Below are 71525 nucleotides of genomic sequence, written 5' to 3'. Positions count from 1 at the left end.
CAGAGACATCAGCCTGCCAGCAAAAGTGTGTATAGTCAAGGTCATGGTTTTCCCAGTTGCAATGTATGGCTGTGAAAGTTGGACCATAAGAAAGGCTGAGTGCCAAAGAATTGAGGCCTTTGAACTATGGTGCTGGAGAAGACTCCTGCGAGTCCCTTGGACTGCAAGGCGTTCAAACCAGTCAGTCCTAGAAGAGATCAACCCCGACTGCTCTTTAGAAGGCCAGATCCTGAACTTGAAACTCAAATACTTTGGCCCCCTAGTGAGAAGGACGGACTCACTGGAGAAGAGCCTGATGCTGGGAAAGATGGAGGGCAGCAGCATGTTGGCAGCAGCATGTAAAGAACCCAAAAAAACCCTGGGCTGCAGAGGTTACCATTATTTTTTTCATGTATAAGACGCCGCACCTGATTTTTGAACCGGGTGTTTGCAGGAAAAAATAGCGTTGTTTACACGGAAAAATACGGCATGTGAATAAAGCCAGTGAAGGAAGGAAATTGTGCACTAACAACATCAGATAAATCAGTGGTCCTCAACCTTTGAAGCTCGGCGGCCCAGCTGGAGGGGAAGGGGAACTAGGCCGCACGAGCAGTGGGCCGGCATACATGGGAACAAAGCCCTTGCATGAGCTGCACTGTGCACATTCGTCCGTCGGCCTACCACTTGTGAAGTTGAGCTGCAAGCATGGGCACGCTCCAGCCAGCCACTCACGTGGCCCAATTCCAAATAGGCCATGGTCTGGTAGTGGGCTGCAGCCCAGGATTTGGGGACCTCTGAGATAAATTACTGGTAGTGTTACATATTTTAGCAATTTTTGGAATTAATTAATATTAAGGTCCTTACCTTCATCCATATGTTCGAATTTTCCAAGGACAAAGTTGATGCCAATCCAGGCATATACTCCTAGATAAAATGTAGAAGGTACATTTCTAAATATTTTAATATCACTGGGTTTTTTTAAAAAACAACACCACCTTAACAGAAACAAAACAGTACCAAAATCATTGAATATTACCATAATCCTGCATAAGTCAGGTTCCAGCTCATGTGAAACTCTTTGCACATAATAGTTACATATGTAGAGGTTCCTTCATTGCAGATGTTTATTGTGTGTCCCTTTAATATCAGGACCTGCACAAAATTCATCCAACATTTAATATTTATTTGCTCCGTATATGTAGGGGTGTGGGTCTATACGTATGTTGTTCACAGTATGTTTAGGCGTGTGTCATGTATGTTTCACTTGAGAGCGGGCAACTAAATTTCACTTTTGATGTGTGCTGTGTGCTGTTGTGCCCACAGTAAAAAAAATGACAATAAAGGTTATATTATCTTATGAAAACAGATAACAGCATCTGCTTTTCTTGCACACTTTGATAAAATATATGAGCAGGTTCAGGCTGGCGTAAAAGGCTGAATATAGGCCGCACAGGATGTCTTAAAGAAGACATTTTGGTACCATATTCTTTGTTGGATCAGACAGTTTCACTCTGGCTAGCTCAGTGATCACAAAACGCAGGCTGCTCCTAAATTATCTCCTGATCTTGCCAAAACTAAAAAGAAGAGACAGTACTTCCAAACAGTGCTACCAGAAAATCTCAATAATGAAGCCTCTTTTCCTCATTTTTTTCTAGACAGTCCATACATATTCCATCAGTCTCCTGACGAAAGTTTACTTTTTTTCCCCAGCCTGTATTCTTACCTTCTTGCTTTCCTGAAATCACTTCAGCGTGAGAATCCGAAAACAGAAAATCAAAATGCACTGGAATATCAGTAAGAAGATCTTCCAGGATTGCCTTTTGCTGGCTGCAAGGTTCGAAATGGATTAAATATAAATCTAGGATCTATTTCTACAGGCAAATCTTTCTATGAAACATTAATAGAAAATGAAGGCACTTAAGTTACCTCTCTGGCAAGATTCTCATCCCTGCAGTACAGAGAATGTATAGAGGAGTTTCTTTGTGCTTCGCACGGGGTATGTGTTCGGCAGCAAAGTTCAGTAGTGGGAAAATATAATCACTAACTTTCTCAGGAGAGGTAGCAAATTCTGAAATGCCTGGACAGTAAGAAGAGATAAATATACTTAACTATACATCAACATGAGAAACTAAAGACACTTTTTAATAAGGAGAGTATTTTTCTCACTTAACACCTAAAATGAGAATTCAGTCAAAGGCAAAATATTGCAAGTCATGCCTTGGTAAAATACAGCATGGGCCTACGCATACAGGATGCTATCTTAAAATTACATTCTATGTAGCCGGGGTCTTCAAACTTGGCCCTTTTATGACTGGTGGACTTCAACTCCCAGAATTCCTCAGCCAGGCACGCGTGGAATTCTGGGAGTTGAAGTCCACCAGTGATAAAAGGGCCAAGTTTGAAGACCACTGCTGTAGAGCAATCTCAACTGCTTTAAGTAAGATACTGTGAAAAATTGTCCTGAATGAACCTTGGCCTTTTATGTTAGCATGCAAATATTAACAATAAAATAAATAAAACGAAAACCTGTTTGCATCTTTGAGCTTTTTTTAAGCATTAAGAATCTTAAGAAATAAATGAAAACCAGGGGGACAAACATGGGGAGACCCAGGTCTTGCAGATCCCAAATAAAAAGGCAGAAAGAATCTGCTGCATTTCAAGAAACAAATAATGCCAATCTTTGGCATGACCGAGTTTCTTAATAGGCAAACAAGCAGCTAAGAAATTGGCATGACTTTCCCTAGTACCTGGCTTAATTTTCATAACCACTGGTTTTCTGTTTTCATCCCGCATTTGTTTGATGTCAAGTAAATCATGAGGGTTGCCGTTATGCCTTGGCCACCAATACACAAAGATCCGAGATCCACTACTACCACAATCCACCATAATGCCGTAATTCAGCTTTGGGTTGCTTGTGTCTGTGGCTTCGGTGTCTGTTACTCGTGCAAGATACCTGGGAAAGAAAACAGAAGAATTGCTCAGAAGCAAGTCTCGCTGAACCCAGGTACGCTCCAAAGGAAACAAGGACAGGACAAAGCCCTCATGTCAATCACACTGAACTTGCTAGTTGCGAAAACACCTATGTGAGAGCAATTATACTATTACATTTCATTTGTTTAATGTGGAGCTTCAACTTTTCAGCTGTATCTTTCATCAAGTTACACCGGGCTAGCCACCAACACTCAGCCCAGCCTACTTCGCAGGACTGTTATTGTAGAGATAAAACGAGACCTAGATTTATGCCAGTTTAAGTCTGCAGAGAAAAGGAGGGGTATTAACACAATGGATAAGTTTAATGTAAGAGGATCTGTTTCATTCTGTTAGGTATAGCTTTGGATTGGTTTTTAATCCACTTGACAAAGATTACCTGTGCAGCTTTTTGTCCCGGGAGCTGTATTTTAAAACAGAGTAATACAATATGAAAAATGCAGCAGCAAGGAGAACGGTAACAATAATTTGCCGTAATGTGGTATTCAATATTCGTGGACACCCAACAGGGGAAATACTGAAGTGCCATGAAGCAGGAAAAAGGCAAGAGAAGCTGATCCTGGAATGAAAAAACAAACAAAGACCTCTGCATCTAAAATTCTGTGCAAGCACCCCACAGATACAATTGTTGGAAGCCAAATTTTGAAACATCTCACTCTTCATTCTAAACATGAACACTTTTCAGAAAAAAAAGTTAACCTGGCAACTGTTCAGTCCAAGATTTAGAGACATTTCTTTACAAGCCCTTTGTTGTATATAACAAGACTGGCAGAAGCAGGAAAAGTATCCTCTTAATACAAGTGCTTACCATACATAATTCAAGTTAATTATTCTTTCTTCCTTAAAGCTATTTTTTGTATGGCTCATCTGTTAGCCAGCCACACAAGCCATCAGATAACTAAGAAACATTGATATCTCAAATTTCACAAGTTTTGGGGGAAAAACTGGAAGAACGTTATATTTCTGGCTACTGAAACTTAAAAATCAAACACATTTTGACGTTTATTTGATCCCACCAAATTTTCTTGTTTTTACTAATCCAAGATTTGGATACTCACCTACCCATTTCTGGGACTATCTGATCAGGACAACTAGGCCACAGAAAAAGCTAGCTTTTTACGGTTAGCCCAGATTCATAAGGCACAAGATTCATCCCCATAACCAGTGGAAGAAGTAGGAACTGAAAAATAATAATTAAAAGGTAGCATTTTCACTCAAGCTAAAAGAGATGAAACACCACGGAGTCAAATTAATGTATGTTAGCCAACATATCTATAGTCCACCTTTTCCTCCAGGAAGGTGGTATGCATAAAGTTATGCTTCTTTTATTCCCTCTGCCCCCAAGAAATAAGACTGAGAAATAATATCTAACTCAAGGCATCTCACATCTATTTTCCAATTACCGTATACACTCTTAGCATACAGCAGTCATGGTGTTTTTCATTCTATCTGAAAAAGGAAACGGTGATCAGCTTCGACTGAACAGTACTCTGTAGAGATTTGAAGCTTAATATTTTTTTTTCTATAAAATTTTGTCTTCCAAACAGAGCTAGACTGAGAATTTTAGAAACAAAACAAAAACCTTCCCACTACTAACATTTATAAGCTCTAAAAATACAGCAAAAAAATCAGGAAATCTTGTTCCTTGCATTATTTGGAAAATATGTCTTTTTTTCATTGTTTTCCAACTGGCAAAGATTTCATGAATTGAAATTTCCATTTATACAAACATTTTATAATTCCCGTAGTGAAACATCAGTTGGTTTTAGGATATGCTTCCAACCCACAATAGAACATTTAAAAAGTTATACCTGCTTACCTTTAAAACACAGTAACATTGGGACAGAAGACACCAGCTGTTTAATGCAAGCTGCATTCCTTAACAGTTCCATGGAGAAAACACTGGAAGATGCCATACCATTGGGAAACTAGAGATTTCAGAACAGAATGAATGTGATAAAATTAAGACATTTTCTCAGTAGAAGCTATACATATTCCTGAACGCCACTGAAAAAAGGGACTTATGACCATTATTCACACTTATGGCCATAGCAGCATCCCCATGGTCAAGCAATCAAGATTTGGATGCTTGGCAACTGACTCATATTTATGTCAGTTGCAGTGTCCCGGGGTCATGTGATCACCTTTTGCAACCTTTTGACAAGCAAAGCCAGATTCACTTAACAACAACGTGTTGCTAACTTAACTGCAGTATTTAACTTAGCAGCGGGAGCAACAAACGTCATAAAACTGGGCAAAACTCACTTAACACATTTCTCACTTAGCAACATAAATTCTGGGCTGCGTTGTGGTCGTAAGTCGAGGACTACCTGTCTTTATGGCCTAAGATCAACCACAATGAAAGAAGATAAAGGTAGGAAAGGGTGGGGGGGGGAAGCTAAATTAAATCTTTCTCACTGACATCTGGCTTTCTGGGCAGAAGAAAGAAGAAGAACGTGCTTTTGTGCCTTTTCCCCCAGTGCTTCTCAATGAGATGGGTGGGTTTCCAACCCAGCATTCTCCCCAGCCAGGGGGATTCTGGGAATTGAAGTCCGCCCATTTCCAAGTGGCCAACGTTGAAATCAGCTAAACCAGGGGTAGGCAACCTTGGCTCTTTTATGACTCGTGGACTTCAACTCCCAGAATTCCTGAGTCAGCATAGCTGGCTCAGGAATTCTGGGAATTGAAGTCCACCAGTCATAAAAGAGCCAAGGTTGCCTACCCCTGAACTAAACCAACCCGGGGATGATGGGAACTGTAATCTACGCTCCTCTGGAAAACAGATCAACTTGGTGTCCCAAGGATGGGTCCAAACCCTGGCCACCACAAAGCCCATGGGGCTTGCCTGCCAAGGCTCCTCCTGAATCTCTGGTCGGCAGAGGCGCGAGAGCGCTCCAGGGACAGGACCCCGTCTCCCAGGCAACGGCGGCGGCGAGAGCCGGGGCAACCCGCAGCTCTGTGACCCGACTGCCGCCTTCCGACCTTTACCGGAGCGCCCTGGAGCCGAAGCCAGAGAGCGAAAGACGGGCCCGGGCCGCAACCGCCCCTCCGGCCCGCTCTTTTACCTGCCTCGCCTCCTCTGCGGTCTCCCCGGGATCGATCGCCGGTTGCCGGGGATATTCCGACACCTCACCCATCCTCCATTTCCGGGTCCCGGCAGGGGCGCGCGCCGGAAGTGACGAAAGGGCGAACCGCCAACGCGGACGAGGAAAGGAAGAGGGGGCGGGGCGAGGAGCGCGACCTGCGGTCCGTAGAGCTGCGAAAAGGACAGAGAGAAGCTCCCGCTCAGCGCGGAGTCGGGTTCGCGCGAGACGCTGACCTCCCTCCTAGCCAACTTCGCTGCCAAGACGTGCGCAATGCTGAGGCGAAGCAGCCGGGGCTGTGACGTCAGCTGCCGCGGTCAAATGCGTAATAAGGCCTAAGCCGGGGACGGATCCTGAGGCAACTTTGAACGAAGAAAGGTTTATGTCCAGGATCTCTTTTAGTGCCAAAGAGTAAAGAGCGCTGGGAGCGGCGCCCGCCTTGCTGTAGGTTCCACGTGGCTCTCGGCAGGTGGATGACGGGATTGTCCTGAGGGTCCCACACCACGAGAGGGCGGCAAAGAGACAGAAATGGCTCCTTGTAGTTCCCCCTCTGTCGGCCGTTGGGAGTTTTGCAGCCCAGGTTTGGCAGTCCTAAAGCAGAGGTTTTTTTTTTTTCAATCTTCGCAGCTTCAAAATGTGTGGGTTTTTAACTCTCAGAATTCCCCAATCCTGAGTGGTAGGTAGGTAGGTAGGTAGGTAGGTAGGTAGGTAGGTAGGTAGGTAGGTAGGTAGGTAGGTAGGTAGGTAGGTAGGTAGGTAGGTAGGTAGGTAGGTAGATAGATAGATAGATGGATAGATAGATCTCCCCAGGACCAACCAAGATGTGTGGATTTTTAACTCTCAGAATTCCTCAATCCTGAGTGATAAATTGGTAGGTAGGTAGGTAGATAGATAGATGATAGACAGACAGATCTCTCCAGGACCAACCAAGATGTGTGGATTTTTAACTCTCAGAATTCCCCAGCCCTGCGTGATAAATCGGTACCTAAATAAACAAACAAACAAACAAACTCCCCAGGACCATATCAAGGACATACCTTCTTGATAAGTCTCCTCCTCTCCTTCCTCTTCAGGGAGGGACTTGATAGGAGTGGAAAGCAAAAATATTCAATTTAAATTTAAAATTATTAAATTACAATATTGATTTCACTATATTTAACAAATTAAAATTGTATTTAAAAAAAGGAAGAAGAAGCTGGACTGAAAGTGACCTAAGTCCACTATCTATCTCATTATCCCAGGGAAAGTTCAGTTTACTAAGGGAATTTGGGGTCCCTGTAAAATGGCAAATGGGAAAAGGCTCAGAATAAGCGTGGGAGAAAGGGAGCGTGCTGAGAAAGAAAAGGGAGAGAAACTAAGGTGGCCCTAAGAAAACGTTCAGCAGACCCACTGTAAGCAGACGGGAGTAACTGACTAGGAAAACACACTCACATAGATTTTGGGGCTGTGTTCCACCAGCTGAGCTTAAACCAAAGATCAGCAAATTGTCTATCAGTAAACTGTGTAAAAAAAAAAAAGTAAGCTATTTCCCTGGAGAATGCCAGTTCCCTTATTCAGTGGAAAGAAAATGAAAAAAAGGTTGCTTTGTATTTTATCGGCATGCACTGGAGCTTTGCCTTTGGGATAAAAAACATTTCACGTGCACGTTAAGTAAGAGTTAATTTTACATAATTGTATTTTAGAAGAAGGTGAGGAGAGAGAGAGAGAAAAAAGAGGGGGCACCCAGATTTGAACTGGGGACCTCTTGATCTGCAGTCAAATGCTCTACCACTGAGCTATACCCCCAGCTGCCTATTAGTTGCTTTCTGATAGGCTTAGTTACAGCTGTTCATTCTTTCCTCACTTCCCTTCTGGCTCTTTCCAGTAATGAACTTATTATTGCAAGGCGAAGCAACCGTTTTACTTCCTGCTACGGGAATAGAGCCCACTGGTAAAGCATTTGGCAGCAGCTCATTTTTCTAAGTGTTTGGTTAGGTAGAGCAAAGAGAGAACACTGTGAACTGGAGGCAGACTGCCCAGGGAACACATCTGCACAATGCAGTAGGCTTTGCCTTAAACCTAAGAGCAATAGCTAAATAGCAGATGGGCAGCCATACAAATTGAATAAAGAAATAAATACATGCATATTGCCACTGGAGTAGGGCAATCTCTCTTGCCCAGTCAGCATCTCAGCCACTGTAGTTATTGAACACTTTCCGTGTGTGTGTGTGTGTGTGTGTGTGTGTGTGTGTGTGTGTGTGTATGTGTGTGTGTGTGTGGAGGGGGGTTTCACTCCCTGTGCCGAGATGCCCAGCTAGGTGGCAGTGCCAGAATCATCTCAAAAAGCTAAGCAGGGTTGGATCTAGATAGTGATATGGATGGGGTTCAGCTAGGACAGTCTTGGGTGGTTGAATACAAAGGTAATGATAATAATAATAAAGTTAGAAGAGACCTCTAGTCCAACTCCCTGCTCAGGCAGGAAACCCTATACCATTTCGGACAAATCTATACCATTTCGGACAATGGTATCAAACATAGAACATCATCAGAGTTGGAAGGGACTTTTCAGGTCTTCTAATACAGCCCCCTACTCAAGCATGAGATTCTATACCATCCATTTCAGACAAATGGTTGTCCAATTTCTTCTTAAAACCCTCCAGTAATGGAGCACCCACAACTTCTGAAGGCAAGCTGTTCCACTGGTTAATTGTCCTCACTGTCAGGAAGTTTCTCCTTAGTTCTAGATTGGTTCTCTCCTTGGTTAGTTTCCATCCATTGCTTCTTGTCTTGCCTTCTGGTGCTTCTTTGTGGCAGCTCCTCAAATATTGGAATACTGCTATCATGTCTCCCATAGTCTTTCTTTTTATTAGACTAGGCCAGGGGTAGGCAACCTTGGCTCTTTTATGACTGGTGGACTTCAATTCCCAGAATTCCCGAGCCAGCCATGTTGAGGGGAAAGAGAGAGGTTTCCAAGCTGAGCCATGCTGGCTTAGGAATTCTGGGAGTTGAAGTCCACCAGTCATAAAAGAGCCAAGGTGGCCTACCCCTGGACTAGACATACCCAATTCCTGTAACTGTTCTTCATACGTTTCACGTTTTAGCCTCCGATCCCCTAGTCATCTTTGTTGCTCTTCTCTTGAAAGAATCGCAAGTATCAGTGCTGTTATAACTTTGAGCGGTTGCTAAATGAACTATTTTAAGTCGAGGAATACCTGTATTATATTTAGGAACCACTCACAGAGTGGTTAAAACAAAAGGCACTAAGAATGGCCAATAAGCATGGAATGCTGACTTTCAGAAAAGAAAAATTGAAAAACCATCTCGGGCGAGAAGAAGAAAAAAAATCTCGTCTGAGCTTTTAACCACTTGGGGTGTTATGTTACGAGGCGAACATCCATCAAAAGAGCTTCTTGGAGGTCTCTCTTAATCCAGAAATGGGGCTGCCTGCCTCCCCTCATTGGCAGCCCTTCAAAAATAATGCTCTTACTTAGATGATGAGCAGCAGGAAATGAATTCTGTTGACAGGAATTGACCTACATCGGAGAGGTTTGCCTCCAGTGTGGCAGAGCAGGGGAAGAGAACCAAGGTGTCATGTTAAGGGCAGGAAAAACAGAGGGAGGTCAACTGTGTCAACCTCTTGTCCCAGGAAGGTGGAGATCCAGCTGAATACACACATCCCAGGCCGTCATTCCGGGGCAGAAGAGGGAAGCCATTGGAATGGCAGGTTTGTTCCGGAGAGGGCAAACCTCCACGTTGGCTCTGGGTGGGAACTGTCTGCTGTGGGGCTTTTCCACACAAGTTGCAAAACATCTTTAGAAGCCTCTAGCCTGCTTTTCTGGCCTGTATTCTTGAGAGACTTCCCACACCTGGTCATGGATCTAATAACAGTTACACCAATCAAACCCCTCTGGGGTCCCTCTTAACCTCCAGCGTAGAAAGCTGTTGGAAGGACAGCAATTTAGTTACTTTTTTTTTTTTTACAACTTTATTGAAGTTCAGGAAAATACAAAATACAAGAAAAAAGGGGATAAAGAGAAACAAGAGGAAAAGGGGAGAAGAAGCAAAATGACAGCGTGTGGACAACAGGAAATATGCAACTGTTGAAAAAAAGTAACTTCTGACTTTCTTTGGTGCGGATACAATGTAGTTGTTTTTTTTGATAGGACTCAGTGTTGTCTTCTTTTTTCCTTTAACAAATATATTATATACACAAAGATGAAACATATGTATCCTTGCTAAAATGAGATAAAGCAAGGATCTTTTTTTAAAAAAATGCTGCTGGATACCCCAAGACAGCGTTCACAGGGTTTGTGCTAAACCATGATTTGTTGGAGGAAAGCCCAGTTAGCAAGATGACTGCTACTCCTTATCATCTACTCCTGCACACAGTGATATAAATGAGACCAACTTATTGCCCATTGCTAATTTGTTATAGCGGATAGCAGGTCCTATCTCATCAGCAGACTGAGTTTGAATCTAACTAATAGGGGGTGATCAATATATCCCAAATTGGTGGCTAGATTGAGAATTTAGAGAACTATCCACTTTTGTATCATTACCAAGCAGAACCAAACAAATATGGATGGGTTCTCCGGGAAGGCAGCAAAAACTTGATTTCAAGTCCAACCACTTCAAGGTCCTGGTCTTCTTTCTCAGAGTGTGTTGATATTTTAAGACTTGGATTTGACAGTCCATCAAAAGGAGGATATTTTCAAATGCAGGACTGACTGACAGCCCTTCAAATGGAGAATTAGTTCCAACAAAGCACAGGAGTCTAGTTCCTGATGGTGAAAGATCTACCATATACAGTACAGTAAATGTAAGCAAGGTTTTGTATTTAATCATTGTTTCATTTTTTTTTTTTGCTACAGCAGAGGTCCCCTCCCCATCATTTTGCTGGCTGTCTAGAATGCCATGGGAGGTCCTACTCTCAGCAATCCCACAGGGACTTGTCTGTCTGCCAGAAACTTAGATTTCATTCTGGGGCCCCAGTGCTTTAATGAATTAACCTGTTAGAGAAACAAGCATAGGCTGGTCCCCCCCCCCCCAACAGTCTTCTCCCCTCTGAAAAAGGAAAAGACAAAAGGAAAATGCACCACAATATTACATTTTTGTCTACTGATTAAAATGTGTTCTACATTCATGTAAAATTTATGTCGTACAATTATGTGATCAGCAACTATATTTAACAATAGAAAAACATAGGACACAAGGCATGTACATTGCTACAAGTAGACCAGATTTCTAAGTAATCCTCTAGTTGGGAGTCCCAGCTGTAGAACACTTGTTTAAATAATCATCAGCCCATTATCTAACTGAGGGACAGAAGATAGAGAGGATAGGTATATTTCTAACCTTGTAATATCCTGGTGTTTGCAAGATGTATTCCTGTTGTCCTCTTTCCAAGCCTTTGGCATAATTCAAAAGAACGTGGTCATCCTCAAAAACCACCGGGTCCTCCGAATACTTAAGAATCAACACTTAGGGTCACCAGCTTTCTTTCTTGTCTTTTTCCCTTCCTTGCCTTTTGTGAATATTTTGTGCTAAATGCATGGGGTGAACTGAGACCTGACAAATAAGTTTACTTTTCCAAGGTCGTGCCCAAAAGCAGGATGGCTTTGTTTTCAAAGCAAGGAAGTGAAGAATTACTTTGGGGCTTCGGAGTAGATGTTTTTTAGATACAGGCTATCAATTCCTCAAGAGAATACCCCAGAGTTCTCAGGCTGTTGGTTTTGACTTTATCACAGTTTAAATATTGAAATCAATCAATGAAAAGATCTGAATTCAAATGTCCCTCGGAGGCCAAGTTAGATATGCATTTATATAGATATATTCTAATTGGCCTTTGGTTGTTAGATAAATAACAGACTCCAAGACGTCTTGTGATGGAGAGGGGTGTGTTTGTGTGTGTGTGTGTGTGTGAGAGAGAGAGAGAGAGAGAGAGAGAGAGAGAGAGAGAGAGAGAGGGAGGAAGGGAGGAGGGGAAAACTTTAGAAATGATGATGAAAATGTATTAGTATGTTCCTTTAAATTATTCAAAGTGCTTCATATTTAGATAGCTAGGGTTGTTATGACAATACTGTACAACTTGTCAACATTGCTGCCTCCCTTGTGGATTAGGGCACTAAAGAGGGTGCACGTGCCTCATTAAATGCAAGCGCTTACACTGACCTTCCACACCGTTTCTTAGAGCTTGCTCCCTCTAAAAGTGTGCAAGAAGATTGCACTGTTGCACCCGCTCTCGGATGAACAGCTGGCGATATTTTCTTTCCACCACTGTGAGGCAGTGCAACTCTTAATTCTAGGAAATACGTTTCTGGCAAGTTATACTAAATCCTTTATTCAAATTGAAAGCAAGCGATTGGCTGTGTGTGCCATTCAGCCCTTCCTTCAACAGAATATAGATAGTCCTTGCCTTACGGCCACAACTGAGCCCAACATTTCTGCGCCTAGGTGAGACACGTGTTAAGCGAGTTTTGCCCCAGGTTTACGATCTTTCTTGCCACAGTTGTTAAACGAATCGTGGCAGTTGTTAAGTTAGTGTCACAGTTGTTCAGTCAGTCTGGCTTTCCCATTGACTTTGCTTGTCGGAAGGTCAACCAAGAGGGGATGACAAGCATCATAAATATGTGTCAGTTGCCAAGAGTGCGGATTTTGATCAGCTTGTCCATGGAGATGCTGCAATGGTCCTAATGTGTGAAAAATGGTCATTCGTCACCTTTTTCTCTGCCGTTATAACTATAAATGGTCATTAAATGAACTGTTGTAAGTTGTGGTCTATCCGTACAGCTCTGTTGTAAAGTAGGGTTTACAACCCATAACTGGTGGATCCAACCTTTACCCTTCAACCAAACACACTATATTCTGCTTTATTAGAATACTCTTAAAAGGTAGTGTCGTAGAGGTCTTTGCTTTGTAGAGAGATCACAGGGATCTGATTATAGAAAGTTGATCTCAAGGGCCATTGTGGATCCCTGAGAATTGGGCTACTCTATCCAAAGGAAATAACTGCATGCTACTCTTTGCTTTTCATGTTTCATCCTTCCACAGATATCCTATACATATTGCAATGAGAAATATTTTACAAGTGTGTAGGATGCCATACACACTATAGACTTAGAACACGGAATAACAGAGTTGGAAGGGACCTTTGAGGTCTTCTAGTCCAACCCCTGCTCAAGCAGGAGGCCCTATATGTCATTTCAGACAAATGATTGTCCAATTTCTTCTTAAAAACCTCCACTGATGGAGCACCCACAGCTTTTGCAGGCAAGCCGTCCTACTGATTGATTGTTCTTGTCTCTGATAAATGAATTAATCAATCAGAACATGCCAGCAAGCTGTAATGAACTCCTTGGGATTTTTTTCCCTAAGCAATTGTGTCATATATAGGATGTCTGCTCATTAAGCTTTTTTCTTGTTTATTTCTTAAAATACAATTTTAATATTGTAAAACTGCAATGCCTGGGTTGTAGATTTTGTAAAGCGCTTGCAAATGAACGATTGCCTTCAACCGGTTTGTCTTCACTCAAATTCCTATTCTCAGAAAAGGATTACGAAACATAAAATCCCCACCCCACAGGGTTTTTTGGGAAACATTTTGGAAAGTCCGTACTTGAATAGAGCAGAATAAGGATTCTTTGAAGTGGGACTTGCCATTGTCTTAAAAAAAAAAAATCATCTTCAATTCTGAATTGTGTAACAATTGTGCTATGTGCGTTACCACAGCTACAGAGATGGCTCTTCTTCAAGAATGTCATTAACTAGAACTTATTTCGTTATTGCTATCTGAATCATACATATAATTGGGAGCATAGGATTTAGGAATAGTGGAACAGAAGAGAGATTTCTCTAAGGGGCCATTGTAAATCCGGTCACGCTTGTAATTGATCAGAGAGGATCACTGTGTATTCTGATTTAATTTCATTTTAAGGGATGGGCAGCTGAGGACAAAACAAGCCAAATAAATAAATGAAAAAGATTTTTGGGATTACTAAGAATTAGGGTCGCGCACAGTGATTTGCAAACTCTTTTGCTGTATCTCCCAAGTCATTTGGATGTGTTCCTTTCGGGACAAGAATTTCTCAGCCCCTCTCCCTACAGTGATTTCCATTAAGTGTCACCATAAAGAAATAAATATTTATTTATTTACCTTTGTAGGCTGCCTGGAGTCACAGTAAATTGAGCGGCCTTATAATTTTTCATAAACAAACGAAATATATGTTAATTATGATTTACTTAAGTCATTAATAAATGATTGAATTAATTTTCTTTAAATAAATTAAAGAAAAGGGCCATTCTGAGGTGACATCACCCATGTTCTGCATATTACTAGACATTTGGACTGAAGAGGTACTGAAACCAATAGAAAGAAAAGTAACTCCAACTTAAGTTAGAAACTGCATCCAGTTTTGGTCACCGCGATGTAAAAAAGATGTTGAGACTCTAGAAAGAGTACAGAGAAGAGCAACAAAGAGGATCAGGGGACTGGAGGCTAAAGCATATAAGGAAAGGCTGCAGGAATTGGGTATGTCTAGTTTAACGAAGAGAAGGGGGGATATGATAGCAGTATTCCAGTGTCTCAGGGGCTGCCCCAAAGAAGAGGGAGTCAAGCTATTCTCCAAAGCACCTGAAGGCAGGACAAGAAGCAACGGATGAAAACTTATCAAGGAGAGAAGCAACTTAGAACTACGGAGAAACTTCCTGACAGTGAGAACAATTAACCAGTGGAACCACCTGCCTCCAGAAGCGGTGAATGCTTCAACACTGGAAGTTTTTAAGAAGAGACTGTACAGCCATTTGTCTGAAATGGTATAGGGTTTCCTGCCTGAGCAGGGGGCTGGACTAGATGACCTCCAAGGTCCCTTCCAACTTTATTATTATTATTATTATTATTATTATTATTATTATTATTATTATTAGGAAGGTTTTCGTAAAAATCACCATGATTTCAGATTTAGATGCTTTATAAAAGATAATTCTCAAAGGCACATTTTTCTCCGTCCGTTCCAAATGCTACTCTAAGCATGGAAATGATGACAAAAGAGGGCTGAATTTTATGAGAGTGAAGTGAGACATGCTCAGTCCTGTTTGGCGCTCTCTTGCAATGCTCTCCACCCTCACCTTCCTTTGTTATTTTATCTTAAATAAGAATTTGTGAGCTTGGATGAGGACTGAAGCTTCTCCGTCTCTTTCATCACACTTTTGAAGTGCAATTCTTCAGGGTGATGCACAAATCCATTCAAATATATCTTAAAAATTAATACTATAGTAACACAGAAAAACCAAATACTTATTGAGAGAAAATTAATAGGAATACAAATAATAATTGAGCACTCGACACAAGAAACTTGCAAAGAATAGTGTGAAAGTTGGAGGAAGTTGCTGATCCCATCTTGCGAGAAAGATCCTAGAGAACAGGTAGAAAAAAATGTGCCAAAATATAGCCTTGAAGAATGCTTTCTACTTGTTTATTATTAATTTAGATATCACCATTATTTTGTTCCTGCTTTTCATAGAACAATAACCTTGTTGGGCTGAGGGAGACTAACCGGTCCACACTCACCCAGCTGAGGTCTGTTCAAGTTTTGAAAAATTCTAGGGTCAAAATAAATAAATAAAAGGTGAATAGAAAATAAGCTCGGGGACTGTTTGATGGTGTTAAAAGTTAAAAGTTGTTAAACCTTTGTGGGAGGAATATAGGACTGGCTTATTTGATAAAGATTAAAATAGAAAATCGGCCATATCTGATTTCCCTTGCTGGACCTTTGCTGATAGAAAACAAATGATGAGACTTTGGATTTATTTATTAATTTATTTCAGTTGAGAGATGGGTTATGGAGTGAAAGAATACATGTTGTATTAAGAGATGGATAAGATATTAAGACTGCTTTTACTTGCTGGGATGAACGGTGAGGGCCAGTTGTAAGCCATTTTTTCCAGCACCTTTGTAACTTTGAATGGACACGAAATGAATAATCCAAGGACTACTTAGTAATAGAAATGCATTGGCTGTTCCCAGCTAGTAGGCTATTTGCCTTGTTTAATTTTTGGCCGACAGTCATGAAAATGGGAGTTGCGTTGCAGGAGACCTGAGGCATAGCAGTTGAAGAAAAGTGGACTTTAGCTACTACGGACTAGCAGTTCCCAGCCTCTCCCTCCCTCCCTTTTCTGTTCTAAAATGAAACCCTACTTGACTTCCCCACAGTTCAAATGCCACTGAACCTTAGCAGAAAAAAAAACAACAACTTTGGAACTAGTTATCCTTGCTTTAAAGTCCAAATTACTGCTTAGCCTGCCTTGGTATTGAGAAATCACAGAATTCTACAGTTCCCTAGAAGCACAAGCTAATCAAAATCATTTAAGTTATTTTAAAAAAGGTTTTCCCTGTCCAGTCATGTCCAATTCTAGGGGACAGTGCTCCTCTCTGATTCCTGGTCAGCATTGTCCAAAGATGCTCATGCGGTCTCAGTGACTATACAGAATGCTGTTACTTTCTCATCAAAATGGTTCCTATTTATCTACTCACATTTGCATGTTTTCGAACTGCTAGATTGGCAGGAGCTAGGACAGAAAAGTTATTAGAGCTGCAGAATACAGAATCTCATACTTTTTGTTTCTTCTTGCTTACATACACATGTGTGTGTGTGTATAAACAACTGGTTTATATCTCTCCCGGAGATCGAAGGTTGTGTTATTGAACAAATATGCCCGGGATTCGCATTTTTGCAGCTATCAAGGACACACACACACACACACACACACACACACGTGTGTGTGTGTGTTTGTGTTTTGCTCGAAATAGCTATACTATACTATACTAGTCTCCCTTTAACTCTTTGTCAGCAAAATCTAAATTTACAGATATATATGTATGCAACTATTCTGCATAGAATAAGCAGAGTTCATTCATTTATATCACTTTACTGTCTTTTTTTTTTGTTTGCCTTCTATTTTTAAATTTGCATTTCACTCTGAAAGCCTTCCTTGGAAAAGATGGTGAACATATAAATGTATTACAACACTTTGGACAGAGTAACAACAGGACAGAGTAAAGGGATACTTGCACATATGGAGCCTCTCTTTAAGAATCAAGGTAGCAATTCTCTTGAAGCATTTGATGAACTGGGTGCAATGCCGTATGTCTTAATGATGACTTTAGGCTTTAATATATTGCAAGACTCTCTCTCTCTCTCTCTCTCTCTCTCTCTCTCTCTCTGTGTGTGTGTGTGTGTGTGATGTTTGTGTATTTGTGTGTGTGCATGTGTTTGCCACCACCAATTAACCTACTTCCTCCTCAGAATATTGCCCAATGCGGATTGGACTAGAAGATCTCTCAGGTCTCTTCCAATGCTGTTATTCTGTTATATCCACAATATACTTTTCAAAAATGCAATCTCAATTTCACCAGTGCCAGGGCAAAGGTTACTACTTGCTCTGTCACTCTGATTTTTTTTTAAAAAAATCGGAATATCAGTTTTGCAGTTCAGATTAATGATTACTGTCCTTTAACAGCAGAGAGAGAGAGAAAAAACCCAATTCTTCAATTAACAAGGAAACATCAGATTCCCCAGGGAAACCCAAAGTCCTTCCTTGCCTTTTCCCCCCACAGAAATACTTCAAATACGTCCACCCAAATCAATTTCCAACTTCCTCGTGCAAAGAGAAATTCTAGTTAACTTTGGATATGCAGCTTAAGAGAAGAAAACATTGGCCGACAAGCATAGGGTAGGGTTGAGTTGCCAGATAATTGCCCAAAGATGCTGCCAATATCTTGGAAACATTTGGAGGCACCCAGGCAAGTTTCAGCGAGCCGCTACTGGCTCTTGTCTCGCTCTTCCATCAGTCAGTAGAGATGGAGGACTATTGCAGCTTATTTGATCTTTCTGTGCAAGGCAATGTAGCCCCCTCATTTTAAAAACTAAACCAGCTCTGGGACTTGCTTTTGCTTTCCTCATCCAGCATTTGCAACAACTGGACCTTTGCAAGTACTGTATGCCTGGGGAAGAAAACCCCATCACCTCCACAGTGCAAGCCTCTTCCGTGCATTAATTCATTCTCACAAGCCAACCATGCATCAAAATGAAGAGCCATGGTGGCACAGTGGTTAGAATGTATTGCAGGCTGATTCTCCCCACTGCCAGCAGTTCGAACCTTCCAGCCTTCCATCCTTCCGAGGTCAGTAAAATGAGGACCCAGATTGTTGGGGGGCAATAGAGAGTTCTGTAAAGCATTATGGGGCGATATATGAGTCTAAGTGCTATTGCTGAAAACCTCAGTCTGAACTTCTGTGATGATCAACTTTGGGTGAGTCCATGTGCTAGGGCACATGACCCCCTTGGAACCTCTGATACCATGCCTCTGTAGGCTAAACCCCCGTTTTGAGCTGGGCTGTTGAGTGATGTCATCAGACTTGCATGTACCCCAAATTTAAGGAGTGTGTCTTGCATGTCGAGTTGCCCAGGTTTCCTTCAGTGTGGTGTCCCCACCTCTCCAAACAGAATCAGCAGTGACCAAGGCTCCATTTCTGTCATTCTGTATTTTCACTTGCTGCATGAAGGGACTTCTTGTTTTTCTTGTTGTTTTTGTGAGGGAATGCTTATTACTGTGTATTACTGCTATCTGCTCTCACTTATGGAATGACAGGTTTCCATCTATTATTGCTTTGGATGAAATCTATAATTATATAAAACCAGCAGTCCTGCTGAGGGTTGCCCTTCACGAGAGCAGATTCTGCAGAATTTAGTCTGTCTCTTTCTTTCTTTCTTTCTTTCTTTCTTTCTTTCTTTCTTTCTTTCTTTCTTTCCTTCCTTCCTTCCTTCCTTCCTTCCTTCTTTCTTTTTCTTTCTTTCTTTCTCTCTCTTTCTTTCTTTCTCTCTCCCTCTTCTTTTTCTTTCTCTTTCTTTCTTCTCCCTCCCTCCTCCTTTCCCTTTCCTTTCCTTTCCTTCTTTTTTCTTTTCTTTTCTTTTCTTTTCTTTTCTTTCTCTTTTGCTAAAAACAAAGGAAGAGAAAGAGAAAAGGAATGGACTGGACTGGAACAGTTCAGAAATGAGATTCAGCACAAGTAAGATGGGGTAAACCGATGGATGTTGGGAAAACATTCTGATTGCAATGATGGGTTCTGAGTTGGCCAAAGCAGGAGAGATGCTGATTCCTAGGAGGTGTCCTAATGCACATGTCAGCATGGTGGGCACCTCAAAAACCCAAGGCACAAAATCTACCTTGGGGAATCCATAGGACAGCCGTGAAAAATTAAACTGCCAGTGCTAGTATGCCTTGAACATTCTGAGCAAGGTGCTTTGAAACAGATTTTGTAGAGCTATTGGATGGAAAATGTCAACCAACATGATTGGGTGGTAGAGCAGTGTTTCTCAACCTTGACAATTTTAAGGCATGTGGACTTCAACTCCCAGAATTCCACAGACAGCATTGCTGTCTGTGGAATTCTGGGAGTTGAAGTCCACATGCCTTAAAATTGTCAAGGTTGAGAAACACTGGTGGTAGAGCGACTATGGTTTGAAGACAGTGGAAGGAACTGGAGGCTGTGCTTTGCAGCTCCCTCTCTCATTCCAGAACCCAGAGGTCACCCAAGCAACTAAACATTAGCCGAATCAGGACAGATAAAACTACAACTTCATGCAGCCTATCAATGAACTATGGAAGTTGCAGCCACAAGACATGTGATTGCCAGTAAACTGGGCACTTTTCAAAGATCACATAAGCAATTTCCGTCATTGGTGTCTCCATTTTTTTTTACAATTGCTAAACCATTTATTCATTCATTCAGTCATCCGTCGTTCACTGAAAACGCTTCTGGGATAAATGCTATGATACGATCAGCAGTAGACAACGTGCTCCTTTCCGCAGCCAAAAACTGCTCCATTCCGTTTCAGGAGGCACGTTTTCGCTGGTGGGAAACCTAAAGTTTGCAGAGGTACAAAAGGAAAAAAACCCTTCAGGATGAGCACGTTAGAGTATCAGCGACAAAAATAAAATAAAATTCATGGCTTGTCTGGGATTCCCATTTGATGTTGGAAAAAGGGAGAAAACAAGATGCTTGATGTTTTTATTTGGCTCTGAGTTACAGAATTAATTGTTCCTATGACAGGTACACGTTGATTTAACAGTGCTACAAATCTTGTGTTGTCAATTACCGAGAGAGCTTTGTAGTCTTTATCTTATCACAGGCTATACATTTTGCTGGCTATACATTTTGCTTGTCACAGGCTATACATCACATAAAGGCATAATGTGATTAGTTTGGATTAGCTTTAGATATTAGGTGCATCCTACCCTTGTGGTTTGTGAACTAAGATTTATGCTTTAGGGCAATGTATGATTGGAGCCAATTCTGGCTTAGTCAACAGTTCATGCCTTTAACTGCCAGTGTTTTTCAACCTTGACAATTTTAAGGCATGTAGACTTCAACTCCCAGATTTCCACAGCCAGCAATGCTGGCTATGGAATTCTGGGAGTTGAAGTCCACATGCCTTAAAATTGTCAAGGTTGAGAAACACTGTGCAGAATATGAGAAGCCAGAAGCTCAGTGGTGAAGTTGATCATGGACGCCCGGAAGAGGAACATAGAAATGGAGAAGAGAATATTTTGAAAAAGAATATAGTGTTCTGCCTGGCAATGGGCAAGTGGGTCATATTTGTATAAATAGCCTATTGTTCTCCTGGTGCCTTGGACATTACTCAGTGGGATCAATGAACTTAAAGGGCAGAACATCTACAAGATACCAAGTTGCCTATCATTGGAGGTTCTGAATTACTGGCCTTCACACAAGTAACCTCTGTCCCTCTTGTGTTTGAAATTATGAGGCATCTTGAAGAAGTATCTTTCTGCCCACACGGTTCTTCTAAGCCAGGGACCTGCAGATTGCATTAAGTTCCCCAGGTCTGAAGGTCTTTCCATGCCAAAAGAAGTGCTTCAACCTTCCCTTGTTTTTGGACGGCAACCCTCAATATGTCATGTAAAGTGTGGTGTGGTTCTTGAGCCAACTGAAACTGCATGCCAAGAAACTGATAATCAACATAGGGGATGTGGCCTTCGGAATCGGAGAGGTAATATCTGGTAGAAGAACATCTGTAGACACTGCCCTCTTTTTCCATGTATCTGCGGACAACATGGAAAGGCTGCAATTGGCAGATATAAAATTCATAAGTATACAGGCAATTATTTCAGTGTTTCTTTACGCTACCTACATTAACCTCCCCCAATTTGGTGCCCTCCAAAAAATGCGGACTTCAGCTCTCAGAAGCCCTAAAGAGCAAGACCATGCTGGCTTCCATTCTGGGAGATGAAGTCCATTCACATCTGGCAAGCAGTGGTGGGGAATGTTGTTCTGCAAGTTTAAGCTAACTTTCTTTTTTTGGTGTGTTTCCTTTGAGCCAGTCTTGACTCCTGGAGACTGCCTGGACTAGTCCCTGCAGTTTTCTTGGCAATATTTTCAGACGTTGTTTGCCATTGTCTTCTTTTTTAGAGCCAAGAGAAAGGGACTGGCCCAAATTCCTCCAGCTAGGTTCTGTGTCTAAGTCTGGACTGGTTTCTAGGTCAGTGCCCTAACCACTACACCAACCTGACTCTCAGCCTACCATTACACCACATATTACTACCAATGTTTTTCTTATGTACTCATCTGTACCTCAGTATAAGTTTTGTAGGAGCTAAGATACTGTTCCTTAATTATTTAAATTATATAATTACCAGCAGTTAGAAAGTGATCATATTTTGGAGCAGCCCGCTCTAAATGTGTAATTAACCATGGTAAAAACATAGCTTAGTGAGATACATCACTAATTTAATTCAACATCAGAGTTACTCTGGAGATTGAACCATGATCAGCCCTTCTGCCAAAGATGGAATCAAACAGCTTTTCCAGTAAGTAGCATATAATATCCTTGTGGTTAGTTCATTATACTTTGAAGGAATTTCTAGTTCAGGAAAAACCACAGTTTAATGCAATGCATCAACCTAATCTGATATCTTATTGCTGCTCTCACCATTACAAATTCGATACTCAGATATTTATCCCTCACTCATTGGGGTCAAGACATAGGAAGAATTCTTGCCCCAATGGGACAAAACGAGCACATGAAATGGGAGAAAGAGGACACATAATAGAACAACAGAGCTGGAAGGGACCTTGGAGATCTTCTAGTCCAACTCTCTGCTCAAACAGAAAGCCTTACACCATTCCTGACAAATGGCTGTCCAGTCTCTTCTTAAAACCTCCAATGTTGGATCACCCACAACTTCTGGAGACAAGCTGTTCTGCTGATGAATTGTTCTCACTGTCAGGCCATATCTCCTTAGTTCTAGCTTGCTTCTCTCCTTGACTAGTTTCTTGTCCTGCCTTCAGGTGTTTTGGAGAATAGGTTGACCCCTCTTTGTGGCAGCCCCTTAGATATTGGAAGACTGCTATTATGTCACCCCTTGTCCTTTCTTTGACGTGAAAGTCGAAAGGACAGCAACTTCGTGGTGACTTTTTTATGTTCTCCACCCTGCCAGCAGGCTGCAGGACCCCTGACAGTGGTTTTCAAAGCAGCAGCTTCATCTGTGTAACCTGAGGGCTTGCAAACTGGAAAGACAAGTTGTTGAAGAGACTGGGTCAACAGAGGAACACAAAAGGTGTTCTTTACTCTGCTAAATGCAATCTCTCCCTGTTCCATGAACAGAAGGAAAGAGAAGGTTGAAGTGGAATATCTTCACAGGGAAATTTATAACAAAATCTACAGGAAGTTGCTCAATATGGTGTCCACATGTAAAATGGCCAATGAAAGTAATGCACAGAGCTTCAGATTCGCTGTCCATATGCAGATCTGATGCTAATTATATTGGGCATTCTCTTTCCCTGCCTTGAAGCAAACATTAACAAGGCCAAAAGCTTGGAAGAATAAACCTTTGGTCCTGGTTGATTGAATCAGATTGGATCCTGCAACATTATCGTGGGACACGTATATTTACCTTCACTCGCAAAACATTATATGTGATTGCTTATTTCTTTTATTTCACCAAATAGTACAGTGGTCCATCTTTGATTCTGTATGGAACTTTTGATGGCCATTTGAAGATCTACTGTGGCTGATGAACAAGCACACAAGGAATTCTAGAAGATTCTGGAATGTAGGAGAATAATCTTCAGGCCTACTCGGAAGAAGACACAACTGATTTATAATTGTTGGTCTAAGCCACAAGCCAGGTGAATTATTTTCCTTTTCTTTCTTTGCTTAAAGAATAATTTCAATGGTTTCATAAAATAATGTTAGACTCTGATGTCTCAGTGCACACACACACGCTTGATGATTGGTTGGCTTATTGTTTTTTGTGGTTACTGTGGTTGGTAAACCATGACCTGGTATAAATTGTGAATCCAGCCAATGGTGGCTTAATGGACAAACCCTGATTAAGTCAATGATTTATTTAGAGTGATGTGTGGAACAAGGTTTAAACAATATTGTATAGTATTTTACTTATGTGACTATGTGGAAAATCAGACATACTGCTACTGCCCATTCTGCTGAGTGCAATCCTGGACTTGTGCTCCAAAGATTCTGCTGATAGGACCGCTAATATATAAAGAAAAATGGAGGAAATATTTTGGTAGGGTTTGATCTAATAAACTTTTTATTCTGCTCTTAATTCTGAATTCGTTACATAACGTTTGTCCACACACAGAGATGAAAGGCACCAAAATGCTACGCCATAAGAGGGTTTTGGTTTTGGCTTAGCATGTTATGTCACACCCCTCCCACCAACCATTGTTGCCTGTTTAGCACAACGCAGTATATAGCAGGAGAGATTAAATTGCAGATTTTATTGGACTCATAAGAATAGCACAAACATGTTCCACTTTGGGGGTGTTGCAGAAGAAATGAGGGCTGGTTGATCAGGAAAGACGAACATGGACTGCACGCCTCTCCTCTAGGGAGGGCACCTTTGTGAATCCTACTGGATCAGGAAGATAAAGAGGGCAGGTCTTATTTCTCGGAAAAAATGTCCTCCCTCAGGGTGCTTCAGACCAACCACACCTCCTTTATCAGACCTAACCCACAGCCTGCTTTAAGAACCAGCAGCTGGCATGCCTCCTGCCCATTTAGAAAGTAGCTGAAGATAACGTTGGCTTTAGCCTTCTAATCAGCTGAGAAGAAACTGCAGTTTGGGGTGGTGGAAGCTGAGAGTCCAGCTCCACCCTGCTTGGGACAGACATTTGAACAAAGAAGAGGAAACAGAGGCTTCCATTGAGTTGGTCGGAGACATATTACCTAGTCCAGTGTTTCTCAACCTTGACAATTTTAAGGCATGTGGACTTCAACACCCAGAATTCCACAGCCAGCAATGCTGGCTGTGGAATTCTGGGAGTTGAAGTCCACATGCCTTAAAATTGTCAAGGTTGAGAAACACTGACCTGGTCAAATGTCTTGAATTACAGCTTTGCTTCTAAGAGACCTTTTGGTTGTATAATTCCATCTCGAAGTAGAATGACTACTTTATAAAAGTATATCAACTAGGGGAGGGGGGGGGGCTTTCCCATTCCATTCTTCACCCCTAGCTGAAAATGTGGTCTTCTAGCAGACAGACAATCAGTTCCTCTAACCAGACTGGCCTTAGCTCTTCAAGATCTCAGACTGGCATGGATATTTCCTAGGCCAGTTACCCCACAACTTTTATCACAGATTAACATGTGGTACCTTTAGGAGATTGCAAGGCATAAATTCTTCTGGGAGGGCCACCCTGGCTGAAATGCTTCTTAATGACTCTGGCTTTTGCAGAAAAAGAGGAATATTCACCGCTGTTGCAAAGTTGGAATCTCCTTCCTATCACCGTGCCCCAAATATAAACATTGCTCCAGGCCACTATGAGAGAGAAAAAAAAATACCCCCAGACAGGTCCAAATTCAGATCCAATATGGACCTGATCCTGATGGAAGGCACCACAATGAAGCTCCTGACCAAAGCAATGTAATTTTGTAGAAATAGCATCTTATCTATTGGTTTGTTGCTTTTGGATGTACATAGATTGTATTGGGTAATATATCACTATTGTTCAATAACCATTACATTTATTCTCTGTTGGACATCCATTATAGTGGAAAATGTGAACTCTCAGCAAGTGACAGCCAGCAAAAGCTGACTTTGTTGACCTTACTTGGGTCTCCTGCTTCCTATTATCCCAGAGTTCTATTTATTTATTATTTTATTTGTATGGCCACCTAATCTCATCTAAGCAACACTTGGAGGCTCACAACAGTCCAGTTAAAGACAAGTTAAAAGCCAATATACAAACATACAAACCCCATCCCTGCTCAGAGTAATCATCGTGATCATCCTCCATCAGCTTAACAGCTCACATTGTAAGAGCGCCTCACCTTTGCCAGGTCCCCAGGCGCAGCGGCAGAGCCATGTGTTCAGGACCTTCCTAAAGATCAGGAGAGTTGGGGCCAATCTAGATCCAGAGCGATGATGTTCCACAGGGCAGGTGCCATGGCAGGAAAGGCTCTCTTCCTGGATCCTGCCAGATGACACACTCTCATAGTTTGGACCCATAACATGCCTCTCCTGATGGGATGGATAAGATCTAAGCATGGAGAGACGGTCCTTCAGATAACTTGATCTAATGCCATATAGAGCTTTATAGATCGTAATCAGCACCTTGAATTGACTCCAGAAGCAGAGTAGCAACTCACAATGTACAATGGTGTACATGCACTGATTGAGCAGAAGACATCATTGCTCACACTGCTGCATTTTGTACCAGCTGCAACTTTTGGATGCTCTTCAAGGGTATCCCCATGTCAGTCCAACAGTCCTGCAAGAGGAATTTATCCGTCCTCTTTGGGCAGTGTAGTTTGATTACAACTGAAGAGCAGAATAATAGAGTTGGAAGGGACCTTGGAGGTCTTCTAGTCCAACCCCCTGCTCAGGAAGGAAACCTTATACCATTTCTGACAAATGATTGTCCAATTTCATGTTAAAAACTTCCAATGTTGGAGCATCGAAAACTTCTGGAGGCAGGTTGTTCCACTGATGAATTGTTCTAACTGTCAGGAAATGCCTCCTTAGTTCTAGGTTGGTTCTCTCCTTGATTAGTTTCCATCCATTGTTTCTTGTCCTGCCTTCAGCTGCTTTGGAGAATGAGATGACCCCCTCTTCTCTGGAACACCGCTATCATGTGACCCCTAGACCTTCTTTTCATTAAACTAGACATACCCAATTCCTGCAGCTGTTGTTCGTATGTTTTAGCCTCCACTCCCTAGTCATCTTTGTTGCTCTTCTCTGTACTCTTTCTAGAGTCTCAACATCTTTTTTACTTTATGGCGACCAAAACTAGATGCAGCATTTGAAGTGTGGTCTTACCAAGGTCAAACTCACATGGATCTGGAGATCTATGACACATGGGGATAGAGGACTTTCCACTGCTTCTTTTCATAATCTAAATCACTCTGCCTAGATTATTTGTATTCCTGAACATTTAGGTGTGTTAGGAGGAAAGGAATGCAATGATCCATATCAACTTATCTGAATCAACTTATCCGTATCATCTCACAGGAAAAAAATATTCAACCTTTTTTAGAGTCAGCCAGCATGCTGAGAGCATGGGAATGTAAGAATTCTGTTACCTTTAGACAGCTGGAAAGAATTAGGTCTCTTCTCCTGCTACATGGCACGTTCTGGTTCCCCATAGCCACTGGCCTCACACTTATATACCCCTTCAACAATATTGCCCTCAAGTTTTGAGTCTTCATAAAGCAAAGCAAGTAGACAAAGATGCAAAGAAAGAATGCCAACTGAAGCACATTCACTGCACTTTTTCAGCCCCATACTGTGGTTTATTATGGGGAAATGGTTTAACCCCCCACCCCCATCTTCCGACAGTGGAGAAGAAGCAGCAAAGTCAACCCTCGGATCATTTATTGAGGACGGGAGCTTGGTAATGGGGCCATGATAGGTATCCTTCCAGGAGTCGGAAAGTAGAATGAAATCAGAATTGGACCAGTGTGAATCCAACAGTCCCACTTTGCATCTCCAAAGGAAGACTGAGAATCCAATCCATGGTTTATTGGATCGACTTCTCGAGGCTCATGCAAGTCTCACAACGTCAACCGTGACAGACAAGAGGTGCACCAAGGATTGATACAGATTGCACAGATCGGTAGAAAGACCTAAGATCTTTGCTGTCCCACCCTACTTATATAAATTCCCTCTCCAGTGAAGAGGAAGGAAGGCAGGAATCTTGACTTAGGCCAAGAATCACAGAAATATTTTACCAGGGAAAGGGTTCTGAAGGTGGTGTTAGGCAACTTGCGCGACCACATTCCAGAGAGCCGTAGCAATTGCATGTCCTCTTGGCAAATTTACACATCTCTCTGGCACCAAATTTTGGCCTTGCTCCAGATCTACTTACACTTAAGAGATGGCACCTGGAAAGACACTGCAGCATCAAGCTTACATTGTAGGAAGAGAACCATGCAAATGTATGAGAGTAAATAATCAAAAGTCCAAGACCACCTTTTTCAACTAATTGAAGCACCTACCAGGTGCTTTGGAGAATGGGCATCAGGGTCTTCACCAGCTCCTTTCTGCCAAATGGTACCTAAAAAAAAATCAAGTACAACTGTAGGTTCAGATTGAAATGAATGCCGAATTTCTAACCTCATAAAGCTTCATGGCAAAATCAGTCTGGTAAACTGGACACCTTGTGACAACTCAACAGGAACTTAAAATATATATGACACGATCCCAACGGTCATTCAACAATTAGTCATAATGTATTTACAGTTTTGTTAAATAAACAAACCCAAGTCATGGGACCCCCCCCCTCAAAATTAACTCTAAATAGCACCAAGTTGGAATCAAACAACTAACTCAGACTCAAACACACAAAGTAAAATGTAATTTCTTTCCTTTCCTGACAGTAAGTCAAGTTTCCACGCATTTAAAAATGATTAATTGCCATGTTTTCCCTTTACTTTTTACAAGATTCTTCTAAAGATCCTTTTTTATACCTCTGCAGTTTTGTTTTCCTGTGCGCGCGCGCACACACACACACACACACACACACAGATTCGTCTTTCACTTTTGGCTATACAAGAATGCACCTCAGTTTTAGCAAATAGTACATTGTATGTATTGCATATGATTGACATACTATGCTTTGTAGTATTTGTAGAGCCAATCTGGCATAGTAGCTAAGGTGCTGGCCTAGAAATCAGGAGTTTGTGAGTTGTAGTCTTGTGTTAGGCATGACAAACCGGCTAGGTGACTTCAGGCTATTCACTCTCTCTTGGCCCAACAGGTTGATTGCTGTAGGGAAAATCGGAGAAGGAAGGAAGATTAGGTATGTTTGCCGCCTTGAGTTATTTATATAAAAAAGAATAAAGGCGGGCTTAAAATAAATAAATGTCACTTTAAGTCCACTTTCCTATACTTCTGTCAATCTATTTACGGAAAACACGCAGGCAGATTTTAGGCACATTCGCTGCCTTGAGCTATTTATATAAAAAAGAATAAAGGCAGGATTAAAATAAATAAATAAAATGTCCCTTTCAGCCCACTTTCCTATACTTCTGTCAATCTATTTACGGAAACATGCGGGCAGATTGATAACTGGTATTTTTCTTTCCCTCTTCATGGGAGAGATGAAGGTTCAAAATAAGTGTATCTGTTTCTAACTGAATGGCAGCAGTTGAACTTACATGAATCAAAGGCACACAAAGAGCTACATGGCCAGAACTATCAACCGCAAGTCACAAAGTATAATTAACTCCAAATTCTGTCTGCATCTAGAAAGTCTTTTTTACATTTCTCCTCAGTACTGTTGTTGTCATCTGTGGAATGTGGTCCTACAAGTTCCATTAAACGCCTTCTGGATATTCTCCTCATGCTGTCATTTTGCATGAAACAGAAAAAAAAAAGAATCTTATGACTTATGGTTTTGATGATTAGAAAAAAATACAGTAGAAAGAGGGGAAAGAAAAGGAGCTTTCTTTTGTAACCAGTTTTGTAATTATACTTATCACTGCTGCAAAGGAAATCAGAAGCTACTTGTGTTTGCATTTTTTTTCCTTTTCTTTCTTGTTCTGTTTCTCTCTTTTCTTTTCCTTTCTTCGTTTTATATTGTTTTCTTTGTTTTAGATGGATAGGTTTTGTTCGTTTTTAATCTTTTTTTTAGAATCTCTTAATAAAAATTTATAATAATAAAAAAATAAAATAAATCAACACCCTCTGCAGCCATCTTGAGTTGCCACTCTGGAGATTGTGCAAGTGCTTCATTGTATGTTTTAAACTCATCGGTTGCATAACAGCAATGCCAAAGAGCGTTGGTCTAGTTACATGGTCAGATGTTGCAGCATGAGGCTGATGATTCTGTCCAGACATTTCTACTTTCCTTCCTCATCTTGTCTTCAAAGCTTCCCTACGAACAGTCAACCAGCATCTGTGATTGCTAAGAGTCCTCAAATTCTGGTCAGACTAGATGAGAGGTTGCCCATATTATTTTTTCAATTAGGTTATGGATAGGGGTAGTGTTTTCCTGGTTTTTCCACTTATTTCCCCCCCCTCCCGTCTTTTCTCTTTCTTGAAGGTGCCCCTTCAACTCCAAATTAACAGGGACCTCATTCTGTACTAAAAGCTAGCTCTTAAAACACTAAATTTGCTAGCAAGAACCATGACCTTTGGGGGAAAAAAAGCAAAACAAAACTAGTAGTCCTTCACTTACAATAGTTTAGTAACTGTTTGACAGTCCTTTTCTGTCCTTTACTATCCATCCTTCACCCTGAGAAGACCGAGAAGTGGCAAATCAAAAATTCTGCTCTGCAAAATCATCCTAATTCATCTGACACTTAACTGAAATTTATTCATTGGTGCCAATGGAGAACTTTCGAAAACTTTTTCGAAAACTTTTCTAAGACTGTTCATTTGATCTAACATCGGACTTATTTTTGTCACTTGTTGCTATTCTTGTCTTAAACCTTACTTTTTTTTTTAATTGTAAGGCATTCTGAAAGCTTTTTTTTTTTTTAATGTGGTGCTGATTGTGTAGGACTTGAGAATAAAAATCTCCAAACTCTTTTTCAGTACATTCTACTTTCTGTACCTGCTCATTGATTAAGCCCTAGTGCGGGGGTCTGCAACCTTGACAACTTTAAGCTCCCAGAATTCCTCAGCCAGCATAGAATTCTGGGAGCTGAAGTCCACAAGTCTTAAAGTTGTCAAGGTTGCAGACCCCTGCCCTAGTGAAACATGCCATCTTGAATGCACTTAAACATCACAAATATATCTTAGCTTCAATTTTTCCCCCTATCGTGCTCTCATGTTGTCTTTGCCTCATTCCCAGTGCATAAATGAGATAATGTTTTTCATGGTTCTTAGCTGAAATGGTGCTCCTTAGGCATACACCATCCTGCATGAACATTCACGTGCAAGATTGTGAACAGATGAGCAAGTAACTATGTTTTGTTTTAGCCACAGTTTTCTGGACTGTTATCTTTGTGGCTACCTGAAACAGATACGTAACAAAACATCTAAAATCTTGCAGAATTCTAGGGTTTGGGCTTTTCCAGTGAGGAGAAAAACACATTTTGATACATCAAAGGTGTCATTATGGATTCTGGCCTACATCGTCATATAGTTGTTCATAGGAAACAAGTAACAAAATAATTTGTAAGTAACCAATCATTAAAGGCAGCATAATTTAAACCCGACGTTTAAAAAAAATGAATAATTCTTTTACAAATCTTTTTCACTGATTATATATTTAAAAAATAATGTTCCTTACTTTGTGATTTTGTTTATAATTATGAAAATTATTAATTGTTCAGAGAACTCATAATCTGGGCCCAGAAAGTAAAATAGACTTACCTCCCAGTATCAAATTCAGTTTTAGAAAATATTTAACTGCTCTACTGTTCTTTTTTTTTTGTTTAAAGGGCAGTATATAAATTCACAAATAAATAGCATAATAAAATGCAGCAACCTGAGCTATTGAACGCTGAACTGACAGCTGTTCAGATATGTATTGAACTACTCCCATCTTTTTTGAGCTTCAAGGTTAAAGAGATTTGTGATGCAATACAGTTGAAGGTCATTAATATAAACAGCATTCAGTTGAAAACTAAATATATGGCATTTGGTTAAAAGCACAAACAGAGGGAGGTCTTTCTGAAGCCACATTGAAGTATCTTGCTGGGTAGCAGCCATGCAGTTGTGGATTTTCAGTTTAAATTGGGTCTTGAATCATTCAGCAAGTCATGCTGAGTTGCCTCTTGGCTTACAGTGGGCGGAGCCTGAGTTGGCTTAAGTTTATTTCTTCTCTGCCAGTACACGCTGGAGAAGTGTGGACGCTGGTGAGACAGAACATTTTCTCAATCCATTTCTCCTAACTGCAATTTGCTTGCAAAAGTAAACTTTAGAATCCAGACCACTTGAATTGGTTGCCTTCCCTTACCTAATGAAAAATACCAGTAGTATGCTCTTCAGATGATTTTGACTTTCATTTAGTTCTAGTTGGCATTAACAATAGAGAGAGTGGAATTTCCAAAGGCATGGTGTCTCTGTACTGGGGAAGATTTGGTATTATGTACAGAAAGTGTGAAATCACAGCTGCCAGTTCTTTAGCTGGTGTTGATTTTAATTTACACGGATTTCTTCCCAAGAACTCTAATGCATCAGCTTAGTATATGTACAGATCCAAGCAATGTGGCATTTTGTAATTGGCAGATGGACATGTTTGCCAATGTACAAATTTTCTAAGTTCCAACCAAGATTTTTCTGGTACGGCACCCACTGAGACCCCCCACAACCTCTTTATGCCATAGTCTGTTTTTATTTTATTTTATTTTTGATTTTATATTTTGATTTTATTTGACCCATGGGGTCGCGGTGGGTCGGACACAACTTCGCAACTAACAACAACAATTTTGATTTTCTGTTCTTGATACTTTGGGACCTTTTCTAATTCTTTGTCTGGTAATCCATTAGCATTGCCACCACAATAGTCCACAAGTTCTTCTTTTCAATCAGTTATACCTTATGCATTATGAGCTAAGACTATCAATCTATATTCAAAAATCCCACAATATTTTAACCTGCTCATTTAGAGACAAGGTTACACTATATTCGAACTTATAACTGCTGTGAAGAACATTGGACCTGATTTCTTTATATTTTTTTTCTTTTTCAACTTTATTCTTGAGGCAGGGGTTTGGTTTCCCTTTCTTTTACCTACTTAATATTATTTTGTGTTATGATTTTATCTTCACGTTTCACAGTTTTAATAAAAATTATATCTCTGATCTACAGCCAGCCTGCAACTCAGGACCACAATGGAGACCAGAATTTCCGTTATTAAGCAAGGCGATTGTTAAGTAAGTTGGACCTAATTTTATGAGCTTTTTTTGCCATTGGTTGTTAAGGAAGTCACTGCAGTGGTGAAGTGAATCATGTGGTCATTAAATGAATTGGCAACCCCAGGGGTAAGCAACCTTGGCTCTTTTATGACTGGTGGACTTCAACTCACAGAATTCCTGAGCCAGCCACGCTGAAGGGAAAGGGAGAGGTTTCCAAGCTGAGCCATGCTGGCTCAAGAATTCTGGGAGTTGAAGTCCACCAGTCATGAAGGGGCCAAAGTTTCCCTCATGCTGGCTCAGGAATTCTGGGAGTTGAAGTCCACCAGTCATAAAAGAGCCAAGGTTGCCTACCCCGGGCTACCCCCATTGACTTGACTTGTGGGAAGCTGGCTGGGAAGCTTGCAAGTGGGGATCCCATATGACCCCAGGATGTTGCAGCTGTTGGAAATACATACTGGTTGCCAAGCACCTAAATTCTGATCTCATGAGGATGCTGGGTCGATTGTAAGTGCGAGGATGTGTCGCCATGTTTTTCAGTGCCGTTGTAATTTTGAACGGTCACTAAATGAACAGTTGTGAGTTGAGGGCTGCCTGTATATAAAATAAAGATTTGGGAGGTTTACTGGTGGCCCACCCATTTTAAAGCAGCCTTGCCAAGCGGACACCATAAATATGCTGACTTTAATCCCAAAGGAGGCAATTGGACTTTGTTTTTCTTTGAAGGAAACACCATCCAGTCAGAGCTGAAGAAGCTTCTTGGATAAGAAGTGAAACATCTTCAAGGAAAAACAAAGAAAGTCCTAGCTGAAAAAGCACTTTTGGGACACCATGACCTGGATGACTGAGAATCTCCATAGACATGTTGACTTTTAGTTTCTGTCACTTTTGCCTTGCTGGGTGATGATTAAGCTGACTGGAAAACTTGTGTTCTAGAATTGTTTTGGTTGTGACTACTAGCTTATTATATTTGGAGTCACACATCACAAATCAGTTTGTTGAATGAACCACAACTGACCGAGTCCACGTAACTTGCAAAGAAAACAAAGAACAATTTGAACAACTTTTTTTGTTTCAAATCAAGCAAGCCACACTGTGGTATGTAAAAAAATAAATTAGTGTATTCCAAAATGCTTTGGGGGAAGAAGACGGCCCTGGATTGTTTTCGTAATTTTTATTGTATCTCTTGTGTTAGTCTGAAATGCTACCTTGAGTGGTGAAAAGTGAAAACAGTATAAAAATGTTGCAATAGTCAGATCACAAACAATCACGTTAGCTTCTGTGACTTGCCAGCCATAGTTCACAGAGCAAAAGCTACCCGGTTGTGGTGTGTTCAACAAACTACGATTCCATTTCCTCTCTGCCAGCCTGCGAACGGGCTGTGCGGGCGATGTTATTTGAACATCTCCACTTCAACCGTTCACCTTCGTTTATTCGACTCAAACGCCTTTTTATTTTGCAAGGCGCTTTGCAAAAAACAAACAAAAAAAAAAACCACGGTGGAAAAACAGAATAGAGCCGAGTGGATCCCGGATCGAGTGGATTTGGAAATCACCCCGGGGAAAATCCAGGCCCTGGTCATTTCCACCAAGCATTGCAAGGCCGGCCAGACTCACGCATTGCCTCAACTCGCTATTCCCCCCCCCCCCACTGCGCTTTTTTCCAACTCGTAAACTAACAACAACAACAAAAAATCCCCAGCTCCATTGCGTTTCCCGGACGCCAAGCCCGATGTCACCGCGTCCCCGTCCCGACAGCACCCGCCTCTTTCGGCTGGCGTTTTGCGCCTCGCCGCCTTGCCAGGGAGGGTGGGAGGGCAGGCAAGGAAGGCGCGGCCCTGGATCCCGCCTAGCGGCCGCAAGTTCGGCCCTTTGCCTTCCCCACGATTTGCTGGCAGCGCTGTAAGTCATCTCCAGCTCCCAGCCCCGGGGGCTTGGCTGCCAGGAAGCCGCGGCGCACAAGGAACCGCGCTTGTGCCAATTGCGCACCGGGCGCTGCGCTTTTACGCGCCGCCATTGGCCGGCGGCTGGCGAGCGGGGAGGGCGTGTCGGGGGCGGGGGGAGCGTTACTTTCCGAAGTGAACTTTCTCCCCCCCCCTCGTCTCCTCCCTCCCTCCCTCCCGCCCTCCACGGTGTCTCCCTTCCCGCAGCGGCCGCTTCTCCTTGTTTGCGCGCGGATGGCACTGAGCTGCAGCGTCGCGGGGAGGGAGAGCGGCGGTGGCGGAGGAGGCTCCACCGTCGGCGGCAGCGGCGGCAGCAGCGGCGGCGGGCAAACGGCGGCCGCGGGGCTCCTGATGGACGGCCAGAGTCCCTGCGAAGACGACTACGAGAGCCTGCCTACCAGCGCCTCCCTCTACACGCACATGACGGCTGGGGCGGTGGCCGGCATCCTGGAGCACACGGTCATGTATCCCGTGGACTCCGTCAAGGTGGGTCGGGGGGTCGAGCGGAGGGGGGGGGGGAAGAGCGTGGCCCATGGCTGGAGAGCGACCCCTTTCTCCTGACTCTGCTCTCCGCAGATCTTGCCGGACTACAAAGCCCGTCTGCTTTTGGCTGGAGAAAGAGGGGACCCACTCCTGGGTATTCTCTTTTCTGCTCCCCCTTTTTTTCTTGCACCAGTCCTGGAGTTCCCCTTTGACATTCCTACGGGGGGGGGGGTGCAAGAATTCAGTTTAAGCGTGGAGTTCCTGTAAAACATAACTTTTTTTTAAAAAAACACCCGGGTCTGCGCAACAGTTTTCCTTCAAATTGCAGTTAAGGATTGCAAAATTGCAGCTGGATTTGGGACAACCTGTCTTTGTGTCATTGCTGAGCTGCTCCAGGCTGGCTCTCTCGACCCCCCCAAAAAGAGATCTGCTGGATCAGTTTTCTTGCATTGATCCTTATCAGCTAATCTGCTTCTGCCTTGAGAGTCCTCTCACAGCTACCTCTGGTTAAAAAAGGTACACAAATTGGCCCTGGGCCTTGAAATGGTATAATAACCACATGTATTGCTAATTATGGGGTTGGAAATTGGGGTGTTTCCAGATGTGACAGGTAACTCTGCAGCCCTTCAGCGGCTTCATCCATCAGACAGGTTTGGTGGGATGTGATGCTGGCCTTTCTCGGTCAGAGAGAGAGGGAGATTTGGCTGGTAATCCCAAAGAGCCCTTTATCAGGGAAGACACTTAAGAGATGCTGACTGGTTGTAGGGCAGATCTCTGAGAAGCGCGTGGGGAGGAGCATCAGCTTCAGCCTCATTAATTGGGCATTATTAATCCCTTGCATTAAGAATTAACCTGATTAGAAGGCCAGCAAAGACCCTGCTTTAATCTGCAACTGTAGTAGATTTGTAAAGAGGTGGGACAATACCTAGAATGCTTTGTGTAGGTGTCCCTGAATAGCATCGATGTGTTGAACTGGGCCCCAAATCTGGAATAACTGTGTGTAATCATAGATTCCCGATGGTCTGCCTTCACTCTCCTTTTCCTTCTCCTTCTCCTTCTCCTTCTCCCTCTCCCTTTCCCTTCCTCTCTCTCTCTCTCTCTCTCTCTCTCTCTCTCTCTCTCTCTCTCACACACACACACACACACACACACACACACACACGCACAATTTCTGAATAGACCATTTTACTCATCTGGCACCAACTGTTCTTTCAAAATATTGCTGGTCATTGTGAGTTGCCCTGTCCTGTTTTTTGACCCGTACACTTATGTGTGTGTGTGCGTGCGTGCGTGCGTGCGTTTTAGGCCTTGTCAGCATAGTCTTGAGCAGGTTGACTGATTGGACCTTATTCCCAAGGAACCGTTTATGGCTCTACACCCCATAAATGTATTTTCTTTTTGAATAAAGCCCAGATGGGCTGAGAATGCAACTTCACATTTTGGGGTGTTGAATTCTGTAAACTGCTGTCCCAGCCCATCTGCGGGGCCATCAGGTTGGGGAAAGGGGATCTGATATAGTCAGATGACTTTAAGGACTCACAGCCCAAATGTGTGAAGAGAAAAACCCATTCAATAAGTAACTTTGCTGCTGCGGTTTGCGAGCAGGCTTGAGCAAACTTGCGTAGATGTCTGAATTGCTTCACTTGGGCTGAATTGCCTAGCATCAAAGAGAAGGAAGCTTGTGTCTCCCTCCCCAAAAATCAATGCTTTCTTCACCTAGCTGATTTTTTGCAACAGTGGCAGTTAAAGTGTTTACATATTTATAACTCCTCCAGCAAAACCTGGCATGAGAAACAGCTTAGCTTCCACCACGGAATCGCCTTGCATGGATGGGCAGCAGCGTTTGTCGAGCCTGATAACACCATGGGTGTGGGTCCAGTACTACAACTTTCATTAAGAAAAATGTGGCAATGTGCTGTTACGTTGCATCACCAAAGGCCTTGAGGTTTGCAGGTGGATTTCACACGTGGCTCAGGACAGGGATGGGAACAGGAAGTCGGTGTCATTCCCCCCCCTCCCCCGACTGTGCTGTGTAGTGCGTGGTGAGTCCAGTGGGGTGAATTTCAGTGTTCAAGAAGGCCTTTCTTCATACCAGCGAATTCTGGAGTAGCTGTTAGAGCTGGGTTGTGTTCGCGGGTTGTGTTCTCAGCAATTCGTTGTACATTAGCCACTGTGCCACAAGACATGTGCCTGAAGCAGTTGCGTCCTTCATCTAAAAAAAAAAAAGGTTACGTAGCTTGGGCGGTTGAATTCTGCATTCATAACTCTTTGCTTAGAATCCCATCTGGATTCTTCCTGCCATTGATCGGAACTTGAGAAATTTAGGACACTTTTAAAAGTATTTGGACTCTTGGGGATCTCCTCTTAATGACATGACACCCGGGATTCCTTGGAGTTTGTTCCTAGTTAAGGAAGGGGAGGGGAGTACTTTCTTCCAGTAATTCTGTGCTCTGCCCCCTCTTCTCAATTAGGAAAAGCAGTTGGCACATTGAATGTGCAGTCTTACCCTGAGGTCAGAGTCCCTTTATCTGCTTATTGCCGTGTCTCTTGTTAACAGGAACAGCCTGTTTCTCTCTTCAAGTATCAAGTGAATAGCGAAGCTTGTTCAACTGGGTAGCGAACCTGCGGACTAAGCCTGTGAACACCTTTGTGGTGAGAGGGACGTAATTGGCGGAAAAAACAAGGCGCTGCTTTGCTGTTGAAATTGCTGACACCATTTCGGTCTTGTCAGGGTGACAAATTGAACAGGAAGTGGGAGAGGGCTGGAATGCAACTGCAAACTTGCGGGGGGGTAACAGTCTGGGTACAAAAATTGCATTTGTGCACAAGCTGGACTATGGAACGTGTGTTGAGAGTCTTTCCCCCCCCCCACCACCACTGAGAGTTTAAGATCTCATCCTCCTATGAGCTGAGTCACGTTTTGTTGGTTTGGGATCAGATGTGTTGTGTGAATCCACCTAGTTATGACTTATTGCCAGCCTTGCAAGGTGTCCGGACAAGAAGCACCGCCAGAAGTACTAGTTTTAAGGCTATAGTAAGGTTACATTAACAGAATCTTGTAAATCTGAAAGCCCATCTCTCTCCCCGACCCCCGTTGTCTTTAACATCCAATAAACTATGGAGGGTCGTTGGGAGATGTTTGCTACATCCTCATTCCTTTTTGGACTCTGCTATTTCTTATCTGACCGTTGTCTAGTCTGTCTCTCTTCCTCTTGTCTCCCAAGGTCACATACCATTACATAAGCCAGGGGTCTTCAAACTTGGCCCTTTTATGACTCGTGGACTTCAACTCCCAGAAATCCTCAGCCAGTGTGCCTGGCTGAGGAATGCTGGGAGTTGAAGTCCACAAGTCATAAAAGGGCCAAGAATGCTGGGAGTTGAAGTCCACAAGTCATAAAAGGGCCAAGTTTGAAGCCCCCTAACATAAGCTATGATTCAACAATCCATGATTTCCATTATACAAAGCAGGTTGCTGCTTTAGGTGGAAGGATTTCATATTAGCTGTCAGAGGCAGGTCTAAAAACACTGAATGATGATAGTGCATGAGATTTGATGTTGGCATAACCTGGGAATTAGTTTAACTGACTTTCTGGTCCTTTGCTGAGATTTTTAAATGTTGCCCCATTTTTTTTTTTATTCCCTCCCAGACCAGCCTACTTTTAACTATGACTGCTTTGAAACCTGCTAGTTCTAGTTGAGAAATGTCCAACTTTTAAGATTTTGGACTTTCAACTCCCAGAATGTCTCAGCGTAGCCATGCTTGAAGTTGAAGTCCATAAGTCTTTAAAATTGCCAAGGTTGGATACCCCTGATCTAGATTATTAGTACAAGATAAGCTTATTCTGCAGAACCATAGTTGGATTAACCACATTTTAGGGTCAGATGCTATGGAAAAGTAGTAAATCCAGAATGGAGGATGAAATTTTAGTTCTTGTGACTTGTACAAAAGAAAAAAGAAGAACAATATGTGTAAGAGAGTGGGGATGGGTGTTATTTTTGCTCTCACAATAAATCACTGTGCCAACTAATTGTAGCCAATGACGGTATATGTTTTAAAGGGGGGGTATTCAAAACACTGTAAACAACATCTATAAAATTGGGCTATATCCAAAATACTGATAGTATTCCCCCCTACTAGCAAACTTAAATGGTTTTCTTGAAAATCCAAAGAAGCATTGCCAAGGGGATCATGAAACAACATAAACCATTTTAAGCATACCCTTTAATTTTTCCAATATGATGGATTAGGAAGGTTTAACAGATTAGAGTTCTGTAAAATAGAAAACTACTTGAGGTTGGGGAAATTTGTGTCTATTCACGTTACAAATTACAGCTGCGTACTTGCACAGGTATTTGCAAACATTTGATGTCAGTCTGAGTGGAAGTTCAGTTGGTAGGCAAAAATTGTGGAACGGGGGGGGGGGGGCAAAAATATTTTGGTAACATTAACTTGAATACAGTGACCAACGCACTAAATACCTTAATTGTCAATGGGCGTGAAACAGTTGCAAATTTATTTATTCTGTTCATGTTTATAATAAATGATATTGCAAAAGCAACTGTTTAACTCTTTATTGCAAAGCAATATTTAAAATGGCAACAGATAGAGAAATAGAGTGGATGGATTGTAAGCAGAAATTAGAGGATGAGTGGATGAATTTGTATCCTTGCCGTCCTTGACTTGCAACCACAATTGAGCCCAAAAGTTCCGTTGCTAAGTGAGACAGTTGTTAAGTGAGTCTTGCCTCGTTTTACGGCCTTTCTTGCCACAGTTGTTAAGTGAACCACTGCAGTTGTTAAGTTGGTAACACAGTTGTTAAGTGAAGCTGGCTTCCCCATTGACTTTGTGTGTCAGAAGGTTGCAAAAGATGATCACATGACTCTGGGACACTGCAACCGTCATAAATACATGCCAGTTGCCAAGAATTTTGATCACGTGACCCTGGGGATGCTGCAACAGTTGTGTGAAAAACAGTTGTAAGTCACTTTTTCCAGTGCTGCTGTAACTTCAAAGGGTCACTAAGTCAAGGAGTGCCTTTATCAGATAGTTTCAATGGGAAAGTAAGATGGAGAACTTTTAAAACGTGCCAACGCTGGTAACAGCCTATGAGAAGCACTGTGAGAGAATAGGGCATCTCTGAAAATTTGTTTAATAAATATACAAATAAAACCTACATGGTCTGTAGTAGGAAATTGGTACTTGTGAAAATAAATGAAAATGTTTTTAGCTCAGGTTACTTTTTTTAAAAAAATATTTGGCTTACTGATTTTTCTACCCGCGCACTTTGTATAACAGTGCTTATCCCAAAAAGAAATACCTTGATACATTGGTAGGTCTGTTTAAATTTTATTGTATATGCAAATATATCTCTTGCTCACACCTAAATGAGTCTGGGCAGCTTGCAAAAGATATTTGTCTCTCTGCGCTTGTACCCCCAAATCACTGAGAGATATTGGTATATCTGGCTGAATAATTTCTGCGGCTGTCCTTAGTTTGGCATGTGCTTTGTTTGGTCCTACAATGATCTAGAGATGTTCTGGAGAATAATAGCTGGTTGAAATATTTCCAGATAATTAAAATGTAGCAGGGCATGTTTGCAAGATGAGACAAGTAGAATTGGTTGGGCATACCATCAGCATGAATTGTAGAGGCATCAACCCTTTGATAGGATAGGTCAGGAAACAGACAATGTAAGAACTACCGGAACTCTGTTAATACAGGCTATATAGCAAGACAGGGGTCTTCCAACTTGGCAACTTTAAGACTTGTGGACTTCAACTCCCAGAAGTCCTCAGCCAGCCAAGGGAGTTGACGTCCACAAGTCTTAAAGTTGCCAAGTTTGAAGACCCCTGTAGTAAGACTATGTCCCAAAGGTGCTTTTTCTAAAAGGCAACTGGACCTTTTTGTCTTTTTGTTTGAAAACATTTCACTTCTCACCCAAGAACCTCCTTCAGTTCTCTTGGATGAAAAGCAAAATGTTTTCAAAGAAAAAAAACCAAAGTCTAGTTTTGGGAAAAAAGCATCTTCGGGACAACCATGACTTTGATGATTGAGACTCTCCATAAACATATAACAAGACAATCTTGAAACCTTGTCGCAATTTCCCTTTGAATCCCTTTATTATAAGCAACAGACTCAAGGTGGGGTAGAAAAAAAAATCACAATATAGGGCAAGGTAATCTTGAGTTTCTTTCTCACCTGCTCTTCCTTCTTGGGTGAGATTAACATTTACTTAAAGTTCCAGCATTTCTGCTTCAAGGCTGTCTCTGTCTTCTTTCCAAGATGTAAGGATTGGACCCCTGTTTCTCCAGATGCTGCTGAAGTACAAACCCCATCCACTAACATTGAGGGATCCTGGGAAATAGTTCAGGAAATGCTTGTTCCTTACTCTGTGCCTTAGATTGGATGTTGTGGCAGAGTGAGGTCTGCAAGATGTGTGCAAATCCAGGTGTCATCACAAGAAGGTGACAATTGAAAGTGAGAAGGGGTGGACTCATATTTCACATTGGTTTTACCTATGAATATGCTTTTCTGCTTATACGTTGAAACAACTTTTCTTCTCAGTCCTCTCCTTCATCCGTAAGAGGTTGGGTCTTTTGTTTTATTAAGCTAGAGGCCCTTGATTTGAGACGGTGAACTGAGGCCTGATCTCTCCTGACCTTGCCTTTCAATTAAAATCATGAAGCTACTTGTGTGGTTTTTAAAATCAGTTTCTGCCACAGAAGTTCTCTGTGGTTGAGTAGGTGTAATTGGCAATTCACATTTTCTATTTTGCGATATGTTCTAAACCAGAGGTCCCCAACCTTTTGGGCACCAGGGACCGCTCCCGTGGAGAGAGGTTTTTCCGCAGCCCGGAGGGTGCGTGGTTTTGTGTGCTGCCACAGCCCGGTACCGGTCCACAGACTGGGGTTGGGGACCCCTGTTCTAAACAATGTGTTAACACAATATTTTGTAGGCATTCACAACACAGTATTCCATAGGCATACATTCATTGTCTACTATTCAGTTATCAACACTGTTGACTTTAGTCTTCCTCCAATTTTTCCACACAAGACCTTCTACCTAAAACTTATTTTTTAGTTGGAATTCAGATCTTTGTGCTTTTCACTTTGACAATTGATTTGCTTATTTTGAAAAAGATAACACTATACTAAGTCAGCTTTCTCCAAATTAGTTCATTCTGGGTGAGTTGGGCACCAACTTGCATTATCCCTAGCCAGCGTGGTGAAGTATTGGAGTTGAAGTGGAATTTATCTGGATAACATTTGGTGTAGGGAGGTTAGATTAATGGAATTTGCTCAGAACCAATGACAATTATGGCTCAGTGTTCTTGGAGCAATATTGTTCTCTCTAAAGAGCTTGGAAATATATATCAAGTTATTTCCCATTTTATCTTTATGGATAATCCACAAGACAGACTAGCTGTGTCTATAGGAACAATGCTAAGCTATAATTCGATGCATTTGGTTTTGGTTTCAAAGCCCTGCCACTGTTTTTTGTAAGTCATGGTTTATAACTTGGCAGCCTGAGGCAAGAAGTCAGGGGCCAGGATAGAGTTCAAAAGTACTACACGTTTATTTCGTGTTACCTGTCACAAGGATCTAAACTACTTACTACTAATACTGTAAGTAAATTAACTTATTTGGCATTGGAGATGGCCCAGATTGTCTGCACAAATAGGGTTAGCATGCTACATATCTTTCACTTGTTTGAGATGTGCTAATCTTCCAAAGTTGAGGCTTAAAGGCTGGGCTTAAATGACAACTGGAATGCAACCTGGGTGAGTTTTACGTTGTTTCCTAGGTTATGTTTTCAGCAGTGCTTAATTGTATTCACTGGTTGTTTAATAGACAACACTAATATGCACACAGGGTGAAATTTAGCCATGCCGTCTCGCCTGCAGGATGCACGTGGTTTTCTGTTATATCACAAAAGTGGGGAAGCGTCCTTTGGTTTCATGCCTTGCTCATTTTTCCAGTAAAGTTTGCTACACCATGACTTGCTAAAACGTCTGGACGCTTTAATACAGCAGAGTGATTCAAAGGCAACTTAAAATGCTGTGATCTTCAAACTATTATATCAGAACTTCTTTTCAACTGACTTCTTACTTAACCAATGTCCAATGCATTTAAAGCAGTGTTTCTCAACCTTGACAATTTTAAGGCATGTGGACTTCAACTCCCAGAATTCCACAGCCAGCATTGCTGGCTGTGGAATTCTGGGAGTTGAAGTCCACATGCCTTAAAATTGTCAAGGTTGAGAAACACTGATTTAAAGTAAAGTTCCCGCTTAAAACGCTCTTTCAAAAAGTAGGACGTTTCAAGCTTATACAGTAGAGTTGCTTTGTATAAATTATTAGCATTATTACTTGTGAAAGCAAGGTGCTTTATTGCAGAAAAAGAACTGGTGATATAAATATTGTTTGGAGTCTCCTAATTAAAGATGGTTGGGAAAGCTAAATTCTATATAATAAATGTTTTTAGGTATTTGCTAAGATTAAAGTCGTGATAATCCATACTATGAATCAGGAAATGCCTGCAGCAGATCTCTATTTTGCTGTAAACCTGTTAAGCCAGCTCTCTTCCTGCATTGAGAGAATAATTCTGGCATTCATTACATCACAGTAATATAATATGTACCAGGTAATCATCAACCTGGCACATATTGGTATGTTGTTAAAAACTTAACTTATGATAATGATGGAAAGTGATGTTTCCTTTTGCAGGATAAAAGTAGTCTTAGCCTTACAACCACAATCGATCCCAAAATGTATGTTGTCAAGTGAGAAATTGGTTAAGTGAGTTTTGTCCCATTTTACGATCTTGCAGATGGACAGCGATTAACATTTATATGTAACTTTTATGTATGTAAGGGTGTAGGTCTATATACATCTGTTGTGCATAGTATGTTTTAAATGTGTGTTATGTATGTGTACACTTGGAGAGCCAGCAACTAAATTTCATTTTTAATGTGTGCCATTTTTGCCCATAGGAAAAAATGACAGTAAAGGTTGTTGTTGTTGTTGTTAGTGGAGAAGTCGTGTCCGACCCATTGCGACCCCATGGACAACATTCCTCCAGACCTTCCTGTCCTCTACCATCTTCTGGAGTCCATTTAAGCTCAGGCATACTGCTTCAGTGACTCCATCCAGCCAGCTCATTCTCTGTCGTCCCCTTCTTCTATTGCCCTCCATCTTTCCCAGCATCAGGCTCTTCTCCAATGAGTCCTTCCTTCTCATTAGGTGGCCAAAGTACTTGAGTTTCCACTTCAGGATCTGGCCTTCTCAAGAGCAGTCAGGGTTGATCTCCTCTAGGACTGACCGGTTGGATCGCCTTGCAGTCCAATCTAATACTTTGCAAACCATTGAATAACCTGATCCTTATTATGAAACAGGTTTGAACTGAACAGCTTGGTTTGAAACTTCTCAAGGTTATTGAGAGGTCTCCCCATGCTTCAGCATCCAGCATGAGCAATCAAAGTGACCTATTCTGTCTCATCTCTCAGTTGCCTTCTCTCTCCACCCCACCCTTTCTGAAATTAAATAAACTGTAAGAGGAAAAAGTCCCAAGTTGCATCAGAAACCTGTCTTGGCAGCCGTAGTCTTCCTGATAAAAAGGCTTTAAAAGCACTCTAACGAAGAAGGTCATTTATTGGAGGCCACAACAGCTTTAACCGAGGGTGGTGTTGTGTAACTGGAATATCTAGAATGGAATTTAACTTCTAGTGCCTTTGTGTCTGTCTCTGTCATTTGGTAGGAGGGATTTCCCTCCCCCCCCCAAAAATCACTTTTTGGGGGAAATCCAACCTGGTTGCACTTTCAACCGAATAACCGAGTTGGAAGGGACCCGGAGGTCTTCTAGTCCAGCCCCCTGCTCAGGCAGGAAACCCTATACCATTTCAGACAAATGGTTGTCCAATCTCTTCTTAAAAACGTCCAGTGTTGGAGCACCCACAACTTCTGGAGGCAAGTCGTTCCATTGATTAATTGTCCTAAGTGTTGGGAAATTTCTACTTCGTTCTAGGTTGGTTCTCTCCTTGATTAGTTTCCATCCATTGCTTTTTGTCCTGCCTTCAGGCGCTTTGGAGAATTGGTTGAAAACCCCCCCCCCATCTTTGTGGCAACCCCTTAGATATTGGAACACTGCTATCACGTTACCCCTAGTCCTTCTTTTCATCAGACTAGACCAGGGGTCTTCAAACCTGGCCCTTTTATAACTAGTGGACTTCAACTCCCGGAATTCCTCAGCCAGCGCTGAGGAATTCCAGGAGTTGAAGTCCACAAGTCATAAAAGGGCCAAGTTTGAAGACCCCTGGACTAGACATGCCCACTTCCTGCAACCATTGTTCATATGTTTTAGCCTCCAGTCCCCTAATCATTTTTGTTGCTCTTCTCTGCACTCTTTTTAGAGTCTCAACATCTCAGACTGAATCTTTCCCCCGTCCCTTTGATGATTATGCGTACATGTCTCCACTCTACCACATTGTTAAGGTCCACAAATATAGCCAGGAAAGAACGAAAAATGCAGACCAGCAGCCACAACATCTAGATGTGCGCCAATCCCAAAACAAGCATAATTTAGCAGATGGAGCAAAGCGGGTGGGGGCAGATTGGATTCATTTCATTAAGAAAAACATTCCTTTTTTAATTGCACGAGTTGTCAGCAGCTTGCACAATTTGTGGTGACTGTGTGTGTCTCTGTGTGTGCATGAGCGATCCAGAATTGCTGAGTATGTGCCCTGACTAATGTTTTCTGGCAAGCCTCTTAGGAATGATTATGGGCAGTTCCCATCAATGTTTGCGGGGGGGGGGGGGAAATTGGGACTAGGAATTTAAAGGCAAATTACTCCGCATTCCTTCTTGATTTTGCATTTTTGCATCTGCTGGTCGGCTGGGCCTGTGGTTGTTTTGCTTTCCTAATTAGATTTCCTATCCGTGAGAATTTAATAATGTCCCTCTCTCCTTTGCATTGTAGCAGGAGTGGAGATGTGCTCAGCATCTCATGTCGTGGTTGTTGAGAAAATGGCAAAGCCCGTAATAAAACAAAATAGTGATTAAAATCCAGACAAGTATGAAGTCAAGTGGCATAGGAGCCCCCAACTGGCTCTTTATTTAGAAGATCAAAAAAAAAAAAAAAAAAAAGTGAACGAAAGAAGAGATAAGGGGTGAATAGTCTCTGTTGCAGCTGACCTCCCATAGTGCCGGGGATATCAGCAGAAGAGTTGCGTTGCCAATTTTTCCAAAGTGGAAAGAGACTTTTCAGAGGCAAACTGCTTCCACTTTGCACAATACAATTGTTGCAAAATTGCACAGCCAGATTCCAGCCAGTTTGCTAAATGTATCTATTTATTTGTATCCTGCCTTTATCATTTTTACAAAGAACGTAAGGTGGGGAACATATCAACACATCTTCCTTCTCCCATTGTCCCCGCAAGAACCCTGTGAGATGGGTTGGGCTGAGAGAGAGGCCCTGGCCCAAAATCACCCAGCTGGCTTTCATGGTTAAGGTGGAACTAGAACTCATGGTCTCCAGGTTTGTAGGCCAGCACCTTATCCACTAGACCAGGGTAGGTAACCTTGGCTCTTTTATGACTCGTGGACTTCAACTCCCAGAATTCCCAAGCCAGCCATGCTGAGGGGAAAGGGAGAGGTTTCCAAGCTGGGCCATGCTGGCTCAGGAATTCTGGGAGTTGAAGTCCACGAGTCATGAAGGAGCCAAAGTTTCCCTCATGCTGGCTCAGGAATTCTGGGAGTTGAAGTCCACAAGTCATAAAAGAGCCAAGGTTGAGGACCCCTGCATTAGATCAAAGTGGCTCTTAAGTCATTTCCTCGGATTTTACATCACCCAACAGAAACAACTTAGCTATGGAATTAGAATCTCTGTCTAGTTTTCTGATGACATGGCAAAAGGCCCAAACATCAGGAAGGAGGCTGACATCTCAAAGACCTCTGCTTTTTAATTTTTATTTTTTTAATGTTGTCATCCTCAGTGCTACCTAAATAGTTATGAACAGGCATCATAGAGGGAGTGGAGATGTTAGCAGAATCACTATTCTTTTCACCAACTGGAGTCCCTCTATCATTAAAATAAAATGCTCATTTTTTTAAGAGGAAGGACATTTATACGACTATGGGCATTCTCCCTGGAGTCTACAGCACACTGCTGTTGAATCAGAACATTGACCTACCACAATGACACCATCATGCAAATGTTGCTAGTACGCATTTATATCCCCAAATTTGATGTAGCCATTTAAGTGGTGGCCTTCGCATGGCCATGCCATATATTTCTTGTCATTTCGCCCCCAACAGTCTTGCTATAGTTGCCACTTAGGATACGTTTTAAAGGATAAATTAACGTTTCAGTGACTTTCTCCGTGTCCCATTTAGTCTATTACAAAATCCCATCTAAGACAAGCATCGCTTCAGTTAAGAATCACTATTTTATAAGTCAGAATCCAGACCGTTGGCTTGTTACTCCAGAGTTTGAAATATTGGCTTAAATGTACAAATTGCAAGATGTGCCTCAGTTTAAAAGTTTTGTGCGGGTAGTGTGTGAAATTGTTTCATATAATGCAACCATCTTGCATTATAAAACATCCCTTGTTTTCATTTTGAAGCAGCGATGTCAGGAGTAAAGCACATGTCTTGTAGTTGAAGTGGCCAGGATCATTTTAGAAGAGTTTTTAAGCTCAAAATGAACCTTGTAGAATCCATTTATGAAATATGAGTCCATTTATGAAATAAATGATGATGAGAGTTGGCATATAATAATTTTGTAAAAGAAACATGTTTTTGACGCAGATTGAACTTCAGTTGCATAAGGAAACATTCCAGTTGAATTTTTTCTAGAACTCATCACTGCTTTGAGTCATTTTTGAACTTGTCTAATGTACCGATCTTTTGATAACGTAAAAAAAGTCCTTGGCCCCTAGAATTTATTGTCATGTTATCTGAACCCAGATACAAAATGCAGAGTAGCTGTTCTGAATATAAGGGCTTTCACTACAGATATGCTCAGTCAGGCGCTTCTTGCATAAGGAGCTTATAGGCGAATGTGTGCTAGAACTAGACGTGCGAGCAATTCGTTGGCTCAAGAGTCTGATGTTCATGGGGATGCTCAGAGGATTTGCCATTTCTTTTTAGCAACGGTGAACAAATCGATGGATGTCTGGGTATTGCTACTCTACAGCTTTCCATAACTAGAGTCAGTTTGGTCTAGAAAGCCAATCTGGTCTAATGGTTAAGGCATGAGGCTAGAGACTGGGAGACTGGGAGTTCTAGTCCTGCTTTAGGTGTGAAAGCTAGCTGGGTGACTTTGGGCCAGTCACTGGGAGACCGTGAGTTCTAGTCCTGCCTTAGACATGAAAGCCAGCTGGATGGTTTGGAGCAAATCACTAGGCGACAATGAATTCTAGCCCCACCTTAGACATGAAAGCCGGCTGGTTGACTTTGGACCAGTCATCCATTCTCAGCCCAATTCACCTCACGGGGTTGTTGCTGTGGGAAAAATAGGAGGAAGGTGTGTGTGTTGCATATGTTCACTGCCTTGAGTTACTCGTAAAAATAATAAAGCAGGATACAGAACAAACTTATTAAGCAACATGGCCCCTGGGCTGTTTCCTTCAGCAATATCTGGAAGGATTTTCACAGGAACCAAGAATTCTGGGTCTTCTCCAAACCAGACAAAACCCTACCCACCACAAAAAAGACTGTAGCTTCTGACTAGCTTGTGCAAAGGAGAACAAAATCCAGTCCTTGGTTTGTAAATAGTGATCAACAGTATTTACAGTCCGTGTGGAATTCTTCGCTTTTTATTATATGTTCCTGCCATGTATGATAACCAAATCAAGCAGGCGTGATCTAATGAGATGATTATTCAGGTTTTTTTTTTGGGTGACACCCAAACGAAGCAACTCCTTTCCACTGAGAACAATTTTCTTGAAAGCAAAGCAGAATTCTGCCTGCTCCCCAAGTAGGTGCAAACATATTGTAAACACTGTCAAGAATTCTATGCAGCGTTGAAATTCCTACTTAGGATGGTGACTTCCAACTGAAACCCATCTTGGAGATTTCCCCTCTACCCACAATTATGCGAGTGACATACTTGTTGATGTGTGTGTATGCACGTGCGCCTTCTGGAAATCATATCCGCCCCAAAAGGCCAGGACTGTGATAAGCATTGTGTTCAAACCCATTAATTAAAATTAATTGCCTGTGAAATAAGGTGCCTGGTGTATAAAAGGAATTGATCTCTCATCTGCATTTCGTAACTATTCTCTTGTTCTTAAGCAAACCATCTGCACGTGCAGAATGACATCGCACTGGCACAAACACACACCCACACCCATTTCTCTGTCCTGTAAGGTTACAAGGAAGGAGGGGAAGGTGATGGGAAGAGAAGGGGAAATTGAACAGGGGAGGGAAGAAAAAGGACAAGTGACCTATTTAGGCTTCACAGAAGACAGCTACTGCCCCTTTCACCCCCTTTTATGCAAAAAGCTTATCGGTAAGGCTTTAAAACACACGCAGACCCACAGAGATGCTAGAGCAGTGGTTCTCAACCTTTTTAATGCCGCGACCCCCAGCCGGTCGTAAGTCGAGGACTACTCAACCGGTCGTAAGTCGAGGACTACTCAACTGGTGCAGCACCATTTGCAGACTGGGGCTTTTGGCGGGCTCAGCAGGGCAGAGACAGCCTGGACAATTCCTATTGGCTTTTGAAAGCCAATAGAATTAGACTCTATTCAAGAGAGTCTATTCTATTGGCTTTCAATAGAAACGACCCCGTGAAATGGTCGTTTGACCCCAAATGGGGTCCCGACCCACAGGTTGAGAACCACTGTGCTAGAGGATCAGATACTACATTGCTAATATGTGCAGAGTTTCAAAAAGTTGGTAGAGGGGTTTGTAGATAACTTCTTGGCTGTAGAACTTATCATCACTGGACAGATGCAGAATAGACAACAACAACAAACCGGGGTGTTATGTGAGATGATTGGGTGTTCCCGTCCCATCCTCGATTTGAGAAGCGGATTACTGGGGGCTTACGGCCTACATTCTTTGTTGTGTTTCCTCCAAACCAATTCATTAGCTAACAACGCCACACAAAGGCAGCTTCATTTCCAGGGGCAGCTTGTTGCAAGGATGAAAAGGAAAAAAAGATATATCAGGAGTGTTTTTCTGAAATATTTGAGCACCACACCCTATTTAGTCACAAGGACTTTTACGTAAAATAAGTTCTTGGTTTGTTTACACTGTTAGGAAAATTACTGTGACTGAAGAGAGATTTAAAGTTCAACTGTGATCAAGAACTCATAACACCCTTCCTTCCTTCCTTCCTTCCTTCCTTCCTTCCTTCCTTCCTTCCTTCCTTCCTTCCTTCCTTCCTTCCTTCCTTCCTTCCTTCCTTCCTTCCTTCCTTCCTGTTGTGGACCTATGCACACACAATACTACTACCAAGAATACGCTTCTCCAGCATCTTTTTTTCTTTTATTGCAAGGCATATATTTCAATCGGGAACAAAATTATTCATAAGAGAGGATGAGAAGGGAGATTTAAAAGAAAAAGAGCAAAGATGGTGGGGGACTCATATCCTGAGGTCTTTCAATCTGTTGATTGATCACTGCCATAATTTTCAACTTTGCTTAAAGCCATGCTTGCTTTGAATTTTGAGATCAAGTTTTTTAAATATATTGTTGAGCTTTGGGTGACAACTACTGATGAGGTTGACCTTGCTGTAATGTAGTCTCCTCCTCCTCCTCCTCCTCCTCCTCCTCCTCCTCCTCCTCCTCCTCCTCCTCCTCCTCCTCCTCCTCCCCCCCTCTCCTCTCCTCTCTCTACTCCCACTCCACTCAAAAGTTATCCCAGTTTGCATGTAGAAGTTAAACGGAGATAGATAGATAGATATCAATTGGATCTTGAAAGCCACCATTTGAAAGTTCTTGGGTTGAGATTCTACCTCAGACATGATTTTGATCAGTTAGGTTAGGACAATTGGTTAGGCTGTGCAAGGAGAATAGGAGGCATACTTGGATTATATATGAGACATTACATTAATGACATACTTCCGTAGTTTAAACAGCAAACATCTTCAGTTCCTCTTTCTTTACCTTTACTAACCCATCTCTGTCATCTAGTAATACCAAGTCATGACCTCCTTCATGTGGTTAGGAAACTCCTGCTGGGCATGCATATGTTTCAGCTTGTCCCCAAATCGTTAGGACCAGAAATTAAAGGAAGTAAGGGTTTCTTTTAAGTGTGTCTGTTGAGATATTTATGGGGTTGCTCATCTTTTATTAGAATAAATTATATAGACAACGTATAAAAACCAGACTGAATACTGCCCTTGACGCGGTTCTTTAATTTGCTTTACATTAATGATTTAAAACTGTCATTATCTTTCACTCAATTGTAGGTCTGTGTCTACACAAACACACAGGCGCACAAGCTTATTTTAAATGGGATTTGCCAAAGTCAAGAATTTTGGCAGCTGGCAAATGGGTATTTATTCCCTATAATTCCTCCGCTGCGTTTTCTGAGGATTTAGAGCTGACAAAATGATTTTGGGGATTAGATTTGCATGTTGTTTAGGCTTTTCAAATAAATGGTTATGTTGAAGTGGGATTTGCTAGATATGGTAAGTGAGAAGCCTGGGACTTAGGCCTTGCTGTTTCTCTCAGCAAAGTATTATGAGATAAGAGTAATAATTCTTCTTTTCTTGAGAAGAACTGCTCTGAGCGTGCATGAACTGACAACTGTTCCATCCACAGAGAAGCTAAAGGAATTCCACCAGGCTGAGTAGACCTGCTAGACTTCCCTTGAATTTTACAAGTTCAGAAGTCCAAGTCTGCTGGGTTGCTAAATAAGTAACATGATTACTAAACAACCATCCAAGACAAGGCAGGACAAGAAGCAACGGGTGGAAACTAAGCAAGGAGAGAAGCAACCTAGAACTAAGGAAAAACTTCCTGACAGTGAGAACAATTAACCAGTGGAACAACCTGCCTCCAGAAGTGGTGAATGCTCCAACACTGGAAGTTTTTAAGAAGAGACTGGAGAGCCATTTGTCTGAAATGGTATAGGGTTTCCTGCCTGAGCAGGGGGTTGGACTAGATGACCTCCAAGGTCCCTTCCAACTTTATCATTATTATTATTATTTTGGATCATCGCACAGCTAGATGTTCAGACTGGATTTGGCATTTTGTCTACCTATCGAGTCATTATTATTATTGTTGTTGTTGTTGTTGTTGTAAGAGTAGAAGTCAGAAATTTGGAACTAGCAAAGAAGCTATGTCTTTCTCCCAAAAGGTGCTTTTTCAAGACTTTCTTATTTTTTTTCCTTGAAAATGTTTCACTTCTCATCCAAGAAACTTCTTCATTGTGAAGAAAGCCCCTTTGGGACCACCACGACCTGGATGTTTAAGAATCTCCATAGACATCTGTTTCTTTCTTGTGTTTTATCTACGAACTGTGATGCCCAGGAAAATGGGATGTCTTGGTTATGGTATATGGCCCAAGGGTTAGGTTGGATTCTTCTGTTAATGCCTGCGGAAGAGAAGACATTCAGAGCTGTACATTTCCAGAGGTGTGTAACGAGCAGAGAAGCAGTGCCTTTTTCACAGAATTACAATCATCCTGCATTAGTCAGGTTGATGTTAGGCTGTTGGGACATGTCCAGTCAGACACCTGGAGTTTTGCATTCATTCAGCTTGGATTTAAATCATGCCAGTCATTCGTCCTGTGTCATCCTGCACTCCTTTGGAATCAGCAGGAGGTGAAGAAAGGACTGTCTTAAATCTGTTATCAGTGGAATGGCTTGTTTCCAGAAGTTGTGGGTGCTCCATCACTGGAGGTTGTCAAGAAGGGACTGGGCAGTCGTTTGTCTGGAATAATATACTGGTGTAGGGTCCCCTGTTTGAGCAGAGGATTGGATTAAAAGACCTTTAAGGTCCCTGCCAGCCCTATTATTCAATTTTCTATGTTCCTAAATCATTAACTGCTTAACTACTAACTTACATTCTTTTTTTTTTTTGAACTATGACCATCTGGCAGACGGTACAGGACAATAAAAACAAAGACAAATCGGCTGAAAAATAGTTTTTAATCCCAGAGCCATAACCATATTAAATACCACAGTATAGTGCAACATTGAAGCGCAATATTAGGGGTAGCGCAATGGTGAATAGAATGTGAAGGATGTGTGTGTTTATAGTGTATGTTCTTATTTGTGGTTTTTACTTGTGTGTAGAGTGCACTGTGGAGTTGTGAGTTACACAATGACAATAAAGAGTATTCTCTACTCTACTCTACTCTACTCTACTCCACTCCACTCCACTCCACTCCACTCTACTCTACTCTACTCTACTCTACCTAATTCCATTCCATTCGTTTTCAATAATTCTATTCTATTCTATTCTATTCTATTCTATTCTATTCTATTCTATTCTATTCTATTCTAGTCTAGTCTAGTCTAGTCTAGTCTAGTCTAGTCTAGTCCAGTCCAGTCCAGTCCAGTCCAGTCCAGTCCAGTCCAGTCCAGTCACCAGTGCTATCTAACAGAGCTTCTCATGTTAGAAGTTTGCATTAGAGATATTACAACTTCTGGCCACTATATATTAGCTTAAGATGGGTATCCATTGCTGAGATCTGTGCCCAAAGCAATGTTCCTTCTCTGGCATTTCCAGTGAAGTTGACACATATTGACTGCAAAAGGCCTTGCAACCACTTCACTGGAGGGCCTTGCCATGCTGGGCAGGCTTGTAGCGCCCTCTTCTGGTATCTTCCAAAAGTATGTGCTTAAATGCTTGGCTTTTTAGAGGCATTCCACACACATTCCATTGCACTGTGGGAAATAATCACATTCCCTATATTTAATTCATGATTTTTTTTTAAAAAAAATATTGTGCTTAACTGCAAATTTGTTTAAATAACATTTAGTTTCGTCTGGATCCACATTTTTTCTTTTGCCCTATCGACTTTTTCTATGCCGGCATAGGTAGTCCTCGTCTTATGACCGCAACTGAACCCAAAGTGAGACATTTGTTAAGTGAGATTTGCCCCATTTTACTGCCACTGCTGTTAAGTCAATCGCTGCAGCTGTTATGTTAGGGACGCGGTTATTAAATGAATCTGCTCTCCCCGTTGACTTTGCTTGTAATAAGGTCGCAAAAGGGGATCACGTGATGCCCCTCCCCCGGACACCGCAACCGTCATAAGTACGAGTCAGTTGCCAAGCATCTGAATTTTGATCATGTGACCATGAAGATGCTGCAACGGTCGTAAGTGTGAAAAATGGTCCTTAGTCGCTTTTTTCCAGTGCTGTGGTAACTTCGAACAATTGCTAAACCAAAAGTTGTAAGTTGAGGACTACCTGTACATTACCAACTGTGCAGGTTAGCAACAACACACTTCAGGGCTAATTCTGGCCTTTTGAAGAATATTGCTTGCTTCCTTTTGACGTTCCTCACTCAAGGAAGAAGCCAGACAGAAGATAGAGGAAGCACCCTCTCTCCCTCTTTTGGATTTGATTATTTCCCCAATCGTTTTAGATGTCTGTGGAGACATCTTGAACTTGTGGGCCTTCATCAAATCCAGAAAAATTCCCGGCAAGAGCTCCTCCATTACAGACCAAGAAGAGAACAATGAATGTAGCAACATTGTCCTTCCATATGTTGCAGGAATATCTGAAAGGCTCAGGAGGATTTTCAACCAACACAGCGTACAGGTACACTTTAAACCAGGGGTCTTCAAACTTGGCCCTTTTATGACTTGTGGGCTTCAACTCCCAGAATTCCTCAGCCAGCTTGTCTGGCTGAGGAATTCTGGGAGTTGAAGTCCACAAGTCACAAAAGGGCCAAGTTTGAAGACCCCTGCTTTTAAACCCAAGAATACACTAAGGCAGAAGCGTGTCCACCCCAAGGATAAAACACCCAGACACAAACTGGGTGTCTTGTCTAGGTCACTGAAGGAATTGTTGTGAATTGAGGCTGTTCCAAGTCTAGGTATGCCCCTCCCCCCCAAAGTTGTGTCTCTCCCTCCCCCCCCCCCAAGCAGCCCTAGAGCCTCTCTCTTCTCCTTTACATCATCCCTCTTCTTTTTTCTTCTTGTAGACTCGGATGCAGAGTTTGCAGCCTGACCCCAAAGCCCAGTACCGAAGCGTCTTTGAGGCCTTGAGGAAGATTGTCCGCACGGAAGGCATCTGGCGGCCGCTGCGAGGAATTAACGTCACCGTCCTTGGAGCCGGCCCGGCCCATGCGTTGTATTTTGCCTGCTATGAAAAAATGAAACGCACTTTAAGTGACATTATCCAACATGGAGGCAACAGCCACCTGGCCAACGGTATATTGACATAACCCAATGGGTGTGCCATCTTGGTGCTTTGACTCAACTTGCGTACTTTTTCATGTGGTCTGACATCTTCAGCATGCAATTTCTGCTTCTGGAGAGACAAACACAAGACGCTTGGAAGACTTCCATGTTTGGCCACCTAGGCGTTCTTGCTACCTTCAACCTCTTGTCTATTTTCTACAGGCACCTGCTCATTTTTAGAGGCACGCATGTATGAAGAATCCCGAAGATACGTAGTGCTCCAGTTCCTCTAAAAGTTAGATGTTAAAGTGTTTTGATCCTAAATACCTCTGATGGGGCTCTCTCTGGGAAGGAGTTGTCTAACCTGGGCAGCTTTCTAGGAAAATTTGGTTCTTAGATTTTGGGTTTGGCTTCTCTCCAGAAAGTCTATTTTATCACTGCTAAAACTTACCAAATTTGGCTGTGCGGTACAGAATGTAAAGTTACAAGCCGGCTGGATCGCTCCAATCGCCATCTCTAGTCCGACATTTTTATTTCCCATAAAAATCAGCCAGCTGTCTCTAAAAATTTACCGGTCTTTCTCTCCAGCATATGACACACTCAGAGGCATACTGGATCTTTAACTGGAATTTCTGCTTTTTAGGATCTACGTTGATGCTTATGTGCTTGATAGCAAATTATATGCCAGAACAAATTCTATAGTCTCTTAATCAGCAGTTCACAAATTTGCATCTAATTGCATTTCTATTATTCTCCAGTGAACATGGATAGCTTTTCACTGATTTTTTGTTTGTTTTATTTAGAACTTCTTGGCGCTGAAAGAAAGAACCTGTATGTTGCTAATCTTTAAATGTATGCCTCTAAATTCTTGGTAGACATTGAGATCGAAAATGGTGCACCTGTCTTGATATACAAGAGATACAGATTTGTAACCCCCTTAAATATGTAGTTAAAGAGATAATTGAGCCGTGATGGCATCGTGGTTAGAATGCAATATTGCAGGCTAACTCTGCCCACAGTTCGATTTTGACAGGCTCAAGGTTAACGTAACCGTCCATCCTTCCATGGTCAGTAAAATAAAGACCCAGATTGTTGGGGGCAACATGCTAACACCGTAAATGGCCGTAAAGCATTACAGAGCGGTGTGTAAGCCTCAGTGCTATTCCTGCTGCTAAATGGTGGCAATTTCTAAGAAACATTGGCATATTTGGACTGTGTGGCCCATCTAAAACTAGATTTGTAATGCAAATCTTCAAAGCTGATGATGAAAATTAGATTTGCATTCCAGCTTGGCCCTCTTAATTCCCTACAAGGGTTGACGTAAAGTGTGGCTTACCCAATGGGCTGCATTAATTGCCCCAGTTGCAATTAATCCTGCTTTGATTGTCTCACCAAATTATGATAGTAAGCTTGTTCTCCCTTTCCTTCAAAAGTAAGCAGTAAAATAGGAGGGTTAAGGCTTAACACACTTTTATAGAAGTGTGTGTGTGTGTGGGGGGGAGAAAACACTCAATCTAGCTTCAATTCTCTCTCAGCTCTCTTGGACTGGCATTGCCAAGTGCTTTGCAAACTCTGGAGCTCAAAACCTCTGAAGTCTGACTTTCCTGATGGGAGAAAGTGTTTCCCCTTCTTTGTTGTGAAGGGGGAGTTGGGAGATCTATTCACAATTTATTCACAATGGCTAGACTTAGGTAATGTTTATCCCATTGTGAGGTTTGGTCTTGCATTTTTTTTTTTCTGCCGATGTCTGCAGTCAGACTCTATCAGTACAACGTTGACGCATTCATTGCTTTTCAATGTTGGAGGGTGGTTTTTGATTTAGAGTGATACTAATGGAAGAAAGCCACATGGAAAAGGGCCTTAGAATTTGGCTTTTAGTATCATCTCAGCCTGAGATAGTACCAAGGGAAAAAAAAAAATCAAGTTATTTGTACTGACTTGCCAGAGTTCCTCCTGACCTAAAATGGTTTTTGTGCAGTTGCTACCCTATTCCTTCCTCTTTTGGGATCCCACTTCCTTCCTCTTTTGTGAAATAAAAAGAGTCCAGCTAGTCCTAGAAGGCTTACTCAGCGTTCAGCTCTATGTGTTAGAAGGTCTCAGGTTTGGCAGGGCTGACAAACACATTTGGAATTTCGAGAAAATGTTGACGGTCTTCTCACAAGATAATTTCTGAGCGGGACTTGCTCATTCCCAAAATGGTTGGCAAGAAGGACATAAGCAATTACAACTACGTGGGTAGTTGACATTTTATTTCAATAATCATTTAAGTATTTTTCATATATATAGGGTGTTCGTTAGATTGAAAGGGAAAAAGGATATAGTATATCTCTTCTCTGTCCTTGAAGAAGAAACAATTGCCCTATGGATCCTTGAGATAAACACTTAAAATAGTTTCCATTAATTAAGATTAAGTTAGCATTTGTTAATTATTTCTCAGTGCATTAATCTACAGCAGAGATATCCAACCTTGGTAACTTTAAGACTTGTTGACTTCAACTCCCAGCATGGGAGTTGAAGTCCACAGATCCTATAGTAGAGAAGATTGGACACCCTTGATCTACAGTAATAACTTAGAGAATCTTACTTCCAGTATGGTTTTGCTGTCATTATTAAGGCAATTCTGAATATTCTCTGCAACCATAAAGGAAATACTTTGTCACCTGTTATGATTGATATTGAGTTCAAATGGTTATATTTCTGGTTATATATAGCAGTTTTTTTTAGTTAACTTGGGCCCTTTGAATAACTTGCTGAGTGCTGCTTTCATGGATGCTAGAGTTGGTGAGGTTAGGGGAAAAAAATAACGCCAGCTAATATTCTTCCTTTCTATCACAATGCACGTTCTTATTTAACGGTAACTTTTGAAGGAGTTCTGATTGGCTGCCCACCATAACATACCTCCTGGTTGTATATTTCTAGCGTCTGTAAATCTGGGCAACATTTTCTTTTTTTAAAAAAAAATTAGAAACAACACCTTTCATTCTTCCCAGCTATGCTGTTGGTAAGTTCATGGAAAATTAGTTATTGTGGAGGTTTTCATTTGGTACCTTCAGATTTATTTTTTTTTTAAATTGTTTCACAGCTGTTAAACGCAACTTATATTCCTTTTGTATGTGACTCTTAGCATATGTATATCTGTGATGTTCTTTTGCAAATGATTGGCAACACATTAGGTTGGTTTCCAAGAGGCCTAATGAGTCCGGAGGCTGATGTGTTGAGTGCTACCCATTAAGTGTCTGACGTTTTGTGCGCAGAACCAAAGATGGTTTGTCAAAACTTGCTTTGTGAAAGGGGCCTGTCTTCGTTTCTTCTTTTGCAGGTATGGCTGGAAGTATGGCTACTCTTCTTCATGATGGTGTCATGAATCCAGCAGAAGGTAATGCCGTTTGGGGCAAGTGGTCCAGTGAGGCAGAGAGAAGGGGAGGATCATTAAAAATGACCCAATTTATGCTTTATATTATATGCTCTTCAAGGTTCCATATCGGATGTCGGAAGATTCTGAGAGAGACAGACTGTCTCTTAACATCATTGTAGGGTTATAAGAAGTGTATAGCAAAAGAAATCCTTTTTAGAGATTTCTGGTATAGTGGACTCCTTCGTAATCTGCAATCTTGGTTGTTTTCTTGCAGACGTTTCATTACTCAACTAGGTAAGATCAGCAGGTGAGGTTGATGAGGTTGTCTACTGTAGTTGGGTAATGAAACCTCTGCAAGCAAAGCTCAGAGAGCACCACGGGCCCCACAGTCCAACCCTGGGCTACAAATATTGTCTTCTAGTGATAGCTCTGATCTAATTATGAAGAGAACATTTGAGCCAAAGTTTCTTCTCGTCCTTTCCAACATCAACTCTTTGCTCAATGAAAGGAGGTCTATAATGTCCTCGCAATACGGCAGTGGGAGAAACATCCCTGCTAATCAGGATGCGGCCCTAAAAAGAGACAATATTCTCTCTCTCTTGCTTGGAAAGGATTTGAATTGGTGCGGCATGATTTGGCGAGGGATAAATCTCGTTGCTGCAACTTAACTTTCCTGCCCTGCTCCCATTTCCCCTTCATGAGTGGGTATCTTCCACTCAAGTTTGAGACCTTGATCTAACTTGGATTTCTTTTATTGTTTTGTTGTCTCTGTGTCGTTCCTTCGCTCTGCTTTCCTTTTCTGTCCGGGAACACATCGAACGTCTGATCTCCTGATTGCCAGTGGTGAAGCAGCGCATGCAGATGTACAATTCTCCGCACAAGACAGTCATGGATTGCATCAGGACAGTGCATCGGACTGAAGGCCTGGGTGCCTTTTACCGTAGCTACACCACCCAGCTCACCATGAACGTCCCTTTCCAGGCCATCCATTTTATCACTTATGAGTTCACGCAAGAGCAACTCAACCCCCAGCGACAATACAACCCTTGCTCGCACATCATTTCGGGGGCCGTGGCGGGAGCAGTGGCGGCCGCTGCTACCACCCCTTTGGACGTTTGCAAGACATTGCTCAACACTCAGGAGAACATGGTGTTGAGTTCCGTGAATATTAGCGGGCATCTCTCTGGCCTGGCCAATGCCTTTAGAACGGTCTATCAACTGGGAGGGATCCCCGGGTACTTTAAAGGAGTCCAAGCACGTGTGATCTACCAGATGCCTTCAACTGCCATCGCCTGGTCCGTCTATGAATTTTTCAAGTATATCCTTACCAAACGCCAGTTAAAGAAAGGAGCTCCATGTTGATGGATCACCACTAGCAACTGCAGACAAAATATCTGAGGAAGCTGTTGGCCTCTCTCTGTGTAAACTTCACCAGGTTCTTGATGGCCATTTGTAAAGAGAGCTGGTGGATCCCTGACTGGATTATATATCTCTGTGTGTGCGTGTGTGTTTTGTGTGTGCGCGTACACCAAAGTGTGTCTTTTGGAGAGGAGGTGGTTCTCAACCCTTTCTCCTGCTTTTGCTAAACCAAAATGTTTATTCTTCTAGACGTGTATTTATAGTTTTCTAGGACATTGATAAGTGTGATAAGATTTGTACAAGTTTGTACTTATTTTTTCACAGGAATGCTGGGGTGAGGGGCCTAACCTGGGGAGGGTTGCTGGGGGTGGGGTGTGGGGAGACGGATACTTGTGCTTTGGGCAGCTTTTCCAAAAAGCCGATGCCTTTAAACCAGGGGCCTCCAAACTTAGCAACTTTATAGACTTGTGGACCATGCTGGCTAAGGAATTCGGGAGTTGAAGTCCACAAGTCATAAAGTTGCAAAGATTGGAGACGCCTGCTTTAAACCGAACAGAGTTCTACATAGAGACATTATGTGATGGATAAAATAGATGGATAATGTTTATCCTTTATTTTTCTATTATTATTATTTTTTTTAAGAAAAAAAATCGTGCCAGGGTGACTGCTCTGTGAATTTTTAAAGGGCTTTACTTTTTTTGTTGCTGTTCCATTGCTAAGAAGCGTATTTTTCTTCCTAAACTAGAATAGCGTCAGACACATCTGGTCTGACCTTATGCAGGCTGTTAATGGTTTTATTTTCCTTCCAACATACTTGAAGGCATTTCAGAACCACGGGTGTCTGTGTGGAGGGGGAGTGGGTCAAAATATTCAGATTATGGCTCTTATGATCAAAGACCAGCCTTTTGGGGGAGGTGTGTGATGCTGAAATACAAAAACAAAACAAAACAAAAAAAACCCCAAAATTTGGTTTTGTTTGTGTGGCCACAGCTATGGATGTCACTTTGACTTTTGTCTTTCTCTCTCTCACACACACACAAACACAAAATTCCCTCCAGATGCTCTTGTTTCAGACTCTGGAAATCCCAAGGATTTATGTTACCGTATATTCCGGCATATAAGATGACTTTTGAGAGCATTGAAACAGGCGCCAAACTCGGGGTCATCTTATACAGCGGAAATAAAGTAGTTTCCGGCGTATAAGACGACTTTCTAGGCATGCGACTCGGCGTCAATCGTCTTATACAGCGGAAATAAGGTAGTTTCCGGTGTATAAGATGACTTTCTAGGCATGCGACTCGGTGTCGATCATCTTATATGGCGGGAATACTGGTAGTTTCCAGCGTATAAGATGACTTTCTAGGCATGCGACTCGGCGTCAATCGTCTTGCGACTCGGCGTCAAACTCGGGGGTCGTCTTATATGCCGGGTCGCCCTATACGCCGGAATATACGGTATGTCTTTTCCTTCTTAAGCATGTCTGAACTGCTTTTGATAATAATCATTCAAACCCCTTTCCTGTGGTCACGCTTTAGCAGATGTTTAAACTTCTGAAGGTACTCCAATGAATTGCATCTCATGTTTGGATTATCATTGTGGTCTTTAATTTATTTCTGCTTCTCACCAAAGCTCTGCTTCTCTTTGGCCTCTCTTCTTTCTGGCCCTAAGCCAGACTTAATACTATGACACACAAGTATATTGCACTCACAGGTAAATGAACACTCAACAAACGTGCTCAGGAATTGGGGTCAGGTTTACATTTTCTGCAATAAAACTTGCCTTGAGTTGCTTCTCTAAAAATACTGACAGAGGAAAGCAGACACTCACTGGTGTTCCATTTTGGCACTGAAAACCCTTGGTGAAGGAACAGTTTCAAGTCCAGCTGAATTCCAAAGTTAAGAAAAAGAAAAACGAGGGTGACATATTGCATCTGTGAGCATTGTTTTTCAGGTACTTGATCTATTAAAATGAAGATGCATAGAGTCATTTTAGTACTTGGGACAAATTTGGGTGTGCCACTGTAAAAAGGGTATGGAGTCCTAAATGAATGTTTTTTCCCCCCTCCTTATCTAAAGAGTATTGTGTGGAAACAGAGATTGCAACTGGACATCATGTCCTCAGTTTACTTGCTAGCTAATATTCTAAGGCAATGATTTTTACAAATAACCTGGCCTTGCAGACACCATGCATTTAATGGGAATGCTGTCCAGGCTTATTCTATGACGAGTCGCTAATCTCCTTTTGTGTATAGGGCAGAAACTTAGTTTTAAAGCTTTAATTATAAATGTTGACTACTTAGATCAGGATGCTTTCAGAGAGTGTAGTAGTTTCCCAGCACTGGTGGAAATGAAACAAAGCAATAGCTCAAGAAGTATTTCCTTGGTGACTTCAGGACTATTGCTTATACTAAATGTTGTAAAGATTGACAGCAATATTTTCCAACTGAGCTCCCCCCCCCAACGGTGTGAGGATTGCAATGGACAATTCCCAACCAGCCTTGGGAGGAAAAAAAAAATATCTGAAGGTGCACACCTTCATAACTTCATGAAGCTACGTTTAGTTCCAAATAGAGAATTTACAATGCCAATACATTGTTTCTAAGTCATTACATCATATTTTCAGGCTTTGAAAAGTTAAAAAAAACCCATATGGACCAGGTTTAAATTGATGTTTTTCACAATTTGGCAATTGTAAGATGAGGGGACCAACTACCAGAAGTCCACATACTTTGAAGTTGCTGTTGGAAGAAACACTGGTTTTGACAGTACACCGTACTTCAGAATCAAGTTCCAGTTTGTTCAAGAAAAACAAAAGTAGGTTGAATTGCTGGCTGATTGTTCCGAAGGCTATAGTACATGTGACTATAGCAAACCGGTTGTCATGTGTCTGACTAATGAAACACCTCAAAGAGCTTTCAGGCACGATTTAACCTAAAAAAGCCTTTATTAGTGTAGAGGCGTGTCAGCACGGCATGATGGATGCCAAGATCTGAATTTTCCTTCCCTTTGCACCTAACATTCCAGGCATTTCCCTTCCCCTATTTTGGGGTCATGATTCACATCTTCCAATTATCCTGGAGGGCTTTCCTTACTAATCTCCTTCCTTTTCTCTGTCATCTGAATTAACTCTAAAAATACCAGACAGTTCTGCATATTTTGTCCAAGCAAGAATATTCAATATTGGCAGCGTTGACACCGGCGTTGTTAAATAGAACTGTTCTTCAACAGGGTCAAATTGAAAATAACTTTAAAACGCAAAAGAATCATGGACAGATGGGCTTCTGGAACAATTCCTTTTCTCCCCTCCTTGCTGCTTTGTTTTTGGGGTCTCAGAAATACTCTCCAAGTAATATACCCACCAAGATTCTTACATGGAGTTCCCATCCTAAAAGTGGGCTGGATTGAAGGAGAACATACATGGTGGTATAGTGGTATGTAAAGACAGTGAATATGAGTTAGCGGTAGAAGGAAAGGAGATAGTTCAATTGTTCTCCATCTGGGTGACCCATTTTTATCGTCTAAATCAGGGGTAGGCAACCTCGACTCTTTTATGACTCATGGACTTCAACTCCCAGAATTCCTGAGTCAGCTATGCTGACTCCAGAATTCTGGGAGTTGAAGTCCATGAGTTATAAAAGCTGAGGTTGCCTGCCCCTGGTCTAAATCTTTCTCATCACTGACTACTTTATGGGGACAGAACTCGGATTTAGCCCAGTTTGACTTGCTCAGAATGCAGCCTGTTAGCTTTTCTCTCTGGTAAAGAGGAACTAATTTGGAATCAATGTCTTGAATGAATTCCCCGAATTTTTAAAAAATATATACTTATAAGTTAAATCAGAATGTGCAAGGGTCACCTTGAAGTATGTTGGAATTGAAGTATTTGCAGGGAAAATTCCCAGTGGGTGACAATATCTGAATTCTGATGCATAACTGAATACGCAACACAGATAGTCCTTGACGTACCACAGTTCTTTTAGTGACCGTTCAAAATTACAACGGCACTGAAAAAAATTGACTTAACGACCTTTTTCACAATTAATGACCTTTGCAGTATCCCATGATCATGTGACCAAAATCCAGAGGCTTGGCAACTGGTTCATATTTATGGCAGTTGCGGTGTTCCCCCAGGGATCATGCGATCCCCTTTTGCCACCTTATAATAATAAAATTGGAAGGGACCTTGGAGGTCATCAAGTCCAACCCCCTACTCAGGCAGGTAACCCTACACCATTTCGGACAAATGGCTGTCCAGTTTCTTCTTAAAAACTTCCAGTGTTGGAGCGTTCACTGCTTCTGGAGGCAGGTTGTTCCACTGGTTAATTGTTCTAACTGTCAGGAAGTTTCTCCTAATCAAAGAGACAAGGTTCCTTCTCTCCTTGATTAATTTCTACCCATTGCTTCTGACAAGCAAAGTCAACAGGAGAAGCAGATTCACTTAGCAACTGTGTTACCAGCTTAACAACTGCAGTGATTCATTTAAAAACTGGCAAGAAAGGTAGTAAAATGTGGCAAAACTCAGTTAACAAATGTCTCACTTAACAATAGAATCTTTGGGCTCAGTTGTGTCTGTAAGTTGAGGACTACCTGTCATTAAAATGCCTTGGCATTCTGAATCATCCTTTTCTGCTGAGTTGAGCCCCACTGTGTGCTGGGTTAGAATTCTCTACTCATTCTACTAAGTAGTAGAATTCTCTACTACTATTAGCAGCTCCAACCAAAGGCCTTGAAAAAAGGGAAGCAAGATTCTGCCAATGTGGAAGTACCAATCCTGCTGCTTTGTATGCCACGGATGCACATTTTTTAAAGTGATTTTTTTTCAAAGCTGACATTTACCGTTTGAAGATTGCCTTCTTACAAATGTACCAATGTAGACTTTTACGAGGAATATTTGTATGTGTATATACAATCATGCTTGTGGGTGTGCGCACACACAAACACACACACACACGCACACCTATACCCAGAAGAAAATACGTTTTGAAAGGCTGCTACAGTTAAAACACTGGGCTGATTAAAGTAATAAAAATAATGTGTTTGATTTATTAGCAAGATTGTTGTTTTTTTCTCCCAAAAAGCTGATTTATCGGCTGCTAAAATGCTCATTGACTAAAAATGTTTCTTGGGGCCATTATTGTAGTGGGTCTAGGGGTTTCCTTTCTCCATGATGGTATTTGCATATATTTCTCCGTTTAATTTTCCAGAGCCAGAAAGAGGACCTTTGAGAATGATTGGATGTACTTAGAGAATAAGGAAGATGACTTTGACAGAGCTAGACAATGGAGCCTGGATATCTATCCTCTTATTCTCTCATGTCTTTACTAAGGTTTAATTCTCAGGTGGCATCGGTAGATTAGAAAGACAGGAAGCACATTTTCCCTTTGACTTGGCAGAGCATTTCATATTTTATGGTAAGGATGCGGAATTTTAACAGCTTGAGGCTCACCGTTTGTAGATAAGTCATGACCCAGTCTAACAAGGCCTGGAGGAGCATCTTAAGATGTTCCATTGTCTTGTCTCCTGACCTTTTGGAAGGTCTCCAGAAGCTTCAAAAGCTGGCTTGTTTTGCATATTGCACCATGATCACAACATTGGGTATGCTCTATCTTAGAACTGCAAGAGGTTGTGTCTTCACAGAGGGGGCTCCAAAAATTGCAAAAGTGTGTGTGTGTGTAGTTGAGTCAGATTGTCAATCTCATTGAAGGAACAGTAACGGTCAAGATTCCAATCATAATATTTGTGGCTAAGGGTTAAACCCTGGAGTTCTCAAGTGTTCTCTGAACTTGGTTGCTGGCTTGTGAAGGTTTCATTACCCAGCTAGATAACATGATGATATTACCTTGTTGAATAATAATGTTCCTAGTTGGTAATGTAACCAAGAACTTCACTCTAGATCATTCTATCACTAAGTATTGGAATCTCACAATGTTTACTTGTGAGGAATCTGCCCTATCCTGCAAGATCTTAACTTTCTGGTGTCAAAAGAACCATAGTGGTGATGGCATTCTCGTTCTTTTAACATAACTATGGGGCAATAGGAGTTGAATCTGGGCTAATAAACCTGTTTCTTAAATGCAGAGGGAAATTCATTCATTCAGCTCTTCAGTTTCTGTACTACCAAACAGTGCAGAACTTCAGGTGGTTGACTCAGAGGTAATAAAACATACACAGTAGGAATAACGCAAACTACGCACAATAAACATAAATTTCAAAGTTAAATAGCAGACCCCGGTAGAAGATGCTTTAGCCATGCATTCATCCTAGAAGAAGCTAGTCCAGGGCTGTCCAACCTGGGCAACGTTTTAAGACTTGTGGACTTCAACTTCCAGAATCCCCCAGCCAGCCAGATCTGCTTGGATACCCCAGATCTACTCAATTTGCAAATTGCTCTGCTGATGAAAACTGAATTCTCTGCTTATTTTTACATGGAATCAAGATGGGGGGAGGGCTGCCTGATTTCAACTGTGAGGTTATTTCAAAGGGCTGGCATTGTCACCAAAAAGCATGTTCCTGTTTTGGCTCCTTTCACAACAGTTGTGATCAGAAAGATCATTTTGCATGTCAGCATTTGCCAAGCTATATAGGTTGTCATTGCTCAAAACTACCATTTTATTTAATTAAAAAAAAATTCAGAATAAAAATAATACAAAGGGAAAGGAAAGTAAATATTTTTTAAAAAAATAAAAGAAAAGTATTAAATAAATAATAAAAATAACAAACAACCACATGGCAAATTAGCAAAGGCAGTGCATTGGAAGATCTGCTAGAAATACCATTTTCCTGCAAGCAAGTATTGGTGAGACCATAAAATAGAGAAAGTCATAGAAAATGAAGACGCTAAATTGCTCTGGGATTTTAGAATTCAACATATGGGCACCTGCCACGTAATATCCCAGACTTAACAATCATCGATAAGATGAAATTTTTAACTCTGCATTTGACATAAGTAAAGTAGGATAAAAGAGAAAGAACTGGAGAAGAAAATAAATTGTAAAGACCTGCAAATATAAACTGTGGCAAAAGAAAGCAAAGATGATCCCAATGGTGACTCTGGTGCCATCCCAATACAGCTGGATTATCACTTCAACAGAACTGGCAATGACGAATTCACCATTAGTTAATTTGAAAAGCAGTTTTACTCTGAGGAGCTTAATACCTTTAACACCATCAAGCATCAACTTTTACCTATCCAAGGTCCTTGGGAAGGACTTGATAGGTAGACAAAAATGCCAAATCTAGTCTAAACATTATTATTATTATTATTATTAGGCTTTCAGCCATTTTTGAACCAAGCTTCCATGTACAGCTCTCCCAAGTTGATTTGGAAGTAGCTTGGAAATGTGGTTAGGAAGGCAAGAATTCTGCTAGAAATGGGCTGTTTTTTTTTTTTTTTTTCCCTTCCTGTGTACACATACTGCATGTACCTACAAACATGCACCTGGATATAGAAGCGGGCTTAATAGGAAGTTTTTCTTAACTTCATTCAGCCAAAAGGTGGCAGGATGTAATCGCTGTTTCTACATAGGTTTTTTGGCACGCTATGATCAGAAGCCAACATTTTGCCTTGATTATAACAGGCTGAAGGAGTGTGCATTTTTCTTTCGCCATTGAATGACGGCTACATTTTGCAGTTTCAAACCTAATGTCTTTGGTGAAAACTTTTCAGATGATGACACACACAGACACCCCCTTGGAGCAAAACCAGAGACTGGCATTTTCTCACAGCTGTATCATTTAAGCCGGAAGCAAAGTGGTCAAATGTGTGAAGCTTCTCTCATGCCTGCAGGCAGTTCTCAACTGATGACCACAACTGAGTTGAAAATTTCCACTGCTAAGCATGACAGTTGTTAAGTGAGTTTTGACCCATTTTATCTAAGGGGCTGTCACAAAGAAGGGGGTCAACCTATTCTCCAAAGCAGCTGAAGGCAGAGCACAATGCAACAGATGGAAAGTAATCAAGGAGGGAAACAACGTGAAACTAAAGAGAAATTTCCTACTGTAACAATTACAACAATTAATTAGTGGAATGGCTTGCCTTCATAAGTTGTAGGTGCTCCAACACTGGAGGTTTTTAAGAAGACACGGTAAAGGGTTTCCTGCCTGAGCAGGGGGCTGGACTAGAAGACTTTCAAGGTCCCTTCCAACTCTGTTATTCTGTTATAACTTTTCCATCCCCACCAAGTTGGATCTTGTTCTGTTCTGTTTGTTGGAGAATCATACTGAAGGCAGAAAGACAGACAGTTGGGGTCCCTTTGCATAATTACGTTCTTTCCAACTTTCTCTTGGGTTGGAAAGGACAAAAAGAAAAGAAAAAAAAACCTGCTCCTCTTCCTATTAAAAATAACAGATTCTTCTCCTCTCCTTCCCTCTCCTCTCCTCCCCTTTCCCTCTCCGCTCCTCTCCTCTCCTTCCCCTCTCCTCTCCTTCCCCTCTCCTCTCCTTCCCTTTCCCTCTCCTCTCCTCCTCTCTTCTTCCCTTTCCCTCTCCTCTCCTCTTCTTCCCTTTCCTTCTCCTCTTCTCTCCTCTCCTCCCCTTTCCCTCTCCACTCCTCTCCTTTCCCTCTCCTCTCCTCTCCTCTCCTCTCCTCTCCTCTCCTCTCCTCTCCTCTCCTCTCCTCTCCTCTCCTCTCCTCTCCTCTCCTCTCCTTTCCTTTTTTTCCCCACTCCATTTTCTTCCCTAGAGATTCCCTGCTTGAATGGCCATTGATTCAACCCACCCATTCCCCTTCCATTCCTATTACGAGTTTCTCTTCGGCTCCTAACGCTTGTCCTGAGTGAAACATGAGCTTTGTAGGAAACGAGGAAGCAACTTGCTTGCTGTTCTTGTGCACATATCATCTTTATTTCAACACAAATTGTTCAGGAAAACTTTCTTCTGGTTTGGGTCTTTTGTCTCCAACCGCTTGTCAACAGTGCCTGACAGGTTCCATAACTGCATGTTGTGCCAGTTTCCGAAAACACCCCATTGGCAGTCTTTTGTGTACTGCTCTTATTGCCAAAGTTCTAGCGCTTGGATTTTTGATTACTTTTGTCACGTCACTTTAATCCAGGATCCGGGCGTTATTTATTCACCGTGTGTGATTATTATCTAGTTTACTTAATTCTTTCTTGTCAAATGCTATTAATGCTTCGGAGTCAATGAAATATAAAGACCTCACTTTCTCTCTCTTGTCATGCCATGAAAGCCTCCGTTGGCTTTGAATGACAAGATACTTGATAAAAGTAAGAGGGTTTTTTTTTTCCTGCTCCCAATGGCGGAAAAAAAAATAGAGTGCAATAATACGCTTATTTTTTTTTTCTGAAAAATGGATGGCTAGAAAATGCTAATCAAAATAATAGAAATGTGATGACATCAATACAGGTTTGTTATGTGTGCCTTTGACTCTTGGTTAGTTGTCTTGGCCAGTGTTTTATTATTGTAATATTTGACCTGCCTTGCTTTTACATCCATTGCTGAGTGTCAGTATGACTTGCAGTGGTTTACAAATTTTATCAAATAAAGAAAAGAAGCATTCCCAATTAGATTATATTTATTAATTATAGATAGCTAACTAGCTAGCCTGGACTTTTTCTTTTTAAGATGTTCTGCATGTTTCATTATATGATAGCCATAGTATGATACAGTCACTGTAAATGAGAGTATAGGCATTTCGATCAATTAATTGTCTGATATGGTAAGTTAACCAATTGTTAACTAAAGGCAATATATGAAGAAAAGTAAGCTTTGGGGGCATTAGAACCATATTTAATCATGCTTACATAGGGCGGTGGTTTTGGATTACTTTACTGATTTTAGCAACCATTTCTCCAAGGATTACTGACCTCTAATTTAATATTACTTATAAACAAAGACACTTAGCTCTCTTTTATTACAGGGGTCTTCAAACTTGGCTCTTTTATGACTTGTGGATTCCAACTCCCAGAATTACTCTGCAAAAACTGACTGACCAGGATCTGAGACAGTGTGGATTGTTAATGTCAGTCCTACTTGCTCTGGGCCTATCAAAAAGCCAGGCAGAACTTAAACCGAGAATATGGAACTCAGGCATTCATGCAGACAGAGGAAAACCAAGGAATCAAGAATGACATGAGGAGTTAATTCAGAGTAGTTTCTTTATGGTTGTTCACCTGTAGACAGGAATCTTGCCAGACAAAAGCACAATCACTCGACCAAGTATACCAGGAACAAGCAGCTGGTTGTCTCCCACTTCCAGGGGAAACAAACCCCCAAAGTATAGTTTTTCAGTGATGGGCGAGACCTCTGGAATGGATTCCTCTTGGAGTTTAGTTTGTCTCCAACATTATCCACCTTCTGGAAAAAGTTGAAGCCAAAGCTTTTCTGGAAGACATTATAGACTTGGTATCATGTATTGAGAATTTTAGTTGTGTTATCATCTTATATTTTCATATGGTTATTGTTTGCTTATTTTTGGGTGTCATTGATTAACAAATAAAATAAATAGAAGACACTCAAGATGGTACTGTAATAACAATACTTTATTAAACTTATATGGTACTCAACTGTCAATGACTTTGGGAGGCTCACGACAATCAAACAAGGAAATTACAATCAAATCAGAGGTAAAAAAAAATAAAGATACTGTGGAGAAAGTGTTCCCAGATCTGCAGTTTCCCACTGAAAAAGTGTCTTTCATGTACCTACTTCTCATGTAGCTTAGGAAGGCTGGACCTCTGAAGACAATATTAGAAAATGGTAAGGCTCAACCAGGGACAGATGTTTCTTCAGATACCTTGGTACCACCACACACCTGGTAATTTAGGAGAACAGCAGCTCTTGTTTTTCTGATCAACTTCTACTTCTTCCATTGAGCTTAGAAGATGCTCATTAAATTTGATCTGCAAAAGACTTTCTTCTCCAGCTTAAGCCACATGGCCAAACATCCTAAGTACCTTTTCCAACAGGTCTTCTATTCATTGTTTTCAGGTGCCCTTGCAGCTCTTTAATCTCCTTTGATTAAAGCAACCGGTGATACTTCCTGATCCATGTATCATTTTTAATAAGGTGTGTGTAGAGGACCGAGGGCGGATCCGTACCTCCAACCTTGCTTTGCAAATAAGGGAAAACAATCACCTGATGAGAGAGGATTTTGTTAGACAAACGTTTCTGGTAATTCTTTCCACCTGCGCGAATACAGGACAAGAAAAGTTTGACATTCTCATGTCAATACACAGTCAAAGCCCATTCAAAAAAAAGGGGGGGGGAAGAATCCTGTTAGCAGATCAAACAAAGACAGAGGTTTTGCAGAGAGTGGTTTTTTTTTTTTTTTTTTGATGTGTAGGAATGGGAGCAGAATGTGGCCACAACTCAAGGATTTTAACATGCAGGCTGCAATGGGAGTCTCTGGCAGATCATAAACGATAGCCACTTCCTTCAGCAAGATAGGAAGGGGGTCTGCTATATTTGGGCAACCGTTGAAATGTAGCTGCTGCAGCATAGACCGTTAGTCCTCATAGCCCCATTCCACTCTGCTGTTGTTCATTCCTCATGATACAATAGCAATGGCACTTAGACCTGTATACCACAGTTTACAATCTCAGCATATTGCCTCCAACGATCTGCGTCTTCATTTTACCGACTTCAGAAGGATGGAAGGCTGAGTCAACCTTGAACTGCTCAGGATCAAACTCCAGGCTGTGGGCAGGGTAAGCCTGCAATACTGCATTCTAACCACTGCACCACCTGGGGCA

General features: G+C 41.7%; 2 protein-coding genes and 1 non-coding gene across 6 annotated transcripts in view; 1 reads left to right on the top strand and 2 right to left on the bottom strand.

The window, feature by feature from the left end:
• ENTPD4 (ectonucleoside triphosphate diphosphohydrolase 4) overlaps window positions 1–6263 on the bottom strand; it is a 15591-nt gene extending 9328 nt beyond the window's left edge. Inside the window, exons 1-8 of one of the 2 annotated variants that reach the window (XM_039354208.1) lie at window positions 6033–6263; window positions 4787–4895; window positions 4026–4147; window positions 3347–3526; window positions 2727–2932; window positions 1906–2056; window positions 1703–1806; window positions 844–903 (exon numbers count right to left, since the gene is read on the bottom strand). In XM_039354208.1, coding sequence (XP_039210142.1) covers window positions 844–903; window positions 1703–1806; window positions 1906–2056; window positions 2727–2932; window positions 3347–3526; window positions 4026–4033 — 709 coding nt within the window. In that variant the 5' untranslated portion in view covers window positions 4034–4147; window positions 4787–4895; window positions 6033–6263. The remainder of the gene's footprint in view (window positions 1–843; window positions 904–1702; window positions 1807–1905; window positions 2057–2726; window positions 2933–3346; window positions 3527–4025; window positions 4148–4786; window positions 4896–6032) is intronic. The other variant, XM_039354207.1, reaches the window with a different exon arrangement.
• A 1500-nt stretch (window positions 6264–7763) lies between these two features.
• On the bottom strand, window positions 7764–7835 carry TRNAC-GCA. The gene has a single exon. It is a non-coding gene; the product is annotated as a tRNA-Cys (tRNA).
• A 26647-nt stretch (window positions 7836–34482) lies between these two features.
• On the top strand, window positions 34483–59949 carry SLC25A37 (solute carrier family 25 member 37). 3 transcript variants are annotated; one of them, XM_039354210.1, is made up of 4 exons: window positions 34483–34801; window positions 54909–55137; window positions 58427–58483; window positions 59304–59949. In XM_039354210.1, exons 1-4 carry the CDS (start codon window positions 34550–34552, stop codon window positions 59822–59824), a joined length of 1059 nt encoding a protein of 352 aa, XP_039210144.1. In that variant the 5' UTR covers window positions 34483–34549; the 3' UTR covers window positions 59825–59949. The 3 variants fall into 3 exon arrangements, with proteins under 3 accessions (XP_039210144.1, XP_039210145.1, XP_039210146.1); XM_039354211.1 differs by lacking the exons at window positions 34483–34801; window positions 54909–55137 and adding an exon at window positions 55148–55375; XM_039354212.1 differs by lacking the exons at window positions 34483–34801; window positions 54909–55137 and adding an exon at window positions 55148–55402.
• Window positions 59950–71525: the final 11576 nt, after the last annotated feature.

Source organism: Crotalus tigris, unplaced genomic scaffold (assembly GCF_016545835.1).
Source record: "Crotalus tigris isolate CLP2741 ecotype Arizona unplaced genomic scaffold, ASM1654583v1 scf7180000018549.3470463, whole genome shotgun sequence".
Classification (NCBI taxonomy): domain Eukaryota; kingdom Metazoa; phylum Chordata; class Lepidosauria; order Squamata; family Viperidae; genus Crotalus; species Crotalus tigris.
This window is presented reverse-complemented; position numbering and strand designations above follow the sequence as displayed.

Excerpts from the sequence above, each read along its gene's own strand:
- SLC25A37 (XM_039354210.1), top strand. The coding sequence starts at position 34,550 with ATGGCACTGAGCTGCAGCGTCGCGGGGAGGGAGAGCGGCGGTGGCGGA. Across the intron at positions 55,138-58,426 it reads CAACAGCCACCTGGCCAACG|GTATGGCTGGAAGTATGGCT; the intron begins GTATATTGACAT and ends CTTCTTTTGCAG. Across the intron at positions 58,484-59,303 it reads TGTCATGAATCCAGCAGAAG|TGGTGAAGCAGCGCATGCAG; the intron begins GTAATGCCGTTT and ends CCTGATTGCCAG.